We start from the raw sequence: 72,089 nt of genomic DNA, 5'->3' as shown, positions 1-72,089 counted from the left end.
GAAAATCAGATGTACTTTACAAAAACTAATTATTGAAATTGAATGCTTGAGTAAAAAGGGTTAAATCTACACTACACTTGCATGGCAGGACACACCCATGATCAAACATCACACTTACTCTCAAAGGGACACAGACCTATCAGAATAAATGGCATTCTAGTATCAACACAGGATAAGGATGCATGAGGAACAGAACTTGTCATGGTCTGCTGCTCCTGTCTCCCTCTGGACTGTAAGCCAGACCAGGAAATTCTACCCATTATCTGTAGGGAAGATGAATCACTCATGTGCCACAAGACAGGGGGTGGATTCTCTCATGCTGAGGGGAATCTTAGACTCTGCACCTAAATGTCTCAAGCAATGGAGACACTCATTGCAATCACTCTGTACTCAGTGCCTTATGAACTGATGCTGAGTATCCTATGTACAGGGAACCTTGTACCTATGCCTGGCACAGCTAACCCCAGAGCTGAGCTGTCCATGTCTGATTGTGAAGGAGTCCTCAGCAAAGTGGTAGATAATGTATGACAGAGGCTCTGCCTCAGGGCCAGTCAGCACAGCAGGGTGAACTACGGACACTCATTTAAACTAAGGTGCATGTGACATGTGTGGACCCACCACATCAGGTAAAGAAAGCAATACGGCCTGAGGAGGAGGTGAGGTGGATGTGACAGTTCACCCAACGCAGTCATTCTGAGTCACCGTCCAGACACAACTAGGACCAGCAACTCAGTCCTGCTTCCATTCACATGGAAGAAGTTTGTAGAACTCAACAGGAGACCTTTAGATGTAGGGACCACAATATCTCTTCCTCCCATGAGACTCATGGTAATATTAGTCAAAATGCTTCTTAAAGGGCTAAACCTAATAGCTACCAATGACCAAACTCTGACAAAAGACATTTTACTAGCTCTGATATATCTGAGAACATCAGGTCTATAAATAAAAATTTCTGCTATCTTTAAAAAATTATGACTGAGTAGTATATATCCAAATAAAGGTTGCTCTTTGTATATGGTATTAAAAAAAAAATGGAGACTTACAACTTAATAAAACACCCAAATATACTAACTGCCATGAAAGAGAGGTGCAAAATCATTGGTTACATAACCGGTGTGATGGGGACCAATAGATCAACACCCAAAGGCCCAGCAGGTTCTCTCACCCTTCTCTTCCTACAACTAATCTGGCCCTGGTAACTAACTGTTTGTACAACTTCATTGAAAAAACAAAGGAGCCTCTGTAAATTAGTGTACCTTATGGCCCAGTACATCCTCATATAAAACAAGTTAATGCTTTGACTCTTCCCTAAGATCAATAGGGAATGAAGTGTATAGGGTGACTCGAATTCATCTGAGTTTTATCCAACTGCTTCCCACCCCAAACTGTCCTAATTAACAGGACTGAAACTGTTGGGCTTTCTGCCCCTGTCTAACTATCAGAGATGAAACTGTGGATTTGGCTTCATAAACCAAACCATACTAATTTCAGTGTAGAGATCTTTCTGGCATGAGCCTGATTTCAAACCCAGCAAATAAATGACTCATCTTCATAAAGTGGCATTTCCCTGAGTCTTAGAAGTCATGGTAAATACAAGCACAGCTCACCATTAGGGAAATACAAAAGCTTAGGAGACTTAAACCATTATAAACTTCTGAGACACATCCCTCTTTGAAATCAAAGATAAGAAGAGACCTAAAGAATTGTCTCCATGAAATATCTTGTTTCAATAACTGAGGGAAAGTCTGCCTATTTGTTGAATCTTTAGACTTCAACTCTGTCCCTGACCCCCTCTTTCCTATCCACCTGGATGCACGGGTGCTGCTGCTTGTATCTTCAGATCCCAAGGCCCTTGTCTTTGTTCCAGAAATGTCACCAGATGTGGCTTAGAGACAGCAAGACCTGTTCAGAGGAAAAGGGAACAAGACTGTTGAAGTGTTCTTCTACTGGGAATCGACATGTCCCTCTCAGTACACTGTTTATAAGGAGAGATGATGGAATAATTGACTGCAGACAATCAGTTCCTTAAATGTTTTCTCACACAAATGAAGTACATGAAATACAGTACATGAAGGAATGTACAATGTCCAGATTCTGAGTCTCATTGAAAGGGAATAACATTGAAACTGAATTGTGAGCCATCAGGAAAGAGGGTCCTGCACTTCACCTGGACAAGACAGGGGAGCTGGGCTGGTGGGGTGAGTGTAGGTGAGCTGACCCAAGGACCTGGGAGCAGAAGAACTGGCTCTGTTCCTTGCCTCAGGCTGCATTGCGTGGGCTGGCTGAGGCAGTGCTGGAGAGCTCACCTGGGTGCTGACAAAGCAGGAAAGCTGCCCAGCTGACAGACCCAGCTACCACCCAGGCCCAGAACCAGGGCTATGCACTGGCCTACTCCAACATCCACCTTGTCCATGAGCATGTGAAAGGGACAAACTTCAAGAACCCAAACTGCAACTCCACGACAGTGAACGAAAGTAGAATATCCAAGAAGAGCCCCAGTGAGAGCCCATTATAGATGGGGCAGCGGAGGCCAGAGGCCTGGAAGCAAACCAATGACTCATGGCAATGAATGCTTGCAAGTGAAGATGGATGGACTAACGGGTGAACTTTGTGACTCACAGGGCCACACCACAGCGTCTGCAAGATTCTTCGCCTTTTTAAAAAACTTGGCTTGCTTGTTCTGGTTTTTGGTTTTTCTTCTAAATTTTATTGTGTTGTAGCGGGCGAGGTTGCAAGGGCAGAAGTGGAATCGGGGATATTTAGATGGGTGGGGTGGGGATGCATAATGTGAAATCCACAAACAATCTGTAAAAGCTAAAAGAAAAACAAACAAACAAACAAACTGTGAAACACTTTAACAAGTGTGCTCCATGTCTCATGCCATTAAATTTCTAAAAGTCCCACTAGAGTGACGAGCACATACTTCTAATTTGGATAGTTCAAACACATGGAAAGAAAAACAATGAAATGTTTCTTAGCTATACACCAACCTCCCTAACTTTTCTAAAATGAAAGCTATGAAACTCACTGTTGACCTGCTCCCATGAGATACCATGCAAAGTGAGCAAGCTACATGTTGATGTGGAAATAAGAATTCACTATGGATGATCCTCACCCAGGAAATCAAGGTTGCTGTAATTCTCCAACATCACATCCCTATATAAATTCCAATGAGCAGGCTCCAGGCATTCCCACTCTTCTGGAGAGAAATCAATGGCCACATCCCAGAAGGACAGCATTTCCTGAAACAAAGATCAATGGAAGAATTGGCCTTGCAACCACACACACCTTCCAACTCAAAATATGCTGCTGCATGTGAGAATGACTGTGGAGGACACTATGCCAGGCATAAATACAACCGAAAATGACAGCGTGATGAAATTCTGGGCTGCTCAGGTTTATTCCTCGCATGTGTGTGGCCCTGTTCAAATCTTTTGCAATGTCTCTCTCCATGGCCTCTGTCATACTCATATAGATCGATGGACAAGCCAGCACGTGGTTGTTGGGAATTGAACTCAGATCCTCTGGAAGAGCAGCCAGTGCTCTGAACCGCTGAGCCATCTCTCCAGCCCTTAATTCTTTAGCGGGCAAGAGAACACGATCAAGATCTCAAGACCGTTACATTAGGCGGCTGCAGAGTTCAGGACGGACCAGACCCCATTTGCTCTACAGACACTGAGAAATCTGACAGCGTCCATGTGAGATGGCTCAGCTAGAGAAGCATGCTTCCCCACCAGAGCTGCTCACTGAGCTCCCAGCTCCGCCTCAGGAGCAGGCAGTCAGCTGACCATCATTAGTTTGCAATCCTGGACTTACATGATCATCTGCTCTGCGCTACCGGGCAGCTCTCCTGTCCCAGAAGCCCAAGGCGGACTCGGGCTGCTCGCGGCGTCATAAGGAAACCATCACACAGGGTACATTCCCCATCGCCCTCTCCCCAGCCCTGACCTGCAACCTCACGTGCCCCAGCCAGTTCAGCACAGCACCTCCAAGGCAGCTTCGCTGCCCTCCCACCCACTCAGGTCCGCTCCCTCCAAGACGGACCCCGCACCCCGCACAGTGCCTGAGGCTGCGCTGCACCCTGGACCAACCTCCATGTCAGAGATGCAATAGGACTGTAGAGCAGGGCAGGACTCTCGCCCAACTTTGTGGAAGACTCAAGTGTGGAAACCAAAAGCCAAAAGAGAATTTCCTGGAAGGCTCCCTGTGATGTCACAGTACCATAGACTACATTTCCCAGAAGTCTGTGCACCAAATTCCGGGAACCCAGGTATGTTGTTGGTTTTTTGGGTTTTTTGGTTTTTGTTTTTTGTTTTTGTTTGTTGTTTGTTTTTTTCCAGTTTCTGGATGTTCCCCTGACAACCCACTGTAGACTTTGGTCAGCAGAAACAGAGCCTGAGGAACAGCCCCGGGGAGTAAGGCTGGTGTTCGCCTTGAGATCCAAAACAGGAGATGGGTGAATGTGAGTGGAGCCCTTGACAGAAGTATTAAGCTTATAGGTCATTTGTGGTTCATACGTTCTGATTTTAATCTTCCTACATCCTGAAAATAATCACATTGACTCAGTTTTACTTTAGAATAACGAAGCAAGACTCTAATGTGGGATTGAAAAACATCTTAATATAATTTTTGAGACCAGCCTTCCTATGTCTGACCTGCTCTTAGTTGCTCAGAGGCTTTTGCCTGACAGATTGGATAGCTAAGATTGGGCTGGACTTGGCAATTTATAGAGGCCATCTTTGTGAATAAAAAGTAGAAAACAAAGGACAAACAAAACAAAAACAAAAATCAGATATGTATCTAGCCTGTGGTAAAGTACCACACTATAATGTAAGCGTTCGTTGTCTTAATACTCAGTCTTACAAATGAATAAATAATTCTTGTTTTTCTCTACTAACACTCCGTGTGAGCCATACTCTTCTTACATTTACAAGGATTCTGCTGTTCATAAACCATGTCTTAAGGCTTCTGGGACAATAATGTTCCATATGAGCCTGCTGTCTGTCCCTTGACACCTTGTTTGCAGTCTTAATCCCTCTATGCATTTTATGCATTGTTTATCCTGTTACACTGTTTAGTAGCCTCACTGTTGTTCCCACTTCCTACAATATCAGTCTGTGTGAAAAACTTCTCACTGTGGTTATTTGTGTATATGTCATAGTTATCCATAAGGCTGCACCTTGACCTATAGCCCTATAATATCATGGCAGTGTCTGATTCAGTTAAGGACAAAACAATCATTTCTTTATTCATACATAAGGGGCCAGTCTATCAAAAATATAGGGGCACAAATGCATCAATGACAATCACCCCTCTTCTATTTGTAATGTAACTTAGTAGGTGTGGGGATGCTCAGTGTATTCATTAACTTGTTTTAACTCCCAGGGTATTCACAGTGGCACTTGATGCCACTTTTTTTAATGCTCACTCAGAATGTGCTGCCTCTTCTCTTACTATAATCTCTCATCTTGAGATGGCACCAAAACTCCGATAAACTTACAGCATATTTGTCCAGCCCAATACCTAGTTGTAACATGAATTCTAATTGGTCTTAATAATAAATACCTGGAGCCAAATATCAGAGTGAAAACTTAAAGGATCAGAGAAGCAGAGCAGCCCGCCACTAGAAGGACTTGTTACCTCTGCCGAATCCTCAGACCCCCAAGGGGCGGAGCTCCTGTCTGCATCCCACCTTATCACTTCCTCTCTGTGCCCAGCCATATCATCATTTTGTTTCCTCCTCCCAAGTGCTGGGATCAAAGGTATGTGCCACCACTGCCTGGCCTCTAGTATCTAACTGCACACTCTGATCTATCTGTTAGAGCACAAACAAAACATCACATTTCTCCCTTTTTGTCTAAAATTTTTAAAAGGTTATAACTAATACATGAAAACTATGTACAATAAGCACAATAGCTATATATAATATATAATATTACAATATTATTTTACAATAATTACATCAACAATGTCTAGTCCATTAACAATTGACAAATTCAGAGAAAATACACCATATCTATCTTGTCTAAAAGGTTGTCCCTAATTCACTTTCTATTCTAACTTGCATTACCCAAATTATCTTTTAATGTCTCTCAATCTTACACATTTTACTCCTCTTTAGTGAATTTCTTTCCTGAATCTGGTAACAAGGAAAACTATAACTACTACTATCTAATCTTCAACTTCCTCAGAGACCTGAGAAAGAAATAATATTTCCTGAGTAGGCAGGAAGGGCAAATGACTTCTGAAAAATGTGAAAAATTAAAGAAACAGCTGGCTGCCTGGACAGTCACCCAAGGTTCCTTTGCAATGTTGGAGCATCTATCTTTTGCCTACAGGCCTAGAATATATGACAGACTTATCTGTGAAGCAGAATTTTCTGTAGGGCTGAATCTTGTCTTGGCGAAGTTCAGCAGTCACTTCCTTTTGTGTCCTGCTTGTCCCATTTTGACAGCATACTGTCAACAGTCGAGGCAAGGGCACTTTCTTGCCCAGTGGCTAACTGCTGCCACAAAGAAGGTAAAATCCATATGGAGTTTCTTTTATGTACATTCTCTTCTCTGAAGTAGACTGGTGCTGCCAGGAGTAGACATGTCTTATTGTCATAAAAAAGAACCTATGTTATTAAAACATCTTAAATGCATATTCTGTAGATCTGTGAAGTATTTGAAGATGACCTGTCTCTAAAATATATGTCTGTTTTGACCTTGAAAACATACCTTAAAGACTACACATTTTATTGTAATGAACTAACTTGCATTTCTTTCCTACCCTTAATAGTTTGTGATAACATTCAAGGAATAGAAATTTTCATTACATTGTTAAATGAGATGTATAGGTATAATATTTTGAACAAGATTAGAAATGTATGTACAGTATGTTCTAACAAAAATAATCTCAATTTGTATCAATATACAATGATCCATATACTAATGTATAATATTTAAGACTATTATTTTCTTTTTTGGTTTAAAAGTATATTCAATTATCTACTGCTATTCTATCATATCTATATCCCTCCTTTTTTCAGAATAGATTCAATATTCTACCCTTTTATCCTATTATTCTCTTTTTGTTTGTTTGTTTGTTTGCTTGCTTGCTTGCTTTTGAGACAGGTTTCTGTTTTGTCTTGTTGCCTGTTCTGGATCTTGCTCTGTAGACCAGGCTGTCCTCAAACTCAGAGATCCACCTGGCTCTGCCTACCAAGTACTGGGTGGGATTAAAGGTGTGAGCCACAACTGCCTGGCTTATTCTGTCATTTCTATATCCCCCTTTATTCTTTTTAAAACAAGAACCCTGAATCTAAACTCTCTTGTTTAGCCTTTTTCCTGGCCATTACCAATAACAACTTGTAACCAACCCCCTAAACAATGACAAATACCAATAATCCATTGAATGACCAAAAATTACCCATCCTACCTATTGGGAATGTGGGTGTTGTGTTCTTAAATTTATTTCATGCTGTCTATGGATGACAATACCTTCAGGTGACTTCTGTGGTTTTTTTAGGCCTCGGCCATTGCCCACATGGTGTTTCCAGATGAGGGATGGCATTTGGGAGCAGAGTCTTGTTTCCACTTCATGAGTGGGGGATGCGGGGGGGTAAGTCCTTATGTGGAGGTGACAGGTGAACCAAAACAGAAAAAAAAAAAAAAATGTGCCTAATGGGATGGACAGATAAATATAACAGACAACACAAAAGAAGGGAAGAAATGGACGTCCTAATGCTTACCTGCTGAAGGGACTTAAAGAACACAACACTAAGGGGCCTTCTCACTGAAAACGGCCACCTTGGGGGTGCTGTCCAGCACTGAGAGTGAAGGGAGATGATCAGAACTGGCACAGGAAAGTGACAGTAATGGAAGCCCCACATTCAGGCACCAAACGTTGCTGGGTCCTAACTGGTCCCTCAGGGGAGAGGGTGAGGAGGCGTGGCATCAATGACACAGACACTGGGAGTCAGATGAATGGCAAACAGCAGACTCATTTATTCAATAATGGGGAAAGACTTATCCTCCTCCCAGCACGCAGGCTGTGTCCCAATCTGGTGACATTGCACAGTCATCCCTCATTGGCTGGGCATGATCGGGAACTGACAGCAATCTGGTGACAGTGTGTGGTCACCCCGCATTAGCTAGGCATGATCAGGACCTCTGACAGCATCTGTTGCTAGGCTCTCAGGCAGACTCCAGGTTGGCTCATAAGGAAGTACATTATGTGCATGCCTTGTCAACTGGTTTGAGCCAATTTCAACCCTATGGACCTGTCCTACTACAACTATGGGTACTCCCAGCTCGTCACACCCATAGTGATCTCACACCACTGGAACCAAGACTCTAGTAACTGCACTATCTACATAATTTGAACCCTGGGCTTACGCTCCAGGTTCTTCATGCCTTAGTATAGAGATTGCCCCATGATGACTGCTTCTTTACTCACAAGAGTAAGGGACTTGAGACAATATAGGTGTCTGTATATATAGTGATGGAAAATAAGTTAATAAATATAAATTATGCTTATTAGACACATACAGAGGGGATGCTGCTTAGCTCTAAAAGAATGTAATCACAAAATTTACAGACAAATGGACATCTAATGTATATCAGTTGAGGTCACTCAAAGAAATATACTGCATGTTCTCTCTCATATATTTAATATACACAGCAATATGTATACATATGTGAAGAAATATCTACTTGAGAACAGTAGGTAAAGTAGCAAAGAGAATAAAGGTTAAGTATTAGTGGATGAGGAAGAATTAAAGCAGGTAATGAACATGTGATGTGAAAGAAGACATAAGAACTGATTTTCAGGTCCCAACCCTGTCATGGAATTTTAGTTTTCATGGGTGTATAAGTGCATAAAATATATTCAGTGCAGACAGTGTCAAATGCAATGTAAATGCCTCAGAGTCTGTTCTGAATGTGTTCTAACTGTACAGAAGTTCATGGCCAGTGCAGTGCAAGAGGCTTTGTCTTGGGCCACCAAACAGCTCCCAAATCAAGACACAGACACTTATTAGTTATGAATGCTCTGCCTTAGCTTAATCTCATTTCTCGCTTGCTCTTATAATCTGTTTCTCTTCATCTATGTTCTGCCTCAAGGCTCTTTACTTTTTTCTTTTCTTTTTTTTCACTTTCAAAATAATGGGGTTTAAAATTAAAGAGAGAAATGAGAAACACCAGTTGAGAGTGAGTTTCTGCTATACTATGTAGTCCTGAGAGTGTATGTTTCTGCTGTAGTATTTGCTCCCAAGCATGTGGGTCTCTGCTATTCTATTTACTCCTGAGTGTATCTGTCCCTGCTATACTATATCCTCTTGATAGTGTGAGCCCTTGTTTAATATTTACTCTTGAGCTTGTGAGTCTCTGGTAAACTATTTACTTCTGAGTGTGTCTCTGCTATAGTTCTCACATAAGCTGGGCACTTGAGAATATTTTCTCACAAACTGTAGCTTTAAAAATTCATTCTCTTGTAGGACAAATTTATATTCATTAAGGTCATTTCCATTCATAAGGAAATCTCCCCCTTGTGTTCTGAGGAAATTAATAACTAGGTATACAGAGACTCTAAGAAGGAAGAAAACATTGAGTCACATACATATAGCAAGCCTGATCTTTGTTCAAGTTATATTGCTGACCACATCTTAGACATTTTAAAAAACAACTTCCCACATAACCACCTTTCTTTATTGTTAACTATGGTAGAAATTAAAGCCAGAAGCATAGACTCTCTTTGCCATGTAACCTAGAGGTTTATTCATTTCTGTTTTCTTTAATGTGCATATGACATTTACATGCTAATAAACTGTTTTTAATAAAATTCAATGATAGAAGGGATGTTATATGCTTTAACTTTTCACCCAAGGTAATTTGAATGTAACACTCCTTTCCTAACTTTAGTAATGATGGATAACCAGGAACAAAACCAGCTGTGATCACTATGGATGTAGGAGTGAGGTAAAGGAGGGTGGGGAGACCACTATTAATTGTTCCTCTATTGTACTCATGGCCAAGTCAAAAGAACATACAAGGTGAGTCTGATCTCATCTCATCTGTCTCTTATCTGAGGTGAAACTGATGCATGGCTCCTTAGTCCTCAGCATCTGAGCCCTTCTGGGAGTCCACACACTTGATCTCAAGATGCCTTCCCAGTAGGATGCTCACCTCTGTAACCTTTGACAGATTCACGTGCACTAATCACTGCTAAAACAGGTCAAGTCTGGACATATCCAAAACTAACAAGGTTTAAACTGATATTTTGGGAGAATTTAATACATGTATATTGAACGTTTTATTTAAACCTGCACATTCCTTCACCTATTAGTTATCCTTAAAAACACTTTACTTTCTCAACTTGGTGGGCTTTTTGTTATTTCTTCATCCCACTTAGTGCTTCCTCCATGTGTAGGGGTGTAGGACACTTGACTAGATCCTGGAAGACTCTCAGATTCACTGTCTCCCTCAGGAGCCATCAATTGCCAAAAGCTCCTCTACTCAGAGTGAGATGCAGTGAGTCCCTACAATATAAATGCTTATTGTATGGTGGGGTTTAGCCTGTGTAAGTGTTATCCACATAGTAATAGCCACAGTGTGGTCAAGCATGAAATGCTACTGACATTTCCAGCAATGTTTCACTCTTCTAGAAATGTCTCACCATTTCTATTGTTTCACTGAAGATATCTACTGTATCTGGGTTTATCTCTTACCCCTAACCTTGGCTTTAGATGTGTTTAAGAGACCTCCCTTACAATGTGTGATACACGTCACTTTAAAAAAAATCTTTTTTTATACTATGTATACAGTGTTCTGTGTGTAGGCCAGAAGAGGGCACCAGATCTCATTACAGATGGTTCTGAGCCACCATGCCGCTGCTGGGAATTGAACTCAGGACCTTTGGGAGAGCAAGCAGTGCTCTTAACCTCTGAGCCATCTCTCTAGCCCAACATGTCACTTTTTGATTAGGGCCTTCAACAGGCTAATATACTCTACATGCTGACCAATTTGCATTTGTGTATTATTCTCCATCTACCACAAAATTATTTTCTGGTGTTGAGAGGTGCCTGACTCTGGGTATAAAAATGAGGACGTGGTTTCATTTAATTATTATCTACTTGATAGAATAACAGCATTAAACTCTCTCTAGTACTTATCACCTAGCCAGGCACAAGTATCTTACCAACTGAACATCACATGAGTGACAACTTGTGGAATGAGCTTTAAATCCAATCAGAAAATGACTGGTTACTCTCCTAACTTCCCTGCCATTATTGCTCTATGGGCACTGCTGTTTATCTGAGACACAGCAGCTGCATCTGATACTACTGCTGCCTCCCTTGGCTGATGACTGCACCTCTGCAGCCACTGCTGTAACCTTGCTGCGGAGGCCTGAGATGGAAGAGCCTTTACGTTGTTTTAATTCCTTTATTCTACCAATAAAGACACAACTTAGACGCACCTTAACCAAAGAAAGGACAAAGAAAATATACATTTATACAATGGAGTATCACTCAGCAGTAAAAAAACAATGACATCATGAAATTTCCATGCATATGGATGTAACTAGAAAAAAATCATCCTGAGTAAGGTAACCCAGGTTATTCGTGAGTACAAACACAAACACTGTATGAACTCACTAATAAGTGAATAGTAGGTGTAAAGCAAAGGACATCCAGCTACAATCCACAGCCCTAAAGAAACTAGGTAGCAAGAACTCTAAGAGGAATATAAGGGTAGCTCTGGGAAGAGTAAACAGATGAGGTCTTCTGGGTATACTGGGGGTGGAAAGGGAGAGGGAGAGGGAGGGTGGAGGGGAACACAGGTATTCAGGATGGTTGAGTTGGAGGAGGGACAGAGAGGGAGAAAAACAAGATCTTGATACAGGGGACCATTATGGGGTTAGGGAAAAACCTGGTGGTGGGGAAAATCATTAAGGATGACCCCAGCTAAGACTCCTAGCAATAGTGGAGAGGGTGCCTGATCTGGTCTTCTCCTGTAATCAGATGGGTGACTACCCTAATTGTCACCATAGAACATTCAGCTACTAACTGCTGCAAACAAATGCAGAGATCCACAAGTAAGCACTGGGCTGAGCTCCTGGAGTCCAGTTGAAGAGAGGGAAGAGGGATTATAACAAACAAGGGTGAGAAGGTCAAGATCAGTATGGGGAAACCCACAGAAACAGATGACCAGAGCTAGTGGGAGTGCATAGACTCTGGACGCACAGCTAGGGAGCCTGCATGGGACCAACCTAGGCCTTCTGCATGTGGCTGACAATTGTGTAGCTTGGTTTGTTTTGGGGGCCTCCATCAGTAGAACCAGTATCTGTCCCTTACACATGAGCTAGCTTTTTGGAACTTATTCCCTATGGTGGGATGAATCATTCAGCCTTGATGCAGAAGGGAGGAGCTTAGTCTTGCCTCAACTTGATATGCCATGCTTTGTTGATTCCTAAGGGAGGCCTTTCCCTTTCTGAGGAGTGGATGTGGGGTTGAAAGGAGGTGGGGGAGGGAATGGGAGAAGAGAAAATGTAAACTGTGGTTTGAATGTAAAAAATAATAATAATAATAAAGATCTGTATTGGTAGCAAAGATTTTTACCACATTTTACACTCATTGAGTTTGTAGAATGAATCATATGATGTGTTTTAAAGGTTGAACAAGTAATCTATTTAAGACATTTGTAGGATTTCTCTCCCATATGAACGATACTATGTGTTGAATAAGGATATAAAAATTAGCAAAGTCTTTGCCACAATCTCCACACTTTTAGGGATTGTCTTCAGAAGGAATTTTCTTTTTTTTATGTCGCTTAAGTGCTGAAGACGAGGAAAAACATCTGTCACACTCTTCACACTGGTAGGGTTTCTCTCCAGTATGGACTTTCTTGTGTTCCCCAAGGGATGAGTGATAATGAAAAGGCTTTGTGACATTCTTTACACTTGTAGGGTTTCTCTCCAGTATGAGTTCCCTTGTGTTTCCAAAGGGATGAGTCATAACAAAAGGTTTTGTGACATTCTTCACACTGGTAGGGTTTCTCTCCAGTATGAATTCCCTTGTGTTTCCAAAGGGATGAGTCATAAAAAAAGGTTTTGTGACATTCTTCACACTGGTAGGGTTTCACTACAGTATGAACTCTCTTGTGTTTCCTAAGGGATGAGTGATAATGGAAGCCTTTGCCACATTCTTCACACTTGAATGGTTTCTCTCCAGTATGAATTGTTTGATGTTCCTGTAGACTCCTAGAACAGGAATATCGTTTGCCACATTGTACACATGTATAAGGATTATGTTCAGAATGGATTGTTTGATGTCCTTTAAGGGATAAAGATGAAGAAAAACATCTGCCACACTCCTCACACTTGTAAGGGTTGTCTTCACAGTGAATTATTTGATGTCGGCGAAGAGATGAAGAAAAGTAAAAACATTTGCCACACTCATCACACTTGAATGATTTCTCCCCAGTATGAATTTTCTGATGTTCTTGAAGGTATGATAAACAGGAAAACCCTTTGTCACATTCTGCACACATGTAGGGATTATCTTTAGAATGAATTGCTTGATGTCGTCGAAGGGATGAAGATAAATAAAAACATTTGCCACACTCATCACACTTGTGTGATTTCTCCCCAGTATGAATTGTCTGATGCTCTTGAAGGTTTGTAAAAGAGGAAAACCTTCTGCCACACTCTGCACACCTGTAGGGATTGTCTTCAGAATGAATTTCTTGATGTCGTCTAAGGGATGAAGCTGAGCCAAAACATTTGCCACACTGCTCACATTTGTGTGGTTTCTCTCCAGTATGAACTGTCTGATGTTGTTGAAGGAGTGCAGAGGAGGAAAACCCTTTGCCACATTCTGCACACTTGTAGGGATTGTCTTCAGAATGGATTGCTTGATGTCGTCTAAGGGCTGAAAGTGAGGAAAAACACTTGTCACACTCTTCACACTTGTAGGCTTTCTCTGCAATATGAGCTGCCTTGTCCTCAATGAGGAAAGCAGTCTTAGTACATCCTTTTCCACTCAGTTCACAATTGTTGAGTTTCTCTTGAGTATGAACTGCCTTGTGGTTCTCAAGGCCTGAATGATAACGAAAGGCTTTGTGACATTCTTCACACTTGTATGGTCTCTCTCCACTATGAATTGTATGATGTTTCTGAAGCTTTGCAGAATGGGAAAAACTTTTGCCACACTCTTCACACTTGCAGGGATTGTCTTTGGAATGGATTGCTTTATGTTGTCTAAGGTATGAAAATGAGGAAAAACATTTGCCACACTCTTCACACTGGTAAGAGTTCTCTCCAGTATGAACTCTCTTGTGTCTCCTAAGGGATGAGTGATAATGAAAGGCTTTGTGACATTCTTCACACTTGTGTGGTTTCTCTCCAGTGTGAACTGTTTGATGCTCCTGAAGGCTTGCAGAACAGGAAAACATTTTGCCACATTCTACACACTTATAGGGATAGTCTTCAGAATGGAATGTTTGATGCTGTCTAAGGGATGAAGATGAGCAAAAACATTTGCCACACACTTCACACTTGTAGAGATAGTCTTCAGAGTGAATTGTTTGATGTCGTCTAAGACATGAAGATGAGGAAAAACATTTGCCACACTCTTCACATTTGTAGGGTTTCTCTCCAGTATGAATTCGTTGATGTTCCCGAAGGACAGAAGGAACATAAAAAGCTTTGCCACATTCTTCACACTTGTAGGGTTTCTCTCCAGAATGAATTCTTTGATGTTGCTTCAGCATTGAAGGATAATGAAATGATTTGCCACACTCTTCACATTTGTAGGGTTTCTCTCCAGAATGAATTCTTTGATGCTGCTTCATCTTTGAAGGATAGTGAAATGATTTGCCACATTCTTCACATTTGTAGGGTTTCTCTCCAGAATGAATTCTTTGATGTTGCTTCAGCTTTGAAGGATAGTGAAATGATTTGCCACATTCTTCACACTTGTAGGATTTTTCCCTTGTATGAATTCTCTGGTGCTGATTATATAGGGAGTTACAGTCAATGGACTTGTTGTAAACGTTATCATCATTGGGTGTTGTTCCTGTTGAGCAAACATTGAGATATGAACAAGAGGTAGGAAACATTCTTCATAATTAGAATGCTTATCTTATTAAAAGGAAACATTGACTTATACACATTGAAGCACGAGAAACTACAGTATATTTTAAAAAGTATAGGCATTGAGCATAAATGACAAAATTTTGGAGGCAGAAATAATCTATACTTATACTAGAATAGGGCACAACCAAATACAACATAGACATAATGGCATATTATTCAAAATTTCATAGCTAACTAAGTAGTAAGAGCATTTTACTAACAGAAATCAGCATATTAAACAATAGAGATATTATAAGTAGGGCATGAAATTATAAAGTAGTCAAGCCTGGAAAAGAAAAAGTTAATTGTGATTGTGTAAATTTGAGCCATCATTAAAATACAAAATTTTTATCCTCCACAAAAGACATGCTGCTTAAGAAGATGGCTCATAACAAGCGTAAATAACATAGGTAAAAAATTCAGGACAGTATTTTAGGTTTTATTTGGATGGCAAAATATTTATACCTGAAACATACCAAGTCACGATAAAAAAAAAATAAATAAAAATAAAAAAAAAAAAAAGCCCACAACTAGGTTCACCTGTTCATTAAAGACACTTTGCTAAGACAACATATTTATCAGTGAATAGGTGACGGATGTACAGATTTCCCTTTTTGTTTGCTTTTGCTTCTTAAAGACAGGCTTCTCTTTGAAGCTCTTGATGTCCTGGAACACATTATGTGCATCAGACTGGCTTCAAAGTCAGAGACCCATCTACCTCTGCCTCCCAATTGCTGGGATGAATGGAGTAGGCCACCAGGCCTGGGCAATTGTAATTTATTTACTAACAAGACTAAGCAGCTATTGAGCATGAAAACAGGAGATTGATGTTTACTCATGAAGTAGAAATTCAAAGAGCAGAGCTTCTATTTTGTAATCTTACACTGTCCTTATGTACTTTGTCAGTGTTTTGTATCCATCAACTGAAATATATAGGAATGTATAACAAATGGTTATACTTTATATTCACCTCCAAAATAATATCAAATTGCAAAGAAAGTAAAAACATTTTGAATCCACAAAATTTTGAAAGCTTAGTTGCTGCAGGCCACGAGATTATGCACTGAGATTTCAGCTGTTATTTAAAAGGTCATCGCACCAGAAATATGAATATTCTGATGGAAGATAAACAAACCAACAATGCATTTGGAAATACTGCCTTTTGAATAAATTGGCTGTCTCTTGCTATAGATTTCTTGTGTGAAGCCATATAGCTCTTCCTCTCCTATTACAGCTTTGGAATTTATACCAAAATGTTAGCAGTGTACTAATCATTTGTTGGGCATAATTATTTCTCGCTGGTATACTGGATGCCTTCCCCTGCCCCCCACTGTGTGGGAAGTCACACAGTCAAAACCTTTGTTCTCACAACCAGATTTTTGTTCCCTTCCCTTCAATATAAACTTAGAAGTCTGTCCTCCTGCCACTATTTTTATTGAGAGGACAGTTGGACTGAAAAAGTGTCTATGCAAACAGATCATAACTGGAGCCTTCCCAAGACAGACTCAAGGACAGCATGTCTGAGCGTGTTGATCCATAGCCTTAAAGATAGGATGGCAGTGTCCTCATCTCAACTTGCCCCACTGGTAACAGGAAGTGCTCTGCTAACCTTGCACTAACGATAAACAGGTCTTTAACCCTTTGTACTTACTTTCACCTTGGTTTATTGATGCAAGATTTAGCTTAGGGGATTTACTGCTTGTGTTTTTATCCAGAGAGATAGTAGGAAAAAGTAATGAACCATTTGCTCATTCCCAGAGAAAGATAATTTTCCCACAGGCACCACAGGGATTTATGGTGCAAATAACCAGAGGGGCTAGGAGGGGGCAGGGTCTGGATTTTGTACAGAATAAGCACAGCTCCTCTCCTTGCTCTAACCACTTCGGTTAAAAGGTGTAATCTTTAGAACTGAAAGGTTCTTTGAAGCCAGCTAACAATTGGCGAATAGTCTAACAAGGGCCAAACGTCTCAGGCTTCCTTCCCCCTGCTGTTTACACAGGTTGCTATGGGTTTCCTACTTCCTCCCGAGCTGGGGAGGAAGTGGTGCTGGAAGAGGAACAGCTGCCACCATGGCTTGCCTGTGTCTTACAGATTACAGAACGGCCAGCTTACTATCTAGCTGCACTTAGGAATACAATATAGCACACAAACCCCTCTCTTCCCTTCTTAGATTTCCCTATTTGATTTCAGGTCTATTTCCCTCTGATTTGACCCCACTAACAGTTCACCAAGGCTTTCCCTAGCCACTCCTGGCCTAAGCCTGACTGACAGTTACTGCCTTGGGCAGCTCTTACCTGGTTTTATGTCCCCGAAAAATTCTAGCCTTGTTCCATGCTAGAGCCAAAGAATTGCTGACTGTAAAGGTAGACACACTGGAAACTTGGCAGAATGGCAGAACAATGAAGAGATATATTACCAGGAAAATGTGTGTGAGCGGATTCATTCACCACCAGATACCTTAGGTTTCCTTCGCTTCCTATAACATCCTGATCTTAACCATGAAGATAGTCTTCAGAGCGGGACTTTGAAGCTCTCCATACTTAGTGGTGAGCTATTAAAGGTATACTCCTAGTTACAGACAGTTTTAATCTTTGAATATATATGAACAAAGGGCATGTATTTTAAATCCTTATTACTGAGTGTCTGATAAAGAAATTCTTTAGGGGCTGGAGAGGTGGCTCAGAGGTTAAAAGCACTGCTTACTCTTCCAAAGGTCCTGAGTTCAATTCCCAGCAACCACATGGTGGCTCCCAACTATCTGTAATGAGATCTGGTGCTCTCTTCTGGCCTGCAGGGATACGTGCATACCGAACACTGTACACATAATAAATAATCCTGCTGGGAAAATGTTCTCAGGCAGCCTCACTGGCCGGTTTGGAAGACCCACTGTTTTACAACATGAAACACATAGTTTGAATCAATGGAACTAAAAGTTTTGGATTTTTTAAGCCCTTGGCCTGCATCTGGTTTGATGAAATTGTGGGTTTGGCTTTATAAACCCAATCAAACAAGGGTTAGAGAGCGCTGGAATGCTCAATGTATTTCCTGACACAAAACCCAATTTTGTCCTTCAGGTCCTTCAACGGGGTAGGCGTGGGTATTTTTGGCTGGTCCATATTATGGTAAAATAGCTCACAGGGCTCCTGTAGGAATCTTAGAGTCTTATTAATAAAATCAAACCGGGGCCAGGTATTGGGGTGAATGCTGGAAGATCAGAGAAGCAGAACAAGCTACAGCTACCTCGCCTAGCAAATTTCTCAGCTGATCCTGTTTCCTCAGATGGGAAGCCTCTGAGTCCTCATCAGAATGAATCTCAGCTGAACTGTGCTGCTCAAAAGCCTAAAAGCTTAACCAAGCCAAAGGCTTCTAGTTTCTGGTTTTGCCGCCTTATATACCTATCTGCTTTCTGCCATCACTCCCTGGGATTAAAGGCTCACTTAGTGGGATTAAAGGCATGAGTCACCATGCTTCAATGTATCCTTGAACAGTCAGAGATCCAGGTAGATCTCTGCCCCTGGAATGCTAGGATTATAGGCCTGTGCTACCACTGCCTATCCTCTATGTTTAATATTGTGTTGTCTTGTTGTCTGACCCCAGATAAGTTTATTAGGATGCACAATATTTTGAGGAACACAATACCACCACAGGCTCCTTCCGTGGGTTTCCTTCTAAGAGTAAAGATGTTGACTGAAGAGGTAATGGATAAATTTTCAGTTAAACCCAGGTCTTATGTCATTTCTCTGGATGCTGAATGAGTGGCTGTATAGTCCACTCCATCTGTGCTCTCTCTGCTCCTGTTCTGGGCCTTACACCTTGTCACTTTCCCTGACCCTTCTTGTGGAACAGAGCGTCAGCCACTCTCCGAGCTCACTGTGGATTCTAGGCTACTGGAAGCTGTGGGGCACCACTGTCTTCCTGCCTATCCTTCATGAGTGCTGCCAACATCCTTTCTGAGGCTGTATTAGTGGGTCTGGGACACTCCATGTCTATTCCTCTTCAACCTGCTCATGCCTGGCACTGAGCTCTCCATTATGGTATTCTCTATGATGAAATAATCTACTTAGTGTAGAAAGTCTGCAGGACTGACTTGGATTTTACACAGTACACTATGAAGGGGTCAGGAGACTGAAGTTCTCAATTCCTCCATGGACTATGTTTATGTTTAAATTTTGTTTTGGTATAAAAGGTTTTCAGTTCAACAATTGTAATTTTAGAGTGCAAAAATTTTAAGAGATAAAAAAGTACTTTTGCCGGGTGGTGGTGGTGCACGCCTTTAATCCCAGCACTCGGGAGGCAGAGCCAGGCGGATTTCTGTGAGTTCGAGGCCAGCCTAGGCTACCAAGTGAGTTCCAGGAAAGGCTCAAAGCTACACAGAGAAAAAAAGTACTTTCATTTATTAAGTACTAATCTGATGAGTCATAATTTCTACCTTCCATTATCCAGTCCTCTGTACATGTCATCAAAGTTATGCCTAAAGCAGGTAACTGAACAAATTTAAGCCAAACTTCTTTTTTCTTTAACATAGGATAATATTAAAATCAGATGCACTTAAAGGAACTGGCTATTGGGCCAGGAGTGGTAATATTAGTACACCTTTAATCCCAGCACTCAGGAGCAGAGGCAGAAAGATGTGTTTGAGCTTGGTGCCAGCCTAGTTTACAAAGCCAATTCCAGGACAGTCAGGGCTACACAGACAAACCAGTCTTGAAAAACAAAAGGAAAAACAAAACACAAAACAAAACAAAACCCCAGAACAACAACAAAAGAAAAAAAAAAAAAACATAGAAAACTGGTTACTGAAATTGAATGCTTGAACAAAAAGAGTTGAATGTATACTACACTTGCATGGCAGGATACAACCAGGATAGGTTAGCATGTTTACTTTCAGATGGGACAGAGACCTATTGGAATTAATGGCATTCTAGTTTCAACACAGGATAAGGATGCGTGGGTGTGGAGGGCCACAGGAATACACAGAAGGTGATAACTAGTCTTAACAGGTCGATCCACTCACCCACCTGATGGGCAGCACCACCAGGCAAGGCCTTGGGGTCACTGGCTGTGGAAACTAGCTGTTTTCTGTCTTGAATTTCTCTCAAGTGCCACGACATTTCTTCCCTAAGAAGTGCTTATGGATGTCTTCCCACTGCTTGTGTGTTTATCTCATGAAAACATTCCATTTTGGGGCACACTTACAGATGTGAATGATCAGGAAGATGATTTGTTTAAGCTGTAGAATTCTGATGAATAGAAATAATACCAGAATATTTTTCTTTACTGACTCAGGAAAGGGACGGCATTCTCAGTCACAAATACAGCTAATTTTAGACTTCAGAAGAAATTCAAAATAGACTAAGCTGACCTTGAAGAAAATACACTAAGACAAGATCCCTGGTGCTGTTTGTTGATGAATCAAGGTCAGAATTGAATTGAAGCAACTTTGGTAGACATAACTCCCTACAGTAATTCTCTTTCTGCATGAACCTGCACCACTTAAGAGTCAGCCAAATACTATTTTTGTGGAGTCCTGAATTTCAATGTCATTCTCCATCTGGCAAAGAGTTCCGTGCTTGGCCAAGCATCACTGGCCAGTCAACACGACCTTCGTAGCCTGACAAAAACTGTGTGACTTATCATGTGTTAGGAGAATGCGTCGGACCCTGAAGAGGTACACAGACTAGTCCAGAGTTTGGTGAGGGGAAGAGCAGCAGCAGCGGCAGCAGCAATGAGAGGAGGAAGCTAGGGGGAATGTGTGTGCGCTGCGTGAGAGATGAAGAAGCAGCATCCGAGAAGGTGAGAGAAATGTGAAAGAATGAATGAATGAGAGTGAGTAAAGAGTGAGTGAATGACATAGAAGTATATATGTGGGAGTAAGTGTGTGAGGAAGACGTGTAAAAGTGCTGCTGCTGCTGCTGCTGCTTATGTGACGAGCTGTATGAGAGTGAAGGAACTGTGTAAGTGTTGTGTGGTGAGAGAGCTGTGTACATGATGTACAGCTGTGGCTATGTGGAGATTTGTATACAAAGAGATGTATGGCCATACGTATGTAGAGAAAGAGATGTAGTTGTATGTATGGAGTACGGAAGTGTAGAGATATATAGCTGTGTGGAGACAGAAAGAGTCAGAGAGCATGTTTCAGGTAAAGTAAAAGAGAAAGATGGGATCCAAAAGTGTGTGTTTCCTTATATTCCCTTGAGATAGAAAAAGTCTAGTCCTCAGATAGGTAAGAATTTTCCTTAAGCCCTTGCTACTCAGAGGTCTTGTATTCACAACCCTGCAGCAGTTCTTGGGAGCTGGCCTTCCCTGGACTGTGACACATGGGGAATAGGAATTGTCAGTGTCTGCTGCTCCTGTCTCCCTATGGTCTGTTAGCCAGACCAGGAAATCCTATTTTTATCTGGAGGGAAGATCAATCACTCATGTTCCACAAAACAGGGGGTAGATTCTCTCATGCTGAGAGATTCTTAGATTCTGCACCACATTCTAAATGTGTCAAACAATGGAAATTGTAATTTCATGGCATTCCAGGTCTTTTGAACTGATAGCTGAGGATACTGAAGGGAAACTTATACTGATGAGGCTTCCAGCACATTTCCTATCAACAGTTAATCTATTTCATCATTACATTGTGTTAGAGGACCTGGCAGACCCATAAGGGATCAGATGTGTGCTATATATGAGGGATGATTCCCACTCCTATTTCTTGTAACTGAATAAATAATGAAGTTAATTCTGACTCATCAGGGATAAATTCAGCTTTGTCAAGGTTCACTTTCTGCCCATAATTTGTCAATTTTATCATTAGTTAAAGGTACTACAATTTCTGCTGGGTCTAATTGACAAAGTTTTAATTCTCCTTTTGAAATCAAATCAGAAATCTTTTCCACATGTCCTTAATTTCTTATTCTGTTCATGTAGTAAAAATATCCATTCGAATACCTTCACTCTGCATTAAAATTCCTGTAGGAGAATGTGTAGATGGTAAAACAGCCAGAATTCAATCAAGCTCTAGATCCAAAGATCCTGTGATTTCTTTTCTACCATATCCAGTTCTCTCTCAGCTTCAGCTGATAATTCTCTTGGACTATTTAAGTCCTTATCACCATCTAAGGTTTTGAACAAATTACTCAGTTCATGATTTTTTACCCCAATAGAGGGCTGTAGATTGGAAATGTCTCCTAGGCAATCTTTGAAAGTCATTAAAAGTCCATAATGGATCTCTCCTAATTTGTACCTTTTGGAGTCTAACTTTCTGGAGACCTATTTTATATCCTAAATAATTAATGGAATCTCGGCTTTCTATTTTTTCAAGAGCAATTTGTAATCCCCAACAAGGCAATATTTATCTTTACTTCTTCAAACATATTTTTTCAAAAGTATCTATATTTCAATCAGCTTATAAGATGTTGTCCATGTAATGGTAAACTATAGATTAAAGGAATTACTTATATATCATTTTCAGTGGCTGTCATACAAAATATTGGCACAGGGTGGAGCTATTTAATATTCCCTGTGGCAGAACCTTCCATTGATATCTCTTAACAGGCTGAGAATTTTGATAAGTAGGCACCATTAAGGCAAGTTTTTCTGTCTTTTTCTTGTAAAGGTATAGTGAAGAAACAGTATAACAATAAGAGATCATGCTTTAGGTAACAGAGAAGGCAAAGGAATTCAAGATTGTAGAGAGCTAATTGGTTGAATCACCTTATTAACAGCTCTTACAGGTGTTAACACCCTCCATTTTCCAAATTTCTTTTTAATAACAAATATAGGAGAATTCCAAGGGCTAGTTGATTCTTCGATATGCTGAGCATTTAGCTGCTCCTGGGCCAGCATTCTAAGTCCTACAATTTCTCTATGTTAAAGGCCATTGCTCAACCCATACAGGCTTATCTGTTAACCATTTTAAAGGTAGGCTTGTTGGTACCTTTGAAAGATCAGCAGCTGTTGTGCTTTGTTCTTGTACAACCTGAATGGTCAGTGACTGTTCTTTATTATACTTTCTAATATTTTCCCCAGGAACATGTTAGTTTTGTTTTTTTCTGAGATTGGAAGAATGTTAATCTGGGAATTCCACTGCTATAACAAATGATATTCCCATAAATTCATTGCTATGTCAGCCACATGTGGCTTTAATTTTCCTCTCTGTCCTGGCTCTATACATTGAACCCATTTCATGCTCTGTTTTACCTCAGATTATGTCCTAATGCTTAAAAGCTAAACATTTATCTCCTGAAGAGGCCAATTTGGATGCCAAGATTCTGGGGCAATTATTGTTACAGCCACACCTGTGTCTATAATTGATTCATATTTTAAATTCTTGTCTCTGTTCATTTATAGAAATTTGCCAAAATATTTGCTTTATCATTTTTCCCAAATTATTTGTTCTCTTTTTTATAGCTGTTCTATCATCCAGAGCAGTATTTCTTTTCTTTCTATTTTTTTTTTTTTTTTTAACAATAGGCATTAGGTTGTTTAATTGCTCTGGAAAGGGGTTTCTTCTACAGTGACAGGAAAGGACTGAATGGGATTTGACATGGGAGTCTACCAGAAGCAACTCAGGGCTGCCTCTGCCCTCTGATCTTCAGACAACCTTTGTTAGAGCACAAATTAAATATCACCACAGAACTACAGGCTAGTTCAAACAACCATGACGTCCCTGGGCTTTGAATTTCCTCCTCTTAACTAAGCTAACCCCAAGCTGAGATGTCAATGTCTGATTGTGTAAGGAGTCCTCAGCAAAGTGGCCTCAGGGCCAGTCAGCACAGCAGGGTGAACTATGGACACTCATTTAAACTAAGGTGCACGTGTGATGGGTGGACTCACCACATCAGGTAAAGAAAGCAATACGGCCTGAGGAGGAGGTGAGGTGGACTGTTGACAGTTCACCCAAAGCAGTCATTCTGAGTTACCGTCCAGAGACATCTGGGACATGCTCCTCTGCTGTAAAGCAATCTTTTCGTACAATAGGATTATGTATTACTCTAATTGTTAATAAAAAGCTGATTGGCCAATGGCTAGGCAAGATTTTATAGGCAAAGAAAATGCTGGGAAGAAGAGCAGATGAGGAGTTGCCAGCAGCTGCAGAGACAAACAAGATGAACATGTTGTAGTGTAAGAAGGTATCCCCACATGGCAGAGGGTAGATAAGAAATATGGGTTCATTTAAAATATAAGAACTAGCTAACAATGAGGCTAAGCTGTTGGCTGAGCACTTATTAAGCCTTCATTTTGGTTATTTTAGAGTGGCTGCCAGGATAAAAAAAAAAATCTGCCAACAAATGGCATTCTAACGTGGTGTACCTATATTCACACAAGACCTGAGAAAGCTTGAAAAAGTTTCTAAACACACAAAAATGGAACTGAACATGGCTTCCTTGTCTTGTGTCTCTATGTGGGATGTAGTACAGCCAACTACCTGAACACTTGAGCTGCCAGCCCGAGTCCCACCAGAGATCTGTGTGGCAGGTTTGGAGTTTTGCTCATACAGGCAGAAGAGGTTACAGATGCTCAGTGAAGACAGATCCAGATGGAAAAAAGAAACCACAAGATCTCTTCATCCAATTGGACACACACACACAGTAAGATTAGCCATAATGCTTCCTATAGGGCTATCGCCAGTGGCTACCCTGACTACATCTGAAAGAAAATATTTTACTAGCTCTGATGTATCTGGGAACATCAGGTTTATTCATAAAAGTTTATAATGTCTCTAACAAGTTGTACTAGCAATATGTCCAAATAACAGTTAGGCCTAATATATGATAAATATATTAACTTGGAAAAAAAAAAAACAAAACAGCACAAAACAAAACCCAAAAAAACATGGAGCCTTACAACACTCCGAAAGACCTAAATCTACTAACTGACTTGAGAGTCACACAATCACTGTAACAATAACTGGTTTGATGGGCAACCCTGAAGCAGCAGTAGAAGGCCTTGTAGCTTATCATGTCTTACTCTTCCAGGGCCCAGTGGTCGGGCCCTGCTGACTTAACTAGTGGTAAACTCTTGAAAACCCAATAGTGTGTGTTAAATCAGTGTATCAAATGGCCCGAGTCAACCCCTTTATACAATACATCAATGCCTTGACTCTTCCCTAAGACCAGTGGGGAATGAACTGTCCAAAGGGACTCAGATTTGTCTGAGTTTTATCCAACTGCTCCCCATGGCCTAGCTGTTCCAACCAACAGAACTGAAACAGTTGAGCCTTCTGCCCCTCCTGCCTCTCTGTGATGGAATTGTGCATTAGGCTTTAGAAACCCAATCATGCTCACTTAGGTGAAGAGATCTTTCTGGCATGAGTGCACTCTGAACCTCTGCAAATAAATGACTCCCACCCAGTCTGACCAGCACTGAGTTCTTTCCCTGATCTTACACTACAATGGAGAATCAACAAAAAGAAAATCCTTGGAAGTCACTGTCAATAGGAGCACAGCTAGTGAGTGGTAGTTGGGGAAATGCAAAGCTTTAGAGAGTTAAACCATCTGAAACCACTGAGAGATGAGCTTCAACAACCAAGACATGAAGGAGGGACCTAAAGAATGATTCCCACAGTGTCGTGTCCCAGGGTAATGAGAAAGCTGCCTTTCTGTGGGATATTTGGACCTCAACTCTGCCCTCAAACCCCTCATTCCTACACACCTGGCTGCACATTGGCTGCTGCTTGTCTCTTCACATCTGAAGATTCTTGTCTTTGCTCCAAAAGTGTCACCAGCTGTGGCTTAGACACAGCAAGACCTGTTTATAGAAAAAGAAGGAACAAGATTGTTTATGTGTTCTTTTACTTGGAATTGACATGTGCCTTCCAGTTCATGACTTATAAGGAAAGAGATGATGAAATAAATGATTGCAGACAATCAGTTCCTTGAATGTTTTCTGACAGGATCATTACACTACATGAAGAAATTTATATTCAGATTCTGAGTTTCATTTAAAGGAAAAAAAACATTAAAACTGAGTTATGAAACACTTTTATTAACAAGTGTACTCCATGTTTCATGCCATTCAATTTCTAACAGTCCTACTAGAGTGAAGGAAATATACATGCAACATAGAAAGGTTAAACACAAAAACAGTGAAATGATTCTTTTAACAATTTATTTTTATCTTTTATGTGCATGGGTGTTTTGCATGCATATATGTCTGTGTGAGTGTGTAAGATCTTGGAATTACAGATAGTTGTGAGCTGCCATGTGGGTGCTAGGAATTGAACCCTGGTCCTCTAAAAGAGCAGTCAGTGCTGTAAAGCACTGAGACATCTCTCCAGCACTGAACTCATTCTTAATACAGCACTCTCCCTTATTTTCTGGAAACAAAGGATATGAAACTGGCTGTTGAAATACTCCCATGAGACACCATACAAAGTGAGGAAGCTACATGTTGATGGTGAAATAAGAATTCACTATGGATGATCCTCACCCAGGAACACAAGGTTGCTGTAATTCTCCAACATCACATCCCTGTACAAATTCCACTGAGCAGGCTCCAGACATTCCCTCTCTTCTGCAGAGAACTCAATGGCCACATCCCAGAAGGACAGCATTTCCTGAAACAAAGATTAATGAATGATATCACACTTTTAGTTAATTAAAACCACTAATAATAATATAAATACCATGATGCATTGGGTGGACAGTTCTCCTGTCAACTTGACACTAGCTAGGGTCATTTGAGAAGAGAGAAACATAAAAGAGAAAATGCCTCCCTAAGACTGTCCTGTAGCCAAGCCTAGGTGGCATTTTCTTAATTAGTGATTAATATGAAATAGCACAGCCCATTACGGGTGGTGCCCACCCTGGGCAGGCAGTTGTATATGGTATAGGAAAGCAGGCTGGACAAGTCAGTAAAGAATGTTCTTCTGTGGCTTCTGTCCCAGTTCTTACCTCAGGTTCCTGCACTGACTTCCCTCAGTGATGGACAGTTACCTGAAGTTGTGGTCTAAAATAAACCCTTTCTTCTCCAAGCTGTCTTTCATGCTCTTCATCACAGCCATAGAAACCCTAACACCGGTATGATGTGCCTGTGGACACAAATCTGCATTTTGCCAAGATGAAAGAAGCTAGAAATGCTTCTTACATAGGAGAGTAATACTCCACAGATAGAATGTAATATGAACACATAGACAGAATATGCAATTAGTGCCATATGCTACTATAAACCATACATACACACATAATATGTGTATACACATATACATACACACACATATAATACACACACACACACACACACACACACACACACACACACACCCCTCACAGGAGAAAGTCCTGGTGGGGGAGAAGGATTTCTCAACAGTCGATATGCACAGTCATGAGTGTGAAGTGAAATGAAAACACAGAGTCTGATGCAGCAGCTCAGGCCGTCATCTGGGTTTCAGGATTTCTACAGATTCACTAATGATGCAAATGATGGTGACAAGGGACATGAGAGGAGCAGGCAGGGGAGGAACTCACAGACTGAATGTCATTTAAGTGTCTGATCACGTGAGAAAACAGGCAAGTGCGGGACTAACAGCACTGCTGAGAATTTAACATGAAATACACATCACTGGATCTTTTTGCCATTTTCTTTTCTGTCTTTTAGCTGACATGTGTTGATTCAGGTGTTTGCAGTCGTCCTAAAGCATGTTTTGCACATATGACACCTGTGCATCTGTGTGCTGAAGCTGAGAAATACAACTGTTGATGCTATTTACTTCTTTCAACATTTTCTTTTTTCATATTTTATTGAGTAAAGTCCCAGAATGACCTATGAGAATAGTCACAGGCTATCTTTCCTTTTTATCAATACATGAAATATCAGTAATTTATGTATGCAAGGGCAAGGCAGGAAAAGGATATGTGGGGCTGGGAGGCAGGGAGAATCAACAGAAGCAGAAAAAGAAGGAAGACCAAGAGAACAAGGGGAGGAGGACAGCAGGGTCCAGCCGCGCAGCCGCACAGCCATGCAGCCACGCAGCCGCACAGCCACGTAGCCACGCAGCCGCACAGCCACGCAGCCAGCCATGGAGTAAGAGTGAAAGTGAGGTACACAGAAGGAAGGAAAGGAAAAGCCCAGAGGCCAGAGGTAGACGGGATAATGTAAGTAAAGACAAACTGGCTAGGAAAGTTAAGCTAAGCTGAGGCTGAGAATTCACAGTAACAGTAAGCCTGTGTGTGATTTATTTGGGAGCTGTGGCAGGCCCCCCAAAAGAGCCAAGGAAACAAAAAACAGCAAAAACAACCCACAGTATGGTCAGCTCCTCAAACACTATCTTCCAGGCTTCAGAATGTACCCCACATAAAGTTTACACACCCGGCATTCGGGACAACAGCACTGGGGGCTTCTTCCTCCTAAAACACTGTCCCTGGGCATTCATCCTTCAGGAAGTGTAGCTGGCATTTTTCTTTCCGTCACCAACCAGCTCCCAAATGATGACACGGAGACTTCGTATTAATTAGGAAAGCTTGGCCTTCAGCATATGCTTGTCCCACTAGCTCTTATAACTTAATTTCACCTGTCTCTATCCTCAGGGCTTTTACTTTTCTTTCATTCTGTATGTCCTGCTTCCCTGCTTCCTCCATGTCTGGCTGGCTGGCCTTTGACATCTCCCTCTGTCTCTGTCTCCTAGATTCCTCCTCTTACTTACTGTCTCCGCCTGGAAGTCCCACCTGTAATCCCTGCCTAGCTTTTGCCCATTTACCTTTTTATTAGACATATCAGGTGCCTTAGGAAGACAAGGTAAACAAATGCAACACATCTTTACATAAACTAATATTCCACAACAAGGAAGTCCCCAAGTGTTGGCTTCCTGAGGTCACTGGTCAATGGAAAAAACTATTACATCTCCAACTCCTACGCATCAGGACTTAACAATCTCTATCTTATATGAGTTAAAATTCATTACATTTAACATACTGATGAGATCATGTGTTATTTACCTTTATCTGCCTGAAATAACTTAGAGTTTCACCAATATTGTCACAATTGGCAAGATTGTTTTTTTTTTCTCTGAAAAAGTATCAAATTAAAATAAGTATGTCATTTTTCCCTCTATCTCTTCATTGCAACTTGTCACGTCCTCCATGATTCCAATTCGAACACATGTATTCTTCCCTAATTATTATTCTTATATACATACGCACAGCACATGTGGGTGTGTATGTGTGTATGCATAACTTTATAAACATGAATGGCTGATTCTGTTCATTGCTGACTGTGTGTACATTTTGAGGACTGACCACTTGTTACTGGAGGAACAGTGAGCGCTCTCATCCTGGGAAACACTAATTCTCCCTCTCCCAGCAGATCTCAGGTGCCCACACTTGGATGCTTACCCTGCTGACTGCCCCCTGCAGGGGATCTAGTGCCACTGGCATTGTTCAGGGCTTGTTCAGGCAGCCATGATGTTGGGGTATCATGGGTGCAGCTTCCCTTCACTTTCTAGATGGCACAGCCTCACAGCAGACTTCCTGGACCTCAGGCTCTCATAGTCAATATGCCCCTGTGCAGAGATATTCCCTGAGCCTTGTGTGCAGGAATTGTGGTGTAGGGTATCTTTTGGGTCACAGCTCCACAGACAATAGTTCTCTGCATTTTGCAAGTTTTAGTTTTCTGGAATGCTCTCTGTGCTGCCGAAAGAAGTGCCTTTGATGAGTAGTGACAGCTACACACCCCTGTAGGTCTAAGGAGAAGTACTTGGAATGCAGTTAGGGATTCTGATGGTTTAGTGGCATTAGTATGTTCTCCATGATTTAAGACCTACCAAGTTTTCAGATGCAGCTCCAAGCATTATGTAGGTCTCCTGTCCCCTCTAAGTCCCACTGACAGCTGCTGATAAGGCCAAGATGTGAGAGGCGCTGTGGCACCTTTAGAAATATCACCCCACACCGGTCATTGTTGTGGTTCATGGTTATAACAGCTAAGTAGGACTATTTGTTGCTTCTCTCCCTTGGAGCTTGCAAAGCACCTTCTAGCACTGAGCAAACTCACCCTTAGACAGGAGACCTTCAGGTCAGATCCAGCTCCAGTCCCCTGAGTCTTGGTGTGAAAGGCATGAAGTTCTGATCAGTGGGAGGAGGGAGCAGCGTATCATCACAAGACTTTAGGGAGAACTGAAATATATCCTCCATGAAGAATGACTACATAGAAAACTGTCTTTAAATAAAGTGTAGCGTTGAACAGCACTGAGGAGGCCAGCAAATCTTCAAGAAACAGGTAGACACTAACAATTTGGTGAATAGAACACCTAGTAATTTCTGAAGGGAAAAGAAATTGAACCGTATTGGAAGCTTCTTTGCAGCTAGTATAGAATGTTACCACCTTTAGAAGTGGGAAAGAGATCCCGTTCTTTTTTTACTGGGGCACTGGTTCTCAACATGCGGGTCATGAAACCTTTGGCAAAACTTCACCTCCAAAAGTGTTTACATTACAATAAATAACCTTCGCAAAATTAGTTATGAAGTAGCAAGAAAAATCATTTTAAGGTTGAGGGTCCCCACAGTTTGTTAAAGGGTCACAGCGTTAGGAAAGGTGAGACTGTAGAACTACATACACATCACCAAGAAGAGGGAAAAATTACCAGTGTGCAGTAGGGCAAGAGCCCAGAGAATATAAAGATGGAAACATTAACCTCTGAAAGAACGTAAGCAGGTCCTCAAAGCAAAATTTTAAAAATGCAAATAATGTCTGGCGTGAGGGGCACAATGCCACTCATTAAATATTGTTGCACATTCTTTCTATAATTGGAAGTTGGCTATAGGACTCCACTGGAATGGTGGCTGGTCCTAGAAGTGAGCCTAGAACAACAAAATGTAGATGTCATAAGAACTCTTGCATCTCCTGTCAGTGTCCCGAGAGATAGGTTTTTAGAGAATCAACAAAAACTGAAGAAGACTAGGATATTGGTGGGAGGTAAAATGTTATGCAAAGAGAGAACTGAATTCCTGTTCAGGAACTAAAACATAGTGACCCTCCATTCAAAATTGCCGATCTACCGATTATATAACATAGTGCTTTAAGCACACAGCACTCACACCGTGAAGTAGTGACTACAGGTCTGGTCCCAGGGCTTCACTCACACACTGTGCCATGAAACAACCACTACTTTTTGCTTAAAGTCAGCAAGTTTTGTCACTTTAAGACTCAGAAAGTGAATTAAACCATGAAAAAAGTAAGGGAGAGTGCTGCGGGCCGCAGGAATGTATCTTAAGAACTCAGCTGGTTATGGCAAAGCCACTACCTGGAGGGATCAGGGAATTCCTCCAGAGGAAGCCAAATCCCAAGGAGCTTTTGGTGTTACTTGGCTTGTCATGTATCAGCTGTCTTCTGTTATGAAAATCATGTGTGCCTGCATAGCTTTCCCAGTTGACTTTTCCCTAAGAAGGGCTAACAGTGTGGACTGATCACTCTCTGGACATACACATTCCAGGTGTTTGGAGAACAGCCTCAGGAAAGGCTTTTTCTGGAATCAGATCTCTCCCTTAGCCACTTTCAAGGACTAGCAGTAATAACAATCCACATGAAAGTCTCCTGATTTAAGGCAAATTCCACAAGGAGACACCACCTAGGTTAGGTGGACATTAAGTAATAGCTATACACAATTTAGCTCGGACCCTCCTTTCTTACAGCCTTACTAACTTTATAGACCTCTAACTCCTTACCTAAACACTTCTAGGAATATTTAGATAACTTTCTGGTGCTGACCAGTTCAAGCCTCCCTGTAATTATCATCATTGACAGCATCCAGCCAGGTCCATCCCTAGACGGAGGAAAGTACCTTATCAGAGATACCTCTGTACTCTCTAAGAACAGACTTAAGCATCCAGACTCCCTGTTTGAGAAGGCCTGGCAGATGTGCCAATTAAGCTTAACTTCCTTCCTTCCCAAATCTTACCTCTAGTTCCAGATCTCCCTTTAACTATCACCAGAGGCATCTAGCTGTACACAGGTTGCCTAGCGACTGAGCACATTTTCCCTGACCCTGAAGAAAAACAGCAGATAGCTCAGACAGATAGGAGCCACAGGAAAAAAGAAGGCAGTTTTATTTTCTCCCATTGACCTAGCAACTTACAGATTCTTAACATTTTCTACCAATCACATTTGAGGTTATAATTGAGCACATAAGATCCCTCTTCTTAGCTATTACCCAAATTTAGCCTTTAGTTAATTCATTTCCCCATTGGTCACTTCTCTTTGGGGTTGCAAATGATAATTAACAGTTATTGCCCCTCTATATGATTCTTACCACCCCTCTGTTTGACCCTGGAAGCCTGGCTTTGCACAGCCAAGGGATTACTGCTTGTAAGTGTGTGTGTATACATATATATATACCAGAACTCCCAGGACACAGGAGGATGGAAAAGACAAAAGAGAATGAAAGAACTAGATGGGTAAGAACTTGAGAGGAACAAATTGAGATGGGGAAGAACTATATTGAAGGGCTAGAAGAGAATACTAGAGGAATGAGATGGAAGATGAGGAAGAGCCAGATGGGGAAGTCGTAGCTGGGTAAGAACAAGGTGAGAAGGACCTAGGTGAGGCAGAATTAAGACGAGAGAATTAAGAAAGAACTTAGAGGGAGCAGTAGATAACAGAGAGAGAAAGGAGCCAGGCACGAGAACAGAACGGAAGCTGTGTATACAGGATGTTATGTCAGAGAAATTAAAGCAAGTGGACTATAGAGCTCAGTGCGCTGAGATTCCATTTCCCAAAAATAGTCCTCGCCGTTAGTAGTTCTCTCTCCTGAGCCCCTGGGATGTATAATACTAAGGCTGGTCCCTCTAATATTATACAAGAGAAGATCAAATATAGTATCTATGTTGTAAACATGAATTTTTAAAATTTTATTATTTTATTTTTCTATTATCAGCTTGATACAGTACAAATTCTTATCCTAATAGTGAAATGTTTCATTGAAGCTTGCCCAGTGATTGAGTAAAACCAAAACTTATTATAAGCCACAGTCATCCTAGGGTCCCCCCTGCTATGTAGCCACTCTGGTTCTGTGGGTTGCAGTCTGATTGTTCTTTGATCTGTATCTCAAAAAATGGCAATCTTACCAAAAGCAATCTACAGATTCAATGCAATTCCCAACAATATCCCAACACAATTCTTCACAGACTTAGAAAGAACAATACTCAACTTCATATGGAAAAACAAAAAACCCAGGATAGCTAAAAGGATCCCGTATAATAAAGCAACCTCTGGAGGCATCACCATCCCTGACCTCAAGCTCTACTATAGAGCTGCGGTAATAAAAACAGCCTGGTACTGGTATAAAAACCGACATACAAACCAATGGAATCGAATTGAAGACCCTGATATTAATCCACACACATATGAACACCTGATTTTTGACAAAGAAGCCAAAACTATACAATGGAAGAAAGAATCTTCAACAAATGGTGCTGGCATAACTAGATGGCAACATGTAAAAGATTACAAATAGATCCATATCTGTCACCATGCACAAAACTCAAGTCCAAGTGGATCAAAGACCTCAACATAGATCCAGTTACAATGAACTTGATAGAAGAGAAAGTAGGAAGTAGTCTAGAAAGAATTGGCACAGGAGACCACTTCCTAAATATAATACCAGCAGCACAGACACTGAGAACAACAAGTAATAAATGGGACCTCATGAAACTGAGAAGCTTCTGTAAGGCAAAAGACATGGTCAATAAAACAAAAAGCCTACAGAATGGGAAAAGACCTTCACCAACCACACATCTGACAGAGGACTCAAGAAACCAGACATCAAAATACTGAACAATCCAATTTAAAAATGGACTAAAGAACTAAACAGAATTCTCAACAGAAGAATCTCAAATGGCTGAAAGGCATTTAAGGAAATGCTCAACATCCTTAGTCATCAGGGAAATACAAATCAAAACGACTCTAAGATATACCACCTTACACCTGTCAGAATGGCTAAGATCAAAAACAATGAAGACAGCTTATGCTCAAGAGGATACGGAGCAGAGGGAAAACTCCTCCACTGTTGGTGGAAGTGTAAACTTGTACAACCACTGTGGAAATCAGTATGGCGGTTTCTCAGAAAATTGAGAATCAATCTACATCAAGACCCAGCCATACAACTCTTGGGCATATACCCAAGGAATGCTCAATCATACCACAAAGATACATGCTCAACTATGTTCATAGCAGCATTATTTGTAATGAACATGGAAACAATCTAGATGCCCATCAACTGAAGAATGGATTAAGAAAATGTGGTATAGGCTGGGCAGTGGTGGCACACACCTTTAATCCCAGCACTAGGGAGGCAGAGCCAGGCAGATCTCTGTGAGTTTGAGGCCAGCCTGGGCTACCCAGTGAGTTCCAGGAAAAGGAGCAAAAGCTACACAGAGAAACCCTGTCTCAAACCCCCCTGCCAAAAAATAAATAAAAATGTGGTACATAAACACAATGGAATACTACTCAGCAGAGAAAAACAATGACAGCATGAAATTTGCAGGCAAATGGATGGAACTAGAAAATACCATCCTGAGTGAGGTAACCCAAACCTAGAAGGAGAAACATGGTAAGTACTCACTCATAAGTGGATAATAGTTACGGAAACGTGAATTATATATTTTACAAAATAAACATTACATTCCTTACTCTTACATTAGATATCTAGATATATTTTTGGATTTTAATAGTCCATATGTTGTTTCTAGTCTTCTTAAAGCAACAGTACGTGGAGTGTATCCAATAAAGATTTAGGACATACACTCTCATAGATCTTACTAAAATTCATATAGATGCTGCAAAGAAGAGAACAATGGAATGCAGATTTTGAAAAAGTTGTTCATTGAACCACACACACCTTTCAACTCAAAATATGTTGCTGGATTTGATGATAACTAAGGAGGACACTATGACAGGCAAAAATATAACCAGGGCTGACAATGTAATGAAAATCTGTGCTGCTCAGGTTTATTCCTTGCATGTGTTTGACCCTGTTCAAATCTTCTGCAATGTCTCTCCATGACCTCTGACATATAGATCGATAGACAGGAACTGAAAGTCCTCACCCAGCACACCTCCCCTCCAGAGTGTCCCAGATATGACATGTCTCACACAGCAAGGTTCATGCATGAGTTGTAAACACAAGGAACTCCTCCCTCACAATGACATTAGAACACAAGGAAAGAAGCCTGGGAGGAAAGAGACAGGACTGCTCAACAAGGGCAACTGGACTGGACCTGTGGAAGAGCAGGAACCAACATGAGCAGTCTGCTTCACTGGCTGGACATGGCAGTGCCCATGTGAAGGACAGGCAGGAAGTGGTTTTGTTCTGGCTGACTGTAAGAAGCATCTGCACACAGTGGAAACTCTGGTGTAAGGACAGGGGAAGGCATCCCAGCTGCAGCTGCAGAAAAAGACCCAGGGATGAAACCACAGCAGCCACATCAGTCAAGAACTGCAGAATGGAAATGAAGAAATAATGGAGTCTCAGATTAGACATGAAAGGAGCAAACTGGAAGAAATCAGTGAAACCAGGAGAAATCAGCATCAGGTCATGACAGTAACAAACACAGATTAATCTCCAAAAAGAATGAACCATCACTGCACATAGGGAGGAATATTCTAGGCAGTTAAAGAGAAATTCTTCCTCACAGAGTAAATGAAAACAAGGATGTAATCACCAAAATTTAATATCTATAACAAAAGCATGATAGTGAATGACGAGGCCTAACTTAACATCAGTGCTGCCATGACAGGCTGCAGACTAACAATACAAGGACTAGGCCTCCCCCTTACTATAACCAGGAAAAGTGCGGGAGACAAGTACTAAATACTGTAGAACACAAATAGCTTACATAATTTGTATATAGATTGCCAATTTCCTTGCAGCAACGCCCATACCAATCACTGTTTAACAAAACTTCTGTTACCTCACTCCTGCCCAATCACAAGTTCAACCCTCATCTGAACAGGGAATTCCCCTACCCCGCCCCCCCATCCTTTACTCCTTAAAAACCCTGGCTCAACTGAGCTCAAGGCTCTCCCTCATCCAACTGCTGTACTGGAATGGACAGAGAGCCCAAGCTTGTGCTTACAATAAAGGTTCTTTGTTTTTGCATATGGACTTGGACTCCTGGTGATCTCTGGGGGGCTCATGACACATTAAGAGTGAAAAAAGTTTAAATTACACATGGAATAGACCATAGAAATTAAGCACATGTAAGATAAATGAAATGAACAAAAGAAAGATATTTATCAAGTCCATATCATATAAAATATGTTCAAGTGTTTTCTGTTACAGACTCAGGTAGCTAAGCTGTCCTTGAAATTTCCTATGAAGCAGGGGAGGACCAGAGGTCCCGTCTCCCCTCACAAATGCAGAGATGACACGGATGTGCAATACAGTAGACTGAAGTTTCTTCTCTATCACAGGTCTGTTTACTTTAAATCACATGAATACACACAGGTCTGTGAGTTCTTCCTCACCCTGCTGACCTAACACCAAAGCCTGGCACTGGAACCCAAGGACATGTGAGTTTTTCATCTGTTCCTAGACACCCTGCTTATGGACAAACTCATAACTCTAAATCAGGATTAAAAGAACTGCCAAAAATTTAAGAAAACCCAGCCCTCAAGGTGAACCTGGGTTCAGCTTCCCTAGTCCCCATTCAGCTTAGCACTGGGTCTTTCCCTCCCTATGACTGCAAAATGTGTGTTATCTCACCCTAGTCAAAGCTTTTCTATAGCAGCTGATTCTGGCAGATCTGTCCGTATTTCAGAATTTCCCACAGGTGAACTGCTGGAAAAAGGAGGTTTTTCCTCCCTTAATTCTAACTGGCAGAGAAAATTAACACAATCAAGACCTCAAGACCCTTACATTAGGCAGCTACAGAGTTCAGGAAGGACCAGACTCCGTTTGCTCTGCAGACACTGAGAAATCTGACAGCGTCCATGTGAGATGGCTCAGCTAGAGAAGCATGCTTCCCCACCAGAGCTGCTCACTGAGCTCCCAGCTCCGCCTCAGGAGCAGGCAGTCAGCTGACCATCATTAGTTTGCAATCCTGGACTTCACTATCATCTACTCCACGCTACCAGGCAGCTCTCCTGTCCCAGAAGACCAAGGCGGACTCCGGCCGCGCGCGGCTTCCTAAGAAAACCATCACTCAGGGCGCAGTCCCTATCGCCCTCAACCCAGCCATGACCAGCAACCTCACGTGTTCCAGCCAGTTCAGCACAGCACTCCAAGGAAGCTTATTCCGACCTCCCACCCAGGTCCGCTCCCTCCAAGACGGACCCCCGCACCCCGCATAGTGGCTCAGGCTGAGCTGCACCCTGGACCAACCTCCATGTCAGAGATGCAACAGGATTGTAGAGATGGGCAGGACTCGCCCAACTTTCGGGAAGACTCTCCTTTGGCAAACGAAAGCCGGAAAAGGATTTCCTGGGCCGCTTCCTGTGATGTCACAGTCGCATGGACTACACTTCCCAGAAGTCTGTGCGAAGGAATTCCAGGACTCCTTGTGTGTTGGTTACTACTCTTCATGGATTAGTTCCAGCTGTCTGCAGTAGCGATGAGACTGAGAAACAGAGTGAGTGGGCTGGACAGCGGTTAGGCCTGAGAAAAACCAATTGCACGAATGTCTGATTAAAGCAAGCTTCATTTTACAGGTGCCCCAGGAACTGGTCCGTTGGCTTTCTTTCCCAAAGTATTTCAGAGAGCAGCGCCTCATTGCTTTTTGGGGTCCATTCTAGGGTAAGAGTTAAGGTTAATAGAAAACAGATGTCGAGATAATTGGGCCTTAGAAGTAATGAAATTTTAAAAAGAAAAAGCTGGTTCAAGAATACATCATATGGGAGGGGAATCATCAAGGTATCTGGAAAAACATTTTCGTGAGACAAAATGAAATCATATCACAGGTTATTTTTGTAAGGCAAATGGTGAGCATACATCATTGGGTCACAAGTTCAGCATGGGTTGAAACATGTTTTGGAGGGTACATTAGGCTTAGGAAACAGAAACTTATTCTTCTAAGCTATGGAGACTTAATAACAGTGTATAAAAAAAATGTGGTTTCTTAACAGCAATGTGGCTACTGTTTTGGTTTCAAACAGCCATGGGGAGTCAGTCTGGTGTTCACCTCCTGATCCACAACACCAGATGTGTGAATGTGTGCTGCTGGAGATTTTTTTTTTTTTTCCTCTTTTGGGAGCCCCCCAACCAGCTCCCAAATACATTCATTCATGGAGGCTTTTTCTTATTTATGAATTCCCAGCTTTGGCTTGGCTTAGTTTCTTGTCAGCTTTCCTTAAGTTATTACATCTACCGTTTACCACTGGGCTTTTCCTGTTCTCTTATTTCTGTGTCTGACTCTTACTCTGTGGCTTGCTGTGTGTGTAGCTGAATGGCTGGCTCCTGGAGTCCTCCTCCTCTGGCTGCTGGATCTCTAATCCCTCTCCTATTTAGACTCACTGCCTGCCAGCCCTGCCTATCCTTTCTCCTGCTTTGCTATTGGCCAGTTCTTTATTAGACCATCAAGTGTACTACGAAGGCACAGTAACATAGATTCACAGAGTTAAACAAATGCAACATAAACTAAAGTAACGCACCTTAAAATATTCTACTACAAATGTGAGTCAAGACTTTAACAGAAATATTAGGCTTACAGGTCATTTCTGGTGCATATGTTCTGATTTTAATCTTACTACAGCATTAAAAAAAATCACATTGATCAGTTGTACTTTAAAATGATAAAGCAATACTATGTGGGATAATCTTTTTTTGTACACTGTGAAGATCTGTCTTTGCCAAGGCAACTTTTGATGTGATTAATAGAGCAGAGTGGCCAATAGCTAGGCAGGAGAGGACAGGCAGGATTCATGGGATAGAGCAAAAGAGATTAATCCAGCTGCAGGGAGACAGCAGCTTCTCAAGGACCAAGACAGACATACAGAATGGTGGGGAGGTTTAAAGAAAAGCTGTGGGGCAGATTGGAGATTAATGAAGGCAGGTTAAATTAAGTTATAAGAGCTAGCTGGGGAGAAGCCTACACTAAAGGGCAAGTGTTCATAATCACTAAGAAGTCTCCCTGAACCTGTTCCTCATGCTGGATAACCTTGCCCAGCTTTGATGCAGGGGGAGGAGCTCGGTCCTACCTCAACTTGATGTGTCATGCTTTGTTCAAGCACATGGGAGGCCTGTCCCTTTCTGAATGGAGACAGAGGAGGAGTGGATGGGGAGGGGGTAGATGGGAGTGTGTGTGTTTGTGGGGGGAATTGGAGGAGAGGATGAGAGGAAACTGTGATTGGTATGTAAAATCAATGAAAAACAATTAATTACATAAAATAAAAGAAGTCTCCCTGTCGTTATTTCAGACTGTCGGTCCGGACATTAAGTGAGATTGCACAGTACAGCATTGAGATTGAAGAGGGTCTTTTAAGAAGGTTTGGAACCAGCCTTGTTCTGTGTGAACGGGCCATGTGCTCAGGGGCTTCTGACACATGGACCCAATCTAAACCTGGACTGGAAAATTTAGAGACCTTCTCTGGAAAAAAAAAAAAAAAAAGGAAAAACAGAACACAAAAATAAAACCAATAAAACAAAAGGAAAGAAATTGAGGAAAAGGTGAACAAAAAAGTATAGGAAATCAATAAAGAAATTGAGAAAAAGTCAAACAAAAAATGGGAAGAAATCTATGAAGAAATAGAAGAAAAGACAAATAAAAAATTGGAAGAAAGCAATAAATCCCTTAAAGTAAACCATGAAAAAGCAATGAAACAGGTGAGGGAAACAGTTCAAGACCTGAAAAGGGAAATAGAAACAATGAAGAAGACACAAACAGAGGGAATGCTGAAAATAGAAAACCTGAGTAAATGAACAGGAAACACAGATGTAAGCATAACCAACAGAATACAAGAGATGGAAGAGAGAATCTTTTGTAGAGGATACAAGAGAGGAAATAGATTCATTAGTCAAAGAAAACAACAAAGCTAAAAAAAGTCATAACACAAAATGTCCAAGAAATCTGGGACACCATGAAAAGACCAAACCTAGGAATAATAGGGATAGAAGGAAAAGAAAACCAACTCAGAGGTACAGAAAATATACTAAACAAGATCATAGAAGAAAACTTTCCCACCTTAAAGAAGGAAATACCTATGAAGATACAAGAAGCCTATAGAACACCAAACAGACTAGACACCCCAAAAAAGTCCCCTCGCCACATAATAATTAAACAACTAAACATACAGAATAAAGAAAGAATATTAAGAGCAGCAAAGGAAAAATGCCAAGTGACTTATAAAGGCAAACCCATCAGAATAACACCCGACTTCTCAATGGGGACTTTGAAAGCCAGAAGGAACTGGACAGATGTAATGCAGACACTAAGAGACCATGGAGGCCAGCCTAGACTAATAAATCCAGCAAAACTTTCAATCACCATAGTCGGAGTGAACAAGACATTCTAAGACAAAACCAGATTTAAACAATACCTATCCACAAATCCAGTCCTACAGAAAGCACTAGAAGGAAAATTCCAACCTAAGGAAGTCAGATACACCCATGAAACACAGGCAATAGATAACCCCACAGCAGTAAACTCCAAAGAAGAGAAATACACACACACAACCACCAAAAAATAACAGGAATTAACAATCACTGGTCATTAATATCCCTTAATATCAATGGACTTAATTCACCTATAAAAAGACACAGGCTAACAAATGGATACAAAAGCAGGACCCATGCTTCTGCTGCATAAAAGAAACACATATCAACTTCAAAGATAGACACTACTTAAGAATAAAAGGCTGGGAAAAGTCTTTCCAATCAAATGGTCTTAAGAAGCAAGCTGGTGTAGTATACAACAAAATGGACTTCAAACTAAAATCAAGCAAAAGAGAACAAGAAGGACATTACATATTCATCACAGGAAAGATCCACCAAGATGAAGTTTCAATTCTAAACATTTATGTCCCACAAGAGCACCCATATATGTAAAAGAAACATCACTAAAGCTTAAATCACACATATAATCCCACAAATTAATGGTAGGAGACTTCAACACCCCACTCTCACCACTGGACAGATATGCCACATCGAAACATAACAGAGAAATAAGGGACTTAACTGATGTTATGACTCAAATGGACTTAATCAATATCTACAGAACATTCCACCCTAACAAAAAAGAATATACCTTCTTCTCATCACCCCATGAAACCTTCTCTAAAATCGACCACATAAATGGTCAAAAGGCAAATCTTAACAGATACAAAAAAATTGGAATAACCTCCTGTATTCTATCAGTCTACCATGGTTTAAAGTTAGATTTCAACAACAACAAAAATTACAGGAAGCCTACAGTCTCATGGAAACTGAATAATGCTCAACTGAATCACCAATGGGTTAAGGAAGAAATAAAGAAATTAAAGACTTCCTAGAGATCAATGAAAATGAATATACTACATACCCAAACTTATGGGACACTATGCAAGCAGTGCTAAGAGGGAAATTCATACTTCTAAATGCCCACATAAAGAAGTTGGAGAAATCTCACACTAGTGACTTGACAGCACACTTGAAAGCTCTAGAACGAGAAGAAGTAAAGTCTCCCAAGAAGAATAAACACCAGAAAATAATCAAATTGAGAGCTGAAATCAATAAAATAGAAACAAAGAAAACAATACAAAGAACCAATGAAACAAAGAGTTGGTTCTTTGAGAAAATCAACAAGATAGACAAGCCCTTATCCAGATTAACCAAAAGGCAGAGAGAGAAAGCATCCAAATAAGCAAAATCAGAAATGAAAACGGGAACATAACAACAGACAATGAGGAAATCCAGAGAATCATCAGGACATACTTCAATAACCTGTACTCCACAAAATTGGAAATTTATATTCTTGATAGGTACCACATACCTAACTTAAATAAAAACCAGATAGATGATTTAAATGGACCAATAACCCCTAAGGAAATAGAAATAGACAGTCATTGAAAGTCTCCCAACCAAAAAAAAGCCCAGGACCAGATGGTTTCAATGCAGAATTCTACCAAATCTTCAAAGAAGATATAATACCAATACTCTTTAAATTGTTTCACACAATAGAAGCAGAAGGAACATTACCAAACTCCTTCTATGAGGCTACAATTACCCTGATTCCCAAGCCAAACAAAGATGCAACAAAGAAAGAGAACTACAGACCAATCTCCCTCATGAACATTGATGCAAAAATATTCAATAAAATACTGGCAAACAGACTCCAAGAACACATCACAACAATTATCCACCATGATCAAGTAGGCTTCATCCCAGGGATGCAAGGGTGGTTCAACATATGAAAGTCTGTCAATGTAATACACCATATAAACAAACTGAAAGAAAAACCACGTGATCATCTCACTAGATGCAGAAAAGGCATTTGAAAAAATCCAACACCCCTTCATAATAAAGGTTTTGGAGCGATCAGGAATACAGGGAACATACCTTAATATAGTAAAGGCATTTTATGTGAAGCCAATAACCAACATTAAATTAAATGGAGAGAAACTCAAAGTGATTCCACTAAAATCAGGAACAAGACAAGGCTGTCCACTCTCCCCATATTTATTCAATATAGTACTTGAAGTTCTAGCTGGAGCAATAAGACAATAAAAGGAGATAAACAGGGATACAAATTGGTAAGGAAGAAGTCAAGCTTTTGCTATTTGCAGATGACATGATAGTATACATCATTGACCCCAAAAATTTCACCAAGGGAGTCCTATAGCTGATTAAACACCTTCAGTAATGTGGCAGGATACACGATTAACTAAAAAAATAAATAAAAAAAAAATAAAAAAAAAAAAAAAAAAAAAAAAAAACCAACTAGTAGCCCTCCTATATACAAATGACATGCAGGCTGAGAAAGAAATCAGAAAAACATCACCTTTACAATAGCCACAAATAATATAAAATACCTTGGGGTAACTCTAACTAAGCAAGTGAAGGACCTGTATGACAAAACCTTTAAGTCTCTAAAGAAAGAAATTGAAGAAGATATCAGAAATGGTAAAGTTCTCCCATGCTCATGGACAGGTAGGATTAACATAGTAAAAATGGCAATCTTACCAAAAGCAATCTACAGATTCAATGCAATCCCTCAGACCTGGAAAGAACAATATTCAACTTCATATGGAAAAACAACAACAAAAAAACCCAGGATAGCTAAAAACAACCCTATACAATAGAGCAATCTCTGAAGGCATCACAATCCCTGAATTCAAGCTCTACTATAGAGTTACAGTTAAAAAAAAAGCTTGGTACTAGCATAAAAAGTGACATGGAATCTAATTGAAGACCCTGACATTAATCTGCACAGGTATAAACACCTAATTTTTGACAAAGAAGCCAAAACTGTACAATGGAAAAAAGAAAGCATTTTCAACAAATGGTGCCGGCATAACTGGATGTCAACATGTAGAAGACTGCAAATAGATCCATATCTGTCACCATGCACAAAAAGTAAGTGGATCAAAGACCTCAACATAATTCCAGTAACTCTGAACCTAATAGAAGAGAAAGTAGGAAGTTGTCTTGAACACATTTGCACCGGATATCACTTCCTAAATATAACACCAGTAGCACAGACACCAAGAGCAACAATTAATAAGTGGGACCTCTTGAAACTCAGAAGCTTTTGTAGGGCAAAGGGCATGGTCAATAAGACAAAACAACAGCCTACAGAATGGGAAAGGCTCTTCACCAACCCCACATCTGACAGAGGGCTGATATCCAGAATCTATAAAGAACTCAACAAACTAGACATTAAAATACCTAACAATCCAATTAAAAAACGGTCTACAGAGCTAAACAGAGAATTCTCAACAGAAGAATCTCAAATGGCTGAAAGACATTTAAGGAATTGCTCAACATCCTTAGTCATCAGGGAAATGGAAATCAAAATGACTCTGAAATACCATCTTATACCTTTCAGAATGGCTAAGATCAAAAACATTGAAGACAGTTTATGTTGGAGAGGATGTGAGCAAGGGGAACACTCCTCCACTGTTAGTAGGAATGCAAACTTGTACAGCCACTTTGGAAATCAGTATGGCAGTTTTTCAGAACATTGGAAATCAATCTTCCTCAAGACCCAGCTATACTACTCTTGGGCATATATCCAAGGCATGTTCATCATACCACAAAGGACACATGCTCAACTATGTTCAGAGCAGCATTACTTGTAATACCCAGAATCTGGAAACAACCTAGATGTCCCTCAACTGAAGAATGGAAAAAGAAAATGTGGTATATATACACAATGAAATACTACTCAGCAGAGGAAAAACAATGACATCATGAGGTTTGCAGGCAAATAAATGGAACTAGAAAATAATATCCTGAGTGAGGTAACCTAGACTCAGAAAGACAAATATGGTATGTACTCACTCATAAGTTGATACTAGATGTAAAGCAATGGATAACCAGAATGTAACCCACAGCTCTAGGTAGACTAGATAGTAAGGAGGACCCTAGGAAAGACACAGGGATTCCCCAGCAATGGAAACATAGAGGAGAGCTACATAAGCAAACAGGGGCTGGGGTGGGGTAGTGGAGAGCAAGGGATGGGGAATGAGAGCTTAGGGGTGTGGGAGGTTCGAGTTGGATCAGGAAAAGAGTGGGAGAACACCATGATAAATGAAGCCACCATGGGAATAGGGAGAAGCAGAGTACTAGGGAGGTCCCCAGGAATCCACAAAGATGTCTCCATCATAGACTACTAGCAGTGGTCAAGAGGGTGCCTGAGCTGACCTACTCTGGTGATCAGATGGCTAAATACACTAACTGTCATCATAGAATCCTCATCCAGTGACTGATGGAAGCAGATGCAGAGATCAACAGCTGGGTCCCAGGTAATCTCCAGGAGTCCAATCAATGAGAGAAAGGAGAGATTCTATGAGCAAGAAGTATCAAGACCATGATTGGGAAAAGTACAGAGACAACTATCCAAACTAGTGGAAACACATGAACTGTGGACCAATAGCTGAGGAACACCCATGGTACTGTACTAGACCCTCTTAATAAGTAAGACAGTTGTTTAGCTTGAACTGTTTAGGGGGTCCCCAGGCAATGGGACCGGGACCTGTCCCTAGTGCATGAGCAGACTTTTGGAACCTAGTGCCTATGGTGAGACACTGTGAAGTCTTGGTGCAGGGAGGAGGGGCTTGAACCTACCTCAACTGAATGTACCAGGCTCTGCTGACTCCCCATGGGAGACCTTGCCTTGGAGGAGGTGAGAATGGGGGTGGGTGGGTTGGGGGGATAGCTGAGAGGTGGGATGAGGAAGGACAGGGGAATCTGTGGTTGATATGTAAAATGAATAGAAAATCTCTTAATAAAAAAAGGAAAAATATTGTATTAAATAATCCAAAATCCATACTAATGTATTTTGAGATTAACAGTATTTTATCATTTCTTTTTTTAATCATTTCTATATCACATCACCCTATTTTCTTTAGAAAGAGATTGACTATGACCATGAACCATTTATAATAATGTGAGATAATGTGAGAAATCCATGGATGTTTGAGGAGAGTTATTTATTAAGGGATGAAATGGGGATCACACACTCACTAATTCAAAACAAAGATGGAAAAGGCTCCAGACCAGATTGCCAAATTGTGTCAGGAAGGCTTCCATGTCCAAGAGAGCATGCAACCCCTTGCCTTTTCCTTTTAAGAGGTCAGGTAGGTAGGTAGGCAAGAAGCACCACCTCTATCAGGCCAGATAACCCAAGGTCATGGGTGGAGTGAATACTCACAACACTTACCCTTTTTGTCTAAACAAGAAGGTTCTAAACCTAATATAAAACTATATACAATAAGAATGATTATGAAGTATTGTCCAGGAGAAAGAAAGGGTAAGAACATTTTTTAAAAATGACAAGTAAAAGTCTATCACCAGAATAACATCACATCACTCATGGTTTGTGGAATAAGTTTCAAATCCAACCTGAAAATGATTGGTTACTTCCATAACTTTCCTGCCATTTTTGCTCTATTTGCATTGTTGCTTTTTATCTGAGGCACAACAGCTGCACATGATACCACCACTGCCTGGTCTCTCAGGCCTTAGACCAGAAGAACCGTCTCATAGTTTTAACTAAATCTCTATCCTTTTATTTTACCAATAAGAATTCAGGGGCCATATGCTGGGTGAAAACTTGCTAGCTCAGAGAGACAGAGAGTGGTGATATCTTGTTTGCCTAAAACAGAAGGCAAAGCCAGCCACTAGATTAACCATAGGGGCATAGGGATCTCTGTGAGTTCAAGGCCATTCTGGGCTACACGAAATTGAGCCAGTCTAAAAGAGAAACACCTTTAATCACAGTGTTTGGGAGTCACAAGCCTTTAATCCCTGCACTAGGAATGTTGACACTGGAAGTGATATGGATAGGCTGAGAAAGGAATATAAGGAGGAGACAGGATCTCAGAGCCATTCAGTCGAAGGATTCAGAGAGACAGGATCTCACACACACATACCCTTGTGGCCTGAGGATCCTGTAGAGGTAAGAACTTTCTCTAGTGGATTGTTCCCTTGTGTCTCTGATCTTTCAGCACTTACTCCGATATTTGCCTCTAGGTTTTTATTAAGACCAATTAGGATTTGTACTACAACACAGCTTCGTACACACTGAGGGGAGGTATGAGAAGAGCTTGGATGACTTCACTGGAAAAAACAATGACTATGCCACAGCCCAGATCTCAAGATTCCAGGCACCAAATGGACAAAGTTATGACACGGTAAAGGTTTCATAGAATACTTATAGTTACAGAAGAAAGAGACTCAGTAATCAATGCAAGTTTCAATCACATTGTTTGAACAAACTGTTGGGAATAACAGCAAAGAGAAGTCTCTATGGTAATCTGATGACATTCTTAGCACTTGTGCCCTTGGAAGTTAGATGGTCATGTTGACATTCCAAAATAATTAACACTGTTGATTCATTTGAGTTGGATGAGATGTGAATAGGTAGCAAAGATTTTACCACACTTCACACACTCGTGGAGTTTGTAGTCAGAATGAACCATTTGAAGTATCTTAATAGTGAAAGAAGAAAATGTTTTAGGACATTTCTAGAATTTCTCTCCAGTATGGAGTACATCATATGTTGAGTAAGGATATAAAGCTTAACAAAGTCTGTGCAACATTCCCCATACCTGTAGGGATTGTCTTCAGAAGGAATTTTCTCTTTTTTTATGTCGCTTAAGTGCTGAAGATGAGGAAAAACATCTGTCACACTCTTCACACTGATAGGGTTTCTCTCCAGTATGAACTCTCCTGTGTTTCCTAAGGGATGAGTGATAATGAAAGGCTTTGTGACATTCTTCACACTTGTGTGGTTTCTCTCCAGTATGAACTGTTTGATGTTCCTGAAGACTCTTAGAATAGGAAAACTGTTTCCCACATTCTACACACTTATAGGGATTGACTTCAGAATGGATTGTCTGATGTCCTCTAAGGGAGGAAGATGAGTCAAAACATCTGCCACACTCCTCACACTTGTAAGGATTGTCTTCAGAGTGAATTGTTTGATGTCGACTAAGGGATGAAGATGAGGAAAAACATTTGCCACACTCCTCACACTTGTGTGGTTTCTTTCCAGTATGGACTGTCTGATGCACTTGAAGTTTAGCAAAGTAGGAAAACCTTTTGCCACATTCTGCACACTTGTAGGGATTGTCTTCAGAATGGATTGTTTGATGTCGTCTAAGGGAGGAAGATGAGGAAAAACATGTGTCACACTCTTCACACTTGTAGGGATTGTCTTTGGTGTGAATTGCTTGATGTTCTCTAAGGTATGAAGATGAGGAAAAACATTTTTTACATTCTTCACACTGGTAGGGTTTCTGTAAAGTATGAACTTTCTTGTGTTTCCTAAGGGATGAGTGATGATGAAAGGCTTTGCCACACTCTTCACACTTGTATGGTTTCTCTCCAGTATGAACTGTTTGATGATCCTGAAGATCCCTAGAAGATGAAAAACCGTTTGCCACATTGTGCACACGTATAAGGATTGTCTTCAGAATGGATTATTTGATGTCTTCTAAGGGATAAAGATGAGTAAAAACATCTGCCACACTCTTCACACTTGTAAGGATTGTCTTCACAGTGAATTGTTTGATGTCGTCTAAGGGATGAAGATAAATAAAAACATTTGCCACACTCTTCACACTTGTATGATTTCTCCCCAGTATGAATTCTCTGATGTTCTTGAAGGTTTGTAAAACAGGACAACATTTTGCCACACTCTGCACACTTGTAGGGATTATCTTCAGAATGAATTTCTTGATGTCGTCTAAGGGATGAAGCTGAGCCAAAACATTTGCCACACTCCTCACACTTGTGTGGTTTCTCTCTAGTATGGACTGTCTGATGTTTTTGAAGGAATGAAAAGGAGGAAAACCTTTTGCCACATTGTGCACACTTGTAGGGATTGTCTTCACAATGGATTGTTTGATGTTGTCTAAGGGATGATGATCCTGAAAAACACTTTCCACACTTTTCACACTTGTAAGGATTGTCTTCAGAATGAATTGTTTGATGGCGCCGAAGGGATGAAGATAAGTAAAAACATTTACCACACTCCTCACACTTGTGTGATTTCTCTCCAGTATGAATTCTCTGATGTTCTTGAAGGTTTGTAAAACAGGACAATATTTTGCCACACTCTGCACACTTGTAGGGATTGTCTTCAGAATGGATTGTTTGATGTCTTCTAAGGGAATAAACTGAGCAAAAACATTTGCCACACTCCTCACACTTGTGTAGTTTCTCTCTAGTATGGACTGTCTGATGTTGTTGAAGGAATGAAAAGGAGGAAAACCTTTTGCCACATTGTGCACACTTGTAGGGATTGTCTTCAGAATGGGTTGTTTGATGTCGTCTAAGGAACGAATATCCTGAAATTAAACCCAATCAAAGTAGGGTTAGAGAGTACTAGAATGACCAATGCATTTCCTGACACAAACCCAACTTTGTCCTTCTGATCCTGCAATGGAATAGGTGTGGGTATTTTTTCTGGTCAGATTCTGGTAAAAAAAAAATAATAATAATAATAAAAATAACAACCTTAGAGAGGGTTGGGGATTTAGCTCAGTGGTAGAGCACTTGCCTAGCAAGCGCAAGGCCCTGGGTTCGATCCTCAGCTCAAAAAAAAAAAATCTTAGAGAGTGTCCTTCCCTGGGGCTACTTTGTTTGTTTGTTTGTTTGTCGAGACAGGGTTTCTCTGTGTAGCTTTGGTGCCTGTCCTGGATCTCATTCGGTAGACCATGCTGGCCTCGAACTCACAGAGATCCACCTGCCTCTGCCTCCTGAGGGACTACTTCAAAGAGTAAAGATGTTGACTGCAGAAGTAAGGGATAAAATTCAGTTAAATCCACACCTTATGTCATTTCTGTGGATGCTGAATGAGTGGCTGTATAGTCCACTCCATCTATGCTCTCTCTGCTACTGTTCTGGGCCTTACACTTTGTCACTTTCCCTGACCCTCCTTGTGGAACAGAGCATCAGCCACTCTCTGAGCTCACTGTGGATTCCAGGCTACTAGAAGCTGTGGGGTTCCTCTGTCCTCCTGACCGTACTCCATGGGCAGTGCCAACATCTTTCTGAGGCTGTATTAGTGAGTCTGGGACACTCCATGTCTATTCCTCCTCAACCTGCTCATGCCTGGCACTGAGCTCTCCATTATGGTATTCTCTATGATGAAATAATCTACTTAGTGTAGAAGGTCTGCAGGAATGACTTAGATTTTATAAAGTATGCAACAAAGGGATCAGCAGACTGAAGTGCTCAGTTCCTCCATGGAATGAATTTATGTCTAGACTTTGTTTTGGTATAAAAGATTTTCAATTCAACAATCATAATTTTAGATTGTGAATTTTTTTTTTCTGGAGCTGAGGACCGAATCCAGGGCCTTCACACTTGCTAGGCAAGCACTCTACCACTGAGCTAAATCCCCAAACCCTACATTATGAAATTTTAACACAGATAAATTACTTTCATTCATCAAATCCTATTATGATGAGAGCCACTATTTTATTGTAAGCTGTTACAACAAAGGTAACTAAGACACAATAGTTAATGATGAATGACCTAATGAATGATGAAATATACTTAGTGTGCCCAAAGGTGTGTTTATAGTCATGCTAAATGCAAATAAAATTCATTTACGGACACAATATTAGAGGGAGAGAAAATTTTCTACCTTCCATTATACACTCCTCTGTACTATAATCAAAGTTGGTCTAAAGTGGGAAACTGAAATAAATTTTAGTTCAACCTTTCTTTTCCTTTATATGGAAGAATACAAAAATCAGATGTACTTAAAGTGACTGGTTATTGGGCCAGGAATGGTGACACATACCTTTAATGCCAGCACTCTGGAGTAGAGGCAGAGAGATTTTTGTTGAGTTTTGTGCCAGCCTGGTCTAAAAAGCCAGCTCCAGGACAGCTAGGGCTACAGAGAAGCCCAGTATTGGAAAAAAAAAATGAATAACAAAACAAAGCAACAACATAAAAAAAAAAAAAAAAAAAAAAAACCCAGTTATTGCTATTGAATGCTAGAATGCTTGAGTAAAAAGAGTTAAATCTACACTACATTTTCATGGCAGGCCATAACCAGGATAGGTCAGCATATTTACCCCTAGCTGGGACACAGACCTGGGGGAATTAATGGCATTCTAGTTCCAAGACAGGATAACGATGTACGGGGAAAGGAGTTGTCAGCACCTGCTGCTCCTGTCTCCCTCTCACCGGTTAGCCAGGACAGAAAATCCTTTTCTTGCTGGAAGGAAGATGAACCACTCATCTTGTCCCCTAAGAGAGAGGGTGGATTCTTTCATGCTGATGGGGCTCTTAGATTCTACACCACATTCTAAATGTGTCAAGCAATGGAGACACTCATTGTAATTTCTTGACATTCAATGTCTCCTGAACTAAGTGAGGCTACTTTAGGGAATCTTATACCTATGCCTGCCATACACCTGGTATGGGAATTACATGCTAGTTAAAACAGCCATGCCCTGTCCCCTGTCTTTGAATTTCCTCCTCTTAACAGAGCTAACCCCAGAGCTGAGCTGCCAATATCTGATTGTATGAGGAGTCCTCAGCAAAGTGGTAGATAAAAGATGACGGAGGCTCTGCCTCAGGGCCAGTCAGCACAGCAGGGTGAACTGTGGACACTCATTTAAACTAAGGTGCATGTGCATTGTGTACACCCACCACATCAGGTAAAGAAAGCAATACAGTCTGAGGAGGAGGTGAGGTGGATGTGACAGTTCACCCAAAGCAGTCATTCTGAGTCACTGTCCAGACACAACTGGGACCAGCTCCTCTGCTGTGAAGCAATCTTTTCATACAATATGAATGTGTATTACTATCATTGTTAATAGAAAACTCATTGGTCAATGGCTAGGCAGGATTTTCTGGGCAGAGAAAATGTTGGGAAGAAGATATCGCTACATGGCAGAGGGTAGATAAGAAATATGGGTTTATTTAAAATGTACTAATTGGACAAAGCTCTGTCAAAGTGAGGTGCAAATATATGAGCATAAATCAAATGGGGCGTGAACTCAGGCTCAGGGCGGTTTGTGGGTTTTTCCCTTGGTAACCAGATATGTGTGTTGACTCAACCCCTATCTAGAATTCCAGCTGCTCTGGCCCTCCCGCACTGACGCCAGGCAGTCTGCCCCTGACATCCTGCTTATCTATCGGCTATCTGGGCTGCGGTGGGGCCATTCTATTTCCTGGAACTGTCTTTTGTTCCCTTATAAGCCTTGCAAACATAGCATTACTATAGGGGTGCCGGGGGGGTCTTTCAGTAAGAGCTAGCTAAAAATGACCTAAACTAATATCCGAGCATTTATAATTAACATTAACTCTCCATTTTGGTTATTTTGGAGTAGCTGCTGGGACAGGAAAACTCCACCTACAAATAGTGTTCCAACCTGGTGCACCCACATACACAAAAGACCTGTGCAAGCTTTAAAAAGGTTCTAAACACAAAAATGGATCCAAACACGACTTCCTAGTTTCACGTCTCTCATGTGGGCTGCAGTATAGAGATGATCTCAGCAGCCAGCATGAGCTCTGCCAGGGCACCACATTGTCCAACAGCACATGGCATGATAGGTTTGAGGTTTTGCTCATGCAGACAGAAAAGATAACAGATGCTCAGGAAAGACATATCCAGACAGAAGGAAAAAAAAAATCTCTAAATGGGATACAGTGTGTTTAAAAATGTACAAAGGCTTGGGAGAGAAAAGAAAAAGGGTACAGACAGTCATAAAATAGATACATTCTTTTAAAATAATAAAATAATATAAAAAAGCCACATAAAGATGGAAAATACACAATGTCTGGATTCTGTATGTTATTGTGTTGTCCTTGGATTTTCTGATTGCTAATGAAGGATCAACAGCTGCTAAGACACATTGGATCATGAAAACTCATGGATTAAACCAACCTGTATATTTTAAAGATGTCTTGACTAAAACAAGAAGTAAAAAAATATGTTACTTTGGGAGAAAGGTGATGTTTTTATTTCCACTGAAAGTGAGAGGCTCTGGATTCATTCCAGGTTGAAATGGATCAAGTTTGATTATGGAAGATGCCCTGGAAATCCTGGCTACAAACATAAAGAGATAAACCTCGGCCAGGGGGTGGTGGCACACGCCTTTAATCCCAGCACTCGGGAGGCAGAGGCAGGCGGATCTCTGTGAGTTCGAGGCCAGCCTGGTCTACCAAGTGAGATCCAGGAAAGGCACAAAGCTACACAGAGAAACCCTGTCTTGGAAAAAAAAAAAAAAAAAAAGAGTTAGAGAGAGATAAAACTAGGAAAACTACAAAACACGTAATGTATATTTTATATGCTCAAACTTAAGACAGAAAATCATCTTTGGCTAACTTGTGTACAACACACAGTCTGTACTTGTATTAGTATAGATGTGCGTGTTACCTTTAAAAGTTTATGTATTTTCAGAACAAGAAGACAAGCCACCTACCCACGCTCTAGACTTCCCTGGATTTTAGTATGTGTTTTTTGCTTGATATTGTTTGCATTTATTGTAATTCCAACTTATCTAGGTCATTATCCCTCATTGTTCCTGGACAATATTTGATAACCATTTCTTTGTATATAGTCTTATATTAGGTTAGAACCTTCTTATTTAGACAAAAGGGGGAGATGTAGTGGGTAGCCATCCCAGCCTTGGCCTGGAAGTTCCAACCCCCATTGAGGCTTTGGTAATGGTCACGCCCACAAGGCGGGGCTAAGGGAGGAAGCTGAAGACCCAGGATCGAGAGGAGAGGTCTCTCTTGGTTCTGGGACCCTGGACACTGGAGGTAGACCGAGCAGAGTTCTCCAGAGAACACCACCGGACTGTGCCGTACCTTTGCCAGACCCTGCAACCTATCCCTTCATTTGTAAGTTACCCCACAAAATAAACCTCCCTTTTAACTACGTGGAGTGGCCTTAATAATTTCACCTATAAAGGATGGCCCAGAAGATTCAATATCTCAGTGCACCTCTGTTGCAGTTTCCTCAATATTCTACACCTTAAACAGTTTCAAGGCTGCTGGCTGATATCCTCCAGCCTCACAAACTACTTCAGACAAACCTAACAATTATCCTCCTGACTTTTCTGAAGGTGTCCCTAAAGATCTCAGCACCCACAGAAAACAGGATGTAGTTCAGAGAACAATGCCCACATTCCCAAAAGATAGGTTATGGATGTTTGTCATTATTTAAGGGGGATGGGTTGCAAGTTTTTATTGGTCTGAGTCAAAAAAGGCTATTGAAAAAAGTTAAAGATCTCTTTCTAAAAGAAAGAAGAGGGATATGATATAGAAATGATGAGATAATAGGGTAGATTTTTGACTCTACTTTAAGCAAAAAAGCAACCCTTAAACACAAAATATTTTACACTGGTATGGATTCTAGTTGATCGATAAAAATTTGAAGTTAATTTTGTTATACTGTATGTATGTTGCTGCTCTTGTTTGGGGTATTGTGTTTCTGTAGTTCATTTAAAAAGCTATTGTATAATTAAAAATACAGGATAGTAGTCATCTAAAATAGTCAAAGTTATAGTCATGCTAGGTATGTTTTCAAAGTCATAAACAGATGTATTTAGATAGATAGATGGTCTTCAAACACTTCGAAGACCTACAGAATATGGCTTTTAAAATGCTTTAATAACATAGGCTTTTCTTGACAGCAAAACATGTCTGCTCCTGGCAGCACCAATTTATTTCAAAGATGATGGGCATTGAAGAAACTCTTTATGGAGTTTACCTTCTTTATGGCAAAAGCTAGCATTGACAAAGAAACTGCCTTTGTCTCAATTCCTGACAGTATACTTTCCAAACTGGACTAGCAGGATACAAAAGAAAGTGATTTCGAGAAACTTTCCCAAGCAAGGTAGAACAGTCCTTCAAAATTTCTTGCTTCTCAAAAAAGTCTATCAGATATTCTAGGCCTGTAGGCCAAAGATAGATGGCCTCTTAGTTAACATTTCACCCTTCTGGAGTCTTTGATATAGTTAAAGACTAAATATTTAGACTTAAAGATTTTCTTAGTTATAATAAAAGATAAATTAAATATAAAACTTTTTGGACTCACAAAGATAAGATAATAAAATATTTTCTCTAAATTTGTCAAATACAAATGAACTGGATATTGTAAGTGTAATTCTTAGTAGACAACTACTTTTGATATATATATAGTTTTACTATGTTGAAATTAAAACCTTACTTTTTAATTATATAAAAGGGGGAGGCATTGTGAAATATGTGAAGATGCATTGCTCACATTGTTAATCAAAAGTTGATTGGTCAATGGTTAGGCAGAATTTGGGGACAGAGAATGCTGGGAAGAGGAATGACAGAGCCAGAGAAGGCACCAGGATGCAGAGGACAAAGAGAGACGCATGCCATATGAGAAAAGGCACTGACACGGGGCAGAGTGTAAATAAGGAATATGGGTTAATTTAAGATGTAAGAGCTAGTTAGTAATAATCCTGAGCAATTGGCTGAGCATTAACAATTAATATTAAGTCTCTGTGTGGTTATTTGCGAGTGGCTGGTGGGATAGAGCTGATTGGGGTCCCAATTAAAAAAAACAAAACAACTCCACCTTCACTCCTCAGTCCTGCTCCCATTACAAATTGGGAAGCCAATGAAAATATACACTTGGAAGAAGTTTGAGAATCAAAAGAAGACCCTGAGAAGAAGGGGCCACCAGATCTCTTTCTACCATTGGACTCATGGTAATGTTAGCCATAATGATTCCTATAGGGCTAGCCACAGTGGCTGTCCTGACTAGATCTGAAACAAAACATTTTACTAGCTCTGATGTATCTGGGAATATCAGGTTCATACAAAAAAAGTTCATAATTTCTCTAACCAGTTGTGAATTGGAATATATCCAAATAACATGCCTAATATATGATAAATGTTAACTTGAAAAGAATAGAACAAAGCAAAACCCCAAAAAGCAAGGAGCCTTACATCACACTGAAAGGCCTAACTCTACTAACTGTCATGAAGGAGAGGCACACAATCACTGTACCCAAACTGGTTTGATAGGCACTGCTGAGTCAACAGTGTAAGACCTTGCAGTCATCCTGTCCTAAACTTCCTAGGTCTATTTGTTGGGCCCTGCTGAACGAACTGGAGGGAAAACAGTTAGACATGCCAAACAGCCTCTAATGGCCCAACACAACCCCTCCTGCAATATGTTAATGCTTTGACTCTTCCCTAAGATCAGTGGGGAACGAACTGTTGAAGCTGACTTGGGTTTGTCTTAGTCTTTTCCAATTGCTCCCTACCCCCAAGTTGTTCTAATCAACAGAACTGAAACTGTTGAACCTTCTGTCATTACCTGAGTCTCTGAAATAGAATAGTTAGCTTTGGCTTTATAAACCCAGTTGTGCTCACTTTGGTGAGGAGGTCTTTCTACCATGAATCTGCTCACAACCTCTGCAAATAAATGACTCTCAGTCTGACCAGCACTGAGTTCTCTTTCCCTGATCTGACACTACAATGGAGAAAAAACAAAAAGAAAAACCTTGGAAGTCACTGTCAATAAAAACAGCCCACTGTTGGGGAAATACAAAGTAAGAAACTGAAACTATTTTTTAAAAAGTATGAGAAATGAGCTTTGACAACAAAGACATGAAATAGAGACCTAAAGAATGATTCCCATAGTGTCATGTTTCAAGGCACATGGGAAAACCTGCCTGTCTGTTGGATATGTGGCCCTCAACTCTGCCCGAGAATCATTCATTCCTACACACCTTGGTGCACAGTGGCTGCTGCTTGTCTCTTCACATCTGAAGGTTCTGGTCTTTGCTCCAAAAATGTCACCAGGTGTGGCTTAGACACAGTAAGGCCTGTTTGTAGAAAAAAAAAGGAACAAGATTGTTTATGTGTTCTTTTTCTTAGAATTGACATGTCCCTTCCAGGAAAGAGATGATGTAATAAATAATTGCATACAATCGGTTCCTTAAATGTTTTTTGACAGGATCACTACACTACATAAAGGTATTTATAACATCCAGTTTTTGAGTATCATTTAAAGGAATTGTAAAGCACTTTTATTAAGAAGTGTGCTCCATGTCTCACACCACTGAATTTTGAACAGTACCACTATAATGAAGGAAACATCCAACATAGAAAGGTTAAACACAAAAAGAGAAAAACAGTGAAATGATTCTTTTTTTAATAACTCATTTCTTTTAAAATGTGTGTTAGTGTTTTGCCTGCATGTATGTCTATGTGAGTATGTGAGATCTTGGAATTATAGATAGTTGTGAGCTGCCATATGGGTGCTAGGAATTGAACCCTAGTCCTCTTGAAGAGCAGTCAGTGTACTTAACCATCAAGCCATCTCTTCAGTATTGAAATGATTCTTAATACAGCACTCTCCCTAATTTTTCTGAAAACAAAGGGATGAAACTCACTGCTGAAATGCTCCCAGGAGATACCATACAAAGAGAAGAAGCTACATGTTGATGGTGAAATAAGAATTCACTATGGATGAGAGCCTCACCAAGGAACACAAGGTTGCTGTAATTCTCCAACATCACATCCCTGTACAAATCCCAATGAGCAGGTTCCAGGCATTCCCTCTCTTCTGCAGAGAACTCAATGGCCACATCCCCGAAGGACAGCATTTCCTGAAACAAAGATCAATGAATGATATCACATACTTAACTAATTAAAACCACTAATAATTGTATGAATACCAAGATGCATTGTGCTGGACAGTTCTCCTGTCAATTTAACAACAGCTAGGGTCATTTGAGACAAGAAAAACATGATAGAGAAAATGCCTCCCTAAGACTGTCCTGTAGCCAAGCCTAGGTGGTATTTTCTTAATTAGTGATTGATATGACACAGCACAGCCCATTACGAGTGGTGCCCACCCTGGGCAGGCATTCCTCCATGGTATAGGAAAGCAGGCTGGGCAAGTCAGTAAACAGTGTTCTTCTGTGGCTTCTGTCCCAGTTCTTACCTCAGGTTCCTGCCTTGACTTCCCTCAGTGATGGACACTTACCTAAAGTTGTAGTCCAGAATAAACCCTTTCTTCTCCAAGCTGTCTTTCATCATGGTCCTGATCACAGCAATGAAACCCTAACACAAGCATCATGTGTCTGTGGACACAAATTGCATTTTTTCCAGGATGAAAGAGAATTAGAAATGTTTCTTAGGTAAGTGAGTATCATTTCTGTGACATGGTTCAAGTGGTCACATGATCTCACACTGAACCCAGTTTCAAGAAAAGACAAGGTAAAAGATCCCTATAAGCCCAGTTGAGCACGATCCAATTAAGACAGAAACATAAAATGAATGCATCCACAGAACATGCATTTAGTGCCATATGCTACTATACACCACACACACACATATTTCTATCAGGAGAAAGTCCTGGTGGGGGAGAAGGATTTCTCAACAGTCGATATGCACAGTCATGAGTGTGAAGTGAAATGAAAACACAGAGTCTGATGCAGCAGCTCATGCCGTCATCTGGGTTTCAGGATTTCTACAGATTCACTAATGATGCAAATGATGGTGACAAGGGACATGAGAGGAGCAGGCAGGGGAGGAACTCACAGACTGAAGTGTCATTTAAGTGTCTGATCATGTGAGAAAACAGGCAAGTACAGGACTAACAGCACTGCTGAGAATTTAACATAGAATACACATCACTGGTCTTTTTGCCATTTTCCCTTGCTATTTTTTTCTCTGTCAGGTATGAATTGAGGTGTCTGTGGCATCCCTAAAGCATGTTTTGCTTATATGACAGCTGTTTACCAGTGCACTTTAGCTGAAAAATATATTTGCTGATGCAACTTTCTTCTTTCAAAATTTTCTAATTTTAGAACTTAGAGTGAAGTCCCAGAATAACCTTTTTATTTTTCCTTTTTATCAATACATAAAATATCAGAAATTTATGTAACGATGAGGTCTACTCTTTCTTAGTTATAGTATGGTGCTGTGGAATATTATATTAAGGTGTGTTCCATTTGGTTATGTTGTGGAAATTTTGTTTAATGATACAAAGATATGTTGCATTTGTTCAACTCTGGGAAGCTGTGTTCCTTTGCCTGTCTAACACATCTGATGGTCTAATAAAGAGCTGAATGGCCCATAGCAAAGCAGAAGAAAGGATAGGTGAGGCTGGGAGGCAGAGAGAATAAATAGAAGGAGAAAAAGGAGAAATGTGGTGATATTTTGTGTATACTCTAACAAATAAAGCTTGCCTGAAGATCAGAGGATAAAGCCAGCCACTAGTTAGCCATAGAGGCCAGGCAGTGGTGGCACACACCTTTAATCATCCAGCACTTGGAATATCATGCCTTTGCTCCTGTACTTGGGAAGCACACATGTGTAACAGGAAGCTTTTCTCCTGCATGCCATTACCTTAATAACCAGTCAGAGGCTTAATATTAATTATAAACTGTTTGGCCTATGGCTCAGGCTTACATTAACTAGCTCTTACAACTTAATTCAACTCATTACTATCAATCTAGGTTTTGCCACATGGCTTTGTGGCCTTACCTATTCTCTCTCATCTTCCTTGCTAGGCGACCCACAGCATCTCCCCTGACTCTGCCTTCCTTTTTTTCTGTAACTTTGCTTGGATTTCCCACCTTGCTATAACTTGTCTTACCATAGGCCAAAGCAGCTTCTTTATTAACCAGTGATAGCAACACATATTCACAGCATACAGAATGACCATCCCATAGAACTTGCCCTTTTCTGTCTAATCAAAAAGAAAGGTTTTCATTTTAACAGTAAAATTACAGATAACAAAATATTTATCAAGCAAGAATCACAGTTACAATATCTAATATAATTCTTTAGGCAAAATTAAAAAAAAAACTCTGTCATCTGTCCTATTTTTATGATTCTAAAGTTTTATATTTAATTTATCTTTTATTATGATTAATAAAAACTATAATTGTAACTCTCTAGTCTTCAATTCCATCAAAGATCCCAGAAGGATATAATATTACCTAAGTAAAGAGGAAGTGTACTGTAAGTAACTTCCAAAATTCTAGAAATGACAGAAACATCTAGCTGCCTAGACAGTCACCCTAAGTTCCTCTGTAACATTGGAGCATCTATCTTTGGCATACAGGCCTAGAGTCTCTGGCATACTTTTAAGTGAAACAGGAAATTTGGAGGACCTTTTCACCTATTTTGGCAAAGTTCATCAGTAGCTTTTCTCTGTGTCCTGCAGAATGTCTGGCAGTTTCTTCTATGAAGCAGGAACCAGAAGGACCACATCACCCTGTTTTGGCAAAGTTCAGTGGTCAGTTTCCTGTGGGTCCTGCATGTCTAGTTTATACAACATACTGTAAAGCAGTCCAGGCAAGAGCAGTTTCTTGTCCAAAAGGCTAGCCTTTTCCACATTTCATGTAAACACCATAATGAGTTTCTTTGATGCCCACCATCCTTTTTGAAGTAATTGGTGCTGCCAAGAGCAGACATATTTCACAGTCCAGAAACATCTAAGTTCTTAAAATGTTTCAAATGCCATATTCTGTAGGTCTTTGAAGTGTTTGAAGATTATCTATCTTTAAATATATCTTTGTATACCTAGAAAGCTTAATTAACATGACTATAAGTTTGATTATCATAGATGACTACTAATCTGTATTTCTTATTTAGATATTACAATTTTAAATAAGTTGCATAAACATAATACTGTGGTGGTATTTTATTTGTGCTAAAATGTGGTAATATTTTATTTGTGCTTTAATAAATAAAGTTTGCCTGGAGATCAGAGGAAATAGCAAGCCATTTTAAGTAAACAAAGAAGTCAGGCAGTGGTAGCACATGCCCTTAATCCTATCACTTAGCAGGCAGGATCTCTGTGTGTTCCAGGCCACACTAGGGAACAGAGCCAAGTGTGGTGACACACACCTTTAATCCCAGTACCAACCATGGAGTTCTGAAGCTCTGTACAGACAGAAAGTGACAGAGCTGGCCAGGAAGAGGAAGTGGTGTGGCTAGACAGAGAGCAAATCAGATGGCAGAACAGCAATGACATTTAACCATTTATAATCAACCCCCTTTAAATAAAAATAAACATTTTTAAACAATATTTTGGGAATTATGGCATAGCTGTGCATACTACTTCTTGCTGAGTGGAGTCACTGGCAATCTTATGGGGATCCTGAGAAAATTTAAAAGTATGGTCATGTCTTGACTGTAGTAGACTTTGAGGCTGCATCATCTCAGGCCGTTGCTTTGAAGCTGTTCTGGACATTAGATCATCTTGGCCAAAGATCCCATTGGAGACCTCTTAAAAGAGACCAATCAGGATGTGGGATACAGAGATAGAGCAAGAGAACAACAGAAGGACTATATAAGGACCAGCCAGCCCAGCCACCCAGCCAGCCAGCCACCCACCCAGCCAGCCACCCAGCCAGAAATCAGTGAAACCAGAAGAAATCAGCATCAGGTCATGACAGTAACAAACACAGATTAATATCCAAACAGAATGAACCATCACTGCATATAGGGAGGAATATTCTAGGCAGTTAAAGAGAAATTCTTCCTCACAGAGTAAATGAAAACAAGGATGTAATCACCAAAATTTAATACCTCTAACAAAAACATTATATTGAAAAAAGTTTAAATTACACATGGAATGGGCAACAGAAGTTAGGCATGTGTACAAAACATGAAATGGACAATAGAAAGTATCTATCATGTCCATAAAGTATGTTCAAGTGTTTTAATGTCACAGACTTGGGTAGCTTAGGCTGGCATTGAATTTGTTATGATGCAGGGGAGGACCTGTGGTGATTGATACACTGTGTACTCTAATAAACTTTCCTGAAGATTAGAGAATAGAACAAGCCACCACATTAAACACAGGTGGCAGGCAGTGGTGGAACACACCTTTAATCTTAGCACTCAGGAGGCAGAGGTCTGTCTGGATCTCTGTGAGTTCAAAGCCACCCTGGACTACACGAGATTGACTCAGTCTAGGAGAGAAACAGCTAGGCAGTGGTGGCACACATCTTTTTTTTTTTTTTTTTCTTTCGAGACAGGGTTTCTCTGTGTAGCTTTGCGCCTTTTCTGGAACTCACTTGGTAGCCCAGGCTGGCCTCGAACTCACAGAGATCCACCTGGCTCTGCCTCCCGAGTGCTGGGATTAAAGGTATGTGCCACCACCGCCCAGCTGCACACATCTTTAATCCCATTTCTTGGGAGTCACATGCCCTTAATCCCAGCACTTGAGATCTCATGTCTTTGATGGGAAGTACACACACATAAGCCCAGGAAGTGATGGCTGGGCAGAGAAAGGTCTGTAAGACATGAGGAGAAAGGAACTAGAGGCTTTTTCAGTCTGAGGAGTTGGTGAGATAAGAGATGGCAGTGGCTTATTCCTTTGTCTCTCTGACCTTTCAGCATTTACCCCGATATCTGTCCCTGGGATTTTTACTAAATGACATTTTAAAATTTGAGCAACAAGGACCAGAGGTCCTGTCTCCCATCACAAATGCAGAGATGACAGGGATGTGCAATAGAGTAGACTGAAGTTTCTTTTCTATCACAGGTCTGTTTACTTTAAATCACATGAATACACACAGGTCTGTGAGTTCTTCCTCACCCTGCTGACCTAACACCAAAGCCTGGCACTGGAACCAAGGCCATGAGAATTTTTTACCTGCACTTAGGAACCCTGCTTCTAGACAAGCCCAATAACGTCAAGGGCAGATGAAGACATGTTGACAGAACCACTTTGGGACTAGCAGACATTCTGCCTTTTTTTCTTGCTCAGCCCTGAATTAAGGATGGAGGATCTTTCAAAGATTTAAGAAAACCCAGCACTCAAGGTGAACCTGGGTTCAGCTTCCCTAGTTCCCGTTCTGCTTTGCACTGGGTCTTCCCCTCCATATGTCTGCAGATGTGTGTTCTCTCACCCTAGTCAAAGCTTTTCTATAGCAGCTGATTCTGGTAGATCTGTCTGCTGTGTTCCAGAATTTCCCACCGGTGAACTGTTGGGCCTCGCGTTTTTCCTTTCTTAATTTTTTAACTGGCAGATAAAATGACCGCGATCAAAACCTCAAGATCGTTACACTAGGCAGCTACAGAGTTCAGGAAGGACCAGACCCCATTTGCTCTACAGATACTGAGAAATCTGACAGCGTCCATGTGAGATGGCTCAGCTAGAGAAGCATGCTTCCCCACCAGAGCTGCTCACTGAGCTCCCAGCTCCACCTCAGGAGCAGGCAGTCAGCTGACCATCATTAGTTTGCAATCCTGGACTTCACTATCAACTACTCCGCGCTACCGGGAAGCTCTCTTGTCCCAGAAGACCAAGCCGGAGTCGGGTGGCAAGCGGAATCCTAAGGAAACCATCACTCAAGCACAGTCCCTATCGCTCTCTCCTCAGCCTTGACCTGCAACCTCACGTGACCCAGCCAGTTCATCACAGCACTCCATGGCAGCTTCTTCCGCCCTCCCACCCAGCCCAGGTCCGCTCCCTCCAAGACGCCCCCCCCCGCCCCCCCCCCCCCCCGCCACTTCGCCTGCGCTGCACCCTGGACCAACCTCCGTGCCAGAGTCAGACCTGGAATGCACAATAGTACAGGACTCTTGTCCAACTTTTGGGAAGCTGCATGTGTGTCTTCCAAAAACCGGAATGGGATTTCCAGGAGGGCTCCCTATGATGTCACAGTCGCATGGACTACATTTCCCAGAAGTCTGGGTGAAGGAATTTTTGGATTCCTTGTGTGTTATTTACTCTTCATGGATTTGTGTCAGCTGGCTTTCTGTAGAATGGAGGTGTGGGGGGGGGGGGGGGGGTGGGGATGGGGGCGAAGAATCGTACTAAACAATGACAGTATTTGGGCTGGAGAGCTGTTTGGCCTGAGAAAAACCAATTGCACGAATGTCTGATTAAAGCAAGATTCATTTTACAGATGCACCAGGAACTGGCTCATTTGCTTTCTCTCCCAAAGTCGGTATTTCAGAGAGCAGTCCCTCATTCTCTTTTGAGGTCTCTCAATGGGTTAGGGTTATAGAAAACAGATGTCGAGATAATTGGCCATTAAATAGTATGAAATAAAAAAGTTAGAGTAGTACATCATGTGGGAGGGGAAGATATCATCAAGGTATCTGGAAAAACATTTTTGCAAGGCAAAAGTACAATCATATCACACAGGTTTTGTTGTTGTTGTTTTGTAATGGAAACGATGGGCAAACATCATGGGGTCACAACTTCAGCATAAGTTGAAACATGTTTTCTAGGATACATTAGGCTTAGGAAACAAACTTATTCTTGTAAGGTATGGCGACTTACTAACAAGGTATAACAATGTGGTTTCTTAACAATGTGCCTACTGTTTGGTTTCAAACTGCCATGGGGAGTCAGTTTGGTGTTCACTTCTACATCCACAACAGGAGAGGTGTGTATGTGAGTCAAGACTTTCACAGAAACAGTAGGCTTACAAGTCATTTTGGGCCCATATGCTCTGATTTTAATCTTCCTATAACATTAAATATTATGTTGACTCAGTTGCACTTTAAAATGATGAAGCAATACTGTGTGGGATAATCTTTTTGTACCCTGTGAAGATCTGTCTTTGCCAAGGCACCTTCTGATTGGTTTAACAGAGCTGAGTGGCCAATAGCTAGGCAGGAGAGGACAGGCAGGATTCATGGGATAGAGCAGAAGAGATTAATCCAGCTGCAGGGAGACAGCAGCTACTCGAGGACCAAGACAGGCATAACAGAATGGTGTGGGGAGGTTTAAAGAAAAGCTGTGGGGCAGATTGGAGAGTAATGAAGGCAGGTTAAATTAAGTTATATGAGCTAGCTGGGGAGAAGGCTAAGCTAAAGGGCAAGTGTTCATAATCACTAAGAAGTCTCCCTGAACCTGTTCCTCATGCTGGATTACTTTGCTCAGCCTTTATGCAGGGGGACGAGCTTGGTCTTACCTCAACTTGATGTGTCATGCTTTGTTCAAGCACATGGGAGGCCTGTCCCTTTCTGAATGGAGACAGAGGAGGAGTGGATGGGGAAGGGGTAGATGGGAGTGAGGGGAGATGGGAGTAGAGGTAGGAGGGGAAACTCTGGTTGGTATGTAAAAAAAAAATGAAAAAATATTAATTAAATAGAATAATTTTTTGTAAAAAAAAAAAAAAAAAGAGTATCCCTGTCATTATTTTCTGGCCATCTCTCCAGACAAGGAAGTAAAACAGCACAATACACTAACTTGGGAGGGAATGAAAAGTATCTTTTAAAGATGATTTTGAAACCAGAAGGGATGCTATTTATCTCTAAATTAGTGTAATCACAAAATTTACAGAAAAACAGATAGATGTCAAATGTATATCAGTTGAGGTCACCCACTCATATAAAGAAATACAGAGCATGTTCTCCCTCATATGGTTAGTGTAGACAGTAATATATGTATATATGTGAAGAAATATGTATGTGCATATACTACGTAAAGTAAAAAAAGAGAATAAAGGTTAAATATTAGGGGATGAGGAAGATTTAAAGCAGGTAATGAACATGGGTTGTGAAAAAGGATATAAGAACTGATTTTCAGGTCTCAACTCACTTGTAGATTTTAGTTTTCATCGGGTATAAATGCATAAAATATATTCAGTGCAGACAGCTTGAAATACATTATGAACACTGAAGATTCTGTTCTGAATGTTTGTTCTAAGTGTACAGAAGTTCATGACCTCTGTAGTGTAAGAGGTTTGCTTTTGGGGCAACAACCCGCTCCAAATGTCAACAATCTTGACCGGGACACTTACTAGTTATGAATGCTCGGCCTTAGCTTAGGCTCATTTCTTGCTGGTGTTAATAATAACCTGATTCTCTTCATCTAGATTTTGCCTCATGGCTCCTTCCCTGTCTTTCTTTCTGTATACCTCGCTTTCCTGCTGTCTCCACGGCTGTCTGGGGGCTGCCCGGCTTCTGGCCCTGATGTGTCCCTCTTGAAGTCATTCTCTTGTGGTGGTATTGTGTTCCCCAAAATATTGTGCACCCAAATAAACTTATCTGGGGTCAGAGACAGAATCACCACAATATTAAACATAGAGGATAGGCAGTGGTAGCACATGCCTTTAATCCTAGCATTCCAGAGGCAGAAATCCTTCTGTTCAAGGATACAGCCAAGCTTGGTGACTCACGCCTTTAATCCCAGAAAGTGAGCCTTTAATCCCAGGAAGTGATGGCAGAAAGTAGAAAGGTATATAAGGCATGAAGACCAGAAACTAGAAGCATTTGGTTCAGCATTTGGCTGGTGAAGCTTTTAGGCTTTGGAGCAGCACAGTTCAGCTGAGATTCATTTGGATGAGGACTCAGAAGTTTGCAGTCTGAGGAAACAGGATCAGCTTAGGAACTGCTGAGGTGAGGAAGCTGTGGCTTGTTCTGCTTCTCTGATCTTCCAGCATTCACCTCAATACCTGGCTCAGGTTTGATTTTATTAACAAGTACCTTTAAGATTCCTGCTACATCCTCTTCTCCTTTTCCTCCATCCTAGATTTTTCTTCCCTTTTATTCTTTCTGCCTGTGAGCCCCACCTATCCCTGTCATACCTATATAATTGACTGTTCAGCTTGTTATTAGAGCAATCTGGTGCCTTAGGCAGGAAAGGGGAAAAAAAGCAACATATTTTAACATCATTAACATAGGCAGCAGAAACAACACAACTTTGCAGTTAAATTAATATTCCACAGCATAAACAAATGTAAGACATCTTTTCCTAGATAAAATATTCCACAACACTGTGGAATGGGAGAAATGAGAAATGCCAGCTGAGATTATGAGTCTCTGCTATACTATTTAGTCCTGAGAGTATATTTCTGCTATTGTATTTATTCCTGAGTGTTTGTCTCCTCTGTACTATCTACTCCTAACAGTGTGAGCTTTTGCTACATTATTTACTCCTAAACTTGTGAGTCTCTGCTAAACTATTTACTCCTGAGAATGTCTCTGCTACACTTCTCACTTCAGCTGGTCACTTGAGAAGCTTTGCCCACAGACACTTGCTCTAAAAAATTATTCTCTTGTACAACAAATATATATCCATTAAAGTCATTTCCATTCTCAAGGAAATCTTCCTATTGTGCTCTGAGGAAATTAATAACTAAATGAATGAAGACTCCAAGCAGGAAGAAAACATTGACTCACATACACATAGCAAACCCAACTTTTGTTCAAGGTGTATTGCTGACTACATCTTAGACATTTTTTAAAAAAACAGAACATTTTAACACAGCAGCCTTTCTTTGTTATTGACTATGATGGAAATTAAAGCCAGAAGTATATACTCTTTCTTTGCCATGTAATTTAGAGGTTTATTCATTTCTCTGTATTTTCTCCAATGTATATATGATGTTTACATGTTAATAAATTAGTTTTAACAAAACTCAACCTCAGAAAGTATGTGAACTGTTGTCTTGTAACTTTCTACCCAAAAAGTTCATTTGACTGTTACATTCCTTTCCTAACTTTAATAATGATGGATAACCAGGAACAACAACAGCTGTGATCAATATGCATGTAGGCAGGAGGTCAGGGAAGGTGGAGAGACTACTCTTCACCGTCCCTCTGTTGTTCTCATGGAAGATACAAGGTGAGTCTGGCTGCATTTCATCTCTGCAAAGCCATCCCTGTCTCTTCCCTTAGGTTACACTGATACAGGGCTCCTTAGTCCTCAGCATCTGAGCCCTCCTAAGAGATGAGTGATAATGAAAGGCTTTGTGACATTCTTTACACTTGTAGGGTTTCTCTCCTGTATGAACTGTTTGATGTTCCTGAAGATCCCTAGAAGGGGAAAACCGTTTGCCACATTGTACACAGGTATAAGGATTCTCTTCAGAATGGATTGTTTGATGTCCTCTAAGGGATAAAGGTGAGTAAAACATCTGCCACACTCTTCACACTTGTAGGAACTGTCTTCGCAGTGAATTGTTTGATGTCACCAAAGGGATGAAGATAAGGAAAAACATTTACCACACTCCTCACACTTGTATGGTTTCCCTCCAGTATGAATGGTCTGATGTTCCTGAAGGTTTGTAAAAGAGAAAAACGTTCTGCCACACACTTCACACTTGTAGGGATTGTCTTCAGAATGAATTACTTGATGTCATCTAAGGGATGAAGCTAAGACAAAACATTTGCCACACTCCTCACACTTGTGTAGTTTCTCTCCAGTATGAACTGTCTGATGTTGAAGGAATGAAAAGGAGGAAAACCTTTTGCCACATTCTTCACACTTGTAGGGATTGTCTTCAGAATGGATTTTTTTATGTTGTCTAAGCGATGAATATGCTGAAAAACACTTGTCACACTCTTCACACTTGTAGGCTTTCTTTGCAATATGAGCTGCCTTGTCCTCAATGAGGAAAGCAGTCTTAGTACATCCTTTTCCATTCAGTTCACTCTTGTAGAGTTTCTCTTGAATATAAATTGCCTTGTGGTTCTCAAGGGCTGAGTGATAATGAAAGGCTTTGTGACATTCTTCACACTTGTAGGGTTTCTCTCCAGAATGAATCCTTTGATGTTGCTTCAGCATTGAAGGATAGTAAAATGATTTGCTACATTCTTCACACTTGTAGGATCTTTCATCAGTATGATTTTTCTGGTGTATAAAAAGTGATGAGCGAGTATTGAAGGCCTTATGACATTCTTTATATGTGTAGGGTTTGTCTCCAGTATGAAGTCTCTGGTGTATGGAAAGTATTTTATAAGAACTAAGGCCTTTACCACATTCTTCACACTTGTATGTTTTTTCACATTTATAAACTCTCTGGTGTTGAATATGTAGTGAGCTATAATCAATGGCCTTGTTATAAATGTTAAAATTGTTGGCTGTTGTTCCTGCTGAGCAAAAGTTGAGATATGAAGAAAGGCTAGGAAATATTCTTCATATTTACAACATTTATCTTTTTGTTGTTTTAAGATTTACATTTTGTGTATACAGTGTTCTGCCCTCATGTATGCCTGCAGGCCAGAAGAGGGCACCATATCTCAACACAGTTGGTAGTCAGCTACTATGTGGATGCTGAGAATTGAATTCAGTACCCTTGGGAGAGCAGTCAGTGCTCCTACCCTCTGAGTTGTTATTGGGAATGGCTGGTGGACAGAGCTGATCATGGTCCTGACAAAAAAAACTCCACCTATGCTCCTCAGCCCTGTTCCTATTACAAATCTGGAAGCCAATGAAAATATACACTTGGAGGAAGTTTGAGAATCAACAGTGAACCTTGAGAAGAAGAGACCACAAGATCTCTTCCTCCCACTGGACTCATAGTTTTAGCTATAGTACTTCCTATAGGGCTAATCACAGTGGCTATCCTGACTAGATCTGAAACAAAACATTTTACTAGCTCTGATGTATCTGGAAACATCAGGTTTATACATGAAAGTTTATAATTTCTCTAACAAATTGTGACTGGGAATATGTCCAAATAACAGACCTAACATATGATACATATATTAACTTGAAAAAAACAAAACAGGACTCAAAAGACCATGAAGCCTTACAACTCACCTAAAGGCCTACATCTACTAACTGTCATGAAGGAAAGGCATACAATCTCTGTCCCCAGAACTGTTTGGTTGGCATTCCTGAGTCAACAGTGTAAGGCCCTGTAGCTCATCCTGTCTTCTTCTTACTGTCTAATGGTCAGACCCTGCTAAACCAACTCGTCGTAAAAGTGTTGAAAAAACCAAACAGCCTCTGTTAAATCAGTGCACCTAATGGCCCCATACAACCTCTTTATACAATTCATTAATGCCTTGACTCTTCCCTAAGACCAGTGGGGAATGAACTGTCCAGAGGGACTCAGATTTGTCTGAGTTTTATCCACCTGCTCCCCATGGCCTAGCTGTTCCAATCAACAGAACTGAAACAGTTGAGCCTTCTGCCCCTCCTGCCTCTCTGTGATGGAATTGTGCATTAGGCTTTAGAAACCCAATCATGCTCACTTAGGTGAAGAGATCTTTCTGGCATGAGTGCACTCTGAACCTCTGCAAATAAATGACTCCCAGTCTGACCAGCACTGAGTTCTTTCCCTGATCTTACACTACAATGGAGAATCAACAAAAAGAAAAACCTTAGAAGTCACTGGAAATAAAAACACAGCTCACTGTTGGGAAAATGCAAAATTTAAGAGACTTAAACCATCATAAACCTCTGAGAGATGAGCTTTGACAACAAAGACATGAAGGAGAGACCTAAAGTATATTGTTTCAGGGTAATGGGAAAGCCTGCCTTTCTGTGGGATATTTGGACCTCAACTCTGCCCCCAAACCCCTCATTCCTACACACCTGGCTGCACATTGGCTGCTGCTTGTCTCTTCACATCTGAAGATTCTTATCTTTGCTCCAAAAGTGTCACCAGCTGTGGCTTAGACACAGCAAGCCCTGTTTGCAGAAAAAGGGAAGAAGTTTGTTTATGTGTTCTTTTACTTGGAATTGACATGTGCCTTCCAGTACATGGCTTATTAGGAAAGAGACAATGTAAAAAATGATTGCAGACAATCAGTTCCTTAAATGTTTTCTGACAGGATCACTACACTACATAAAGGAATTTATAACATCCAAAGTCTGAGTTTCATATAAAGGGAAAAAACATTAAAACTGTATTGTGAAACACTGTCATTAATAAATGTTTAACTTAACCCCATGTTAAGACATAACTCCATGTCTCATGCCATTCAATTTCGAACATTCCCACTAAAGAGAAGGAAACATACATCCACCACAGAAAGGCTAAACATAAAAAGAGAAAAACAGTTGAAATGATCCTTTTTTAAAATAATTTATTTTTGTTTTTCATATGTATTGATGTTTTGCCTGCATGTATGTCTATGTGAGGATGAAGCATTAATCAAATGAATCTTTATCAACAAAACATTGGGACTCAGACATTGAGGTAAGAAATCGAGAGATCAGAGAAGCAGGGGAGCAGCCGCCAGTGACTTCCTACCTCTTCTGTTCCTCCATCCATAAAGGCCAAGATTCTCAGTCCCCCTTTACCACTTCCTGCCCTTCTCTCGACAGTCTTCCAAACCTATACAGTCAGTTACTGGATAGCTCCGCTCCCTGATTCCAAGCAAGCTATATTTGTCAGAACACAATCAGAATATCAGATATTGGAATTACAGACAGTTGTGAGATGCCATACAGGTGCTGGGAATTGAACCCCAGTTCTCTATTGGAGCATTCAGTGCTCTTAACCACTGCGCCATCCCACCAGTCCTGAAATGATTTTTTTTTTTTTGAGCTGAGGACTGAACCCAGGGCCTTGCACTTGCTAGGCAAGTGCTCTACACTGAGTTAAATCCCCAACCCCTGAAATGATTTTTAATACAGCAATCTCTCTAATTTTTCTGTAAACAAAGGATATGAAATTGGCCGTTGAAATGCTCCCATGAGACACCATACAAAGTGAGGAAGCTACATGTTGATGGTGAAATAAGAATTCACTATGAATGATCCTCACCCAGCAACACAAGGTTGCTGTAATTCTCCAACATCACATCCCTGTACAAATTCCACTGAGCAGGCTCCAGACATTCCCTCTCTTCTGCAGAGAACTCAATGGCCACATCCCAGAAGGACAGCATTTCTTGCAATAAAAACCAATGAATGATACCACACTTTAGTTTAATTAAATCCATTAAGAATATAAATACCAAGATGCATTGACTGTATGGTTCTCCTGTCACCATGAAACTAGCTAGGGTCATTTGAGAACAGAGAAACATAATTGAGAAAATGCCTGCCTACCTCAGACTGTCCTGTAGCCAAATCTAAGAGGTATTTTATTAATTAGTAATTGATTTGAGATAGCACAGCCCATTATGGGTGGTGCCCACCCTGGGCAGGCAGTTGTATATGGTATAGGAAAGCAGACTGGGCAAGTCAGTAAACAGTGTTCTTCTCTGGTCTTTACTCCAGTTCTTGACTCAGGTTCCTGCCTTGACTTCCCTCAGTGATGGGCTGTGACCTGAAGTTGAGGTCTAAAATAAACCCTTTCTTCTCCAAGCTGTCTTTCATCATGTGTTGATCACAGCAATTGAAACCCTAACACAGATATCGTGTGCCTGTGGACACAAATCTGCATTTTTCCCAGGATGAAAGAGAGCTAGAAATGTCTCTTACATGAGTGAATAATATTCCTCAGACATGTCCAAAGTGGTCACATGATCTTACACTGGACCCAGTTTCAAGGAAAGTCAAAGTAAAAGATTTTATAAGCCCAGTTGGACACAATCCATTTAAGACAGAAATGTAAGATGAACACATACACAGAACAAGCAATTACTGCCATATGCTACTATATAGCACATATATATGTATATATGCAATTTTTTCCACAGGAGAAAGTCCTGGTGGGGGAGAAGGATTTCTCAACAGTCGATATGCACAGTCATGAGTGTGAAGTGAAATGAAAACACAGAGTCTGATGCAGCA

The 72,089-nt window shown here is 40.7% G+C and overlaps 2 protein-coding genes and 2 pseudogenes across 2 annotated transcripts; all 4 read right to left on the bottom strand.

The window, feature by feature from the left end:
- The window catches only part of LOC118596394, a 7,022-nt pseudogene extending 2,813 nt beyond the window's left edge, over positions 1–4,209 (bottom strand).
- Positions 4,210–12,523: 8,314 nt separating this feature from the next.
- LOC118596381 (zinc finger protein 58-like) lies at positions 12,524–38,221 on the bottom strand. Its single transcript, XM_036207247.1, is given in 5 exon segments — positions 12,524–12,904; positions 12,906–15,055; positions 25,759–25,854; positions 26,536–26,662; positions 37,415–38,221. Coding segments are annotated over 5 exon segments (2,712 nt in total). The 5' UTR covers positions 37,616–38,221; the 3' UTR covers positions 12,524–12,766.
- Positions 38,222–46,684: 8,463 nt separating this feature from the next.
- LOC118596384 (zinc finger protein 58-like) lies at positions 46,685–63,292 on the bottom strand. The gene is given in 7 exon segments (XM_036207251.1): positions 46,685–47,312; positions 47,314–48,099; positions 48,101–49,017; positions 50,846–50,932; positions 56,413–56,508; positions 57,168–57,294; positions 63,194–63,292. Coding segments are annotated over 6 exon segments (2,214 nt in total). The 5' UTR covers positions 57,292–57,294; positions 63,194–63,292; the 3' UTR covers positions 46,685–47,108.
- Positions 63,293–67,269: 3,977 nt separating this feature from the next.
- LOC118596396 lies at positions 67,270–71,312 on the bottom strand (annotated as a pseudogene).
- Positions 71,313–72,089: the final 777 nt, after the last annotated feature.

Source organism: Onychomys torridus, chromosome 15, assembly GCF_903995425.1.
Source record: "Onychomys torridus chromosome 15, mOncTor1.1, whole genome shotgun sequence".
Classification (NCBI taxonomy): domain Eukaryota; kingdom Metazoa; phylum Chordata; class Mammalia; order Rodentia; family Cricetidae; genus Onychomys; species Onychomys torridus.
Note: the sequence above shows the minus strand (reverse complement) of the source record. Positions and strands in the feature narration are given on the sequence as shown.